Source organism: Cupressus sempervirens, chromosome 9 (assembly GCF_028749045.1).
Source record: "Cupressus sempervirens isolate cs-2001-9-10 chromosome 9, ASM2874904v1, whole genome shotgun sequence".
Lineage (NCBI taxonomy): Eukaryota > Viridiplantae > Streptophyta > Pinopsida > Cupressales > Cupressaceae > Cupressus > Cupressus sempervirens.
The window spans coordinates 718,486,712-718,558,800 of NC_143126.1; the positions used below are offsets into that span (position 1 = coordinate 718,486,712).

The 72,089-nt window shown below is 34.5% G+C and overlaps 2 protein-coding genes and 1 long non-coding RNA gene across 3 annotated transcripts; 2 read left to right on the forward strand and 1 right to left on the reverse strand.

The window, feature by feature from the left end:
• The first annotated feature begins 3,037 nt into the window (after positions 1–3,037).
• On the forward strand, positions 3,038–50,654 carry LOC149540741 (protein ULTRAPETALA 1-like). Its single transcript, XM_089801824.1, has 3 exons — positions 3,038–3,954; positions 8,597–8,921; positions 49,960–50,654. Exons 1-3 carry the CDS (start codon positions 3,663–3,665, stop codon positions 50,132–50,134), a joined length of 792 nt encoding a protein of 263 aa, XP_089657950.1. The 5' UTR covers positions 3,038–3,662; the 3' UTR covers positions 50,135–50,654.
• Positions 42,569–43,526, reverse strand: LOC149540742 (abscisic acid 8'-hydroxylase 4-like). Its single transcript, XM_089801825.1, has 3 exons — positions 43,331–43,526; positions 43,076–43,198; positions 42,569–42,984 (listed from the first exon to the last, which is right to left on the reverse strand). The coding sequence occupies exons 2-3, from the start codon at positions 43,076–43,078 to the stop codon at positions 42,766–42,768; spliced, it is 222 nt and encodes a 73-aa protein (XP_089657951.1). The 5' UTR covers positions 43,079–43,198; positions 43,331–43,526; the 3' UTR covers positions 42,569–42,765.
• A 7,724-nt stretch (positions 50,655–58,378) lies between the features above and the next one.
• Positions 58,379–59,348, forward strand: LOC149540743 (uncharacterized). The gene is made up of 2 exons (XR_016356041.1): positions 58,379–58,506; positions 58,587–59,348. It is a non-coding gene; the product is annotated as an uncharacterized LOC149540743 (long non-coding RNA).
• Positions 59,349–72,089: the final 12,741 nt, after the last annotated feature.

Consider the following 72,089-nt stretch of genomic DNA (forward strand, 5'->3'; position numbering starts at 1 on the left):
ACATAGATCTCGACTAGCAGGTGACTATGAATCCCTCTGTCAACCACATTTGGCACATCAAATAAAAATGTAAAACAAACATGTACACCATACACATGCAAGTATGGGATAAGTATAATAGTAAATCCTAAATATAAATGACATCATGTTCTAATAAAAACATCTCGTCCTTATGAGGATAAAATAAACATCATTCAAATGAATGCCATATGACATCACGAGGAAATTAATTTCATTAACTAAGAGTAATTAAATCACATCATTGCAAGTAAACAATCACTACTATCTAACATAACCAATTACTCTACATATCACAGTATTTCATTTATACTATCACTAAGAGCTAATATTTTTACGGACAAGTTAGATAATACTTAATAATAAAATCTACAATGATAGCAAAAAGGATGGGTATTACATCCTCCTCCCCTTAAAATAGGCTTACTCCTAAAAGCTAACTATTGCTACCAAGATAACTAAAAGTTAAATGTACTACCCTTCTCCCCCTCTTTCTCTCTCACCTATCATTATTACTCTCTCCCTCTACCCTTCCCACTCCCTCCCTCTACCATTTTTTCTCCCTCTCCATATCTACTCCTCTCTCTCTTTCTCTCATATACACAAATACTCACACTCACTCTCACTCTCCCCACCTTGCTCTTCTCCTCTCCCCCATTTTGCTCTCTCTCTCTCTCTCTCTCTCTCTCTCTCTCTCTCTCTCTCTCTCTCTCTAACACACACACACACACACACACATTTTCAATCTCTCACTCCCACTCTCACCTTTTCACCCTCTCTCCTTCCCCCTGCTCTTCTCATTATCTCACTCTCTCCCCCTACCCTTCTCCTTTCTCCCACTCTCTTTCTCTCCCCCTACTATTCTCACTCTTCACCCCCCTCTCTCTCATGCACACACTCTCACTCTCCCATTATGACCTTCTCACTCTCTCTCCCATACCCTCTCTCCCCATACCATTCTCCTCCATCCATATCCCTTTTTCTCTCCCCTAACTTCGCTCCCTCCCTCTCCCATATACACTCACACTCACTTTAAATCTCTCATTCTCACCTTTTCACCCCCCTCTCTCTACCCCTCTCTCTCTCTCTCTCACACACACACACACACACACACACACACACACACACACACACACACACACACACACACACACACACACACACACACACACACACACCACCTTATCTATTTTTTGTCTCCCTCCCTTAAGCCTTTCTTTTATTGTTCAATAATGTGTATGCACTATTGCATTTACACCCTATAATATGTACATGTTATGCAAAACATCACAATAGTCAGTATGCATACACTATAACACATGCATGCTATTGGGCATATGCATTATTGAATGCATTGGAATACACTAAGGCTAAGGCTTGCCTTTGCCTTGGAGGTTCAACCCAAAGGCTTGGAGGATTCAATTGTGTCTGAGATATGTTTTCCAACAAAGTTAACAAATGCGACATCTTTTTTGTGTGCCCTCCATTAGGTTTACTCATGGTTGAATAACAATAAATTCCAATTACATGATATTACAGATCTCTCTGTTATCTTTCTAACCAGATAATTTATTTGGAATTTTGATTATGTTAAGCCTTTAATATCTATTTTCTTTTGAATGTATGAGCAATTTTTGACAAAAAATAATGTGCAATATTTTGGGCTTAAATTTTTGTTTGTTTGTTGAATTTTGCAACAAATTAGATTTTTAGAAACTAGACTGCATTGTACACATTTAAGAAAAGCTTTTGATTTTCGATTAGTTATTGGGGAAAATATAATTTTTTAAAAATGTTTTCAAGATGTGTTCGCTTACAAACTTTGTAAAATTATATATATATATATTATCATAAAAAATCTGCGATAAAGTATGTCATGTTAGCTAACTTCTCAGCGGAGTGATTAATTTTATTTTATTTTAAAGTTAACACTTTAGGGGGAACACACCAAACACTATGTTATATTTTTTTACCAAAAAATATGACAACTTTCTGTGCTCCCCCTTATTGAGGGCATTCAAATCCACCATTTAAAAAAGAAAAGTAGTTTAGAAACTAGGTCTAGAGGGACTCCAATTTTTTTTTTTGTTGCATCTTAAAATTTTGAGTCTAATTATCTTCATTTTCTTGTCGAAGTTAAGGTTTTGCTGATTTAAGAGAAAAAATGGCATCTTAAACCCCCTTTGGAGTCCCCCATCTCTGTGCACTTACCTGCCTAACAGCATAAACAAGTGAAGGGAAAGTCCAAAATACAATTTAATGATACCAATTTTCCACAATCCATATTTTAATGTTATTCTTCTTTGTTTCAATTGTGTGTAAGCTGTTTGTACTAACATTTCAAATCACACTCCATGATCCATTATTAGGACAAAAGAGAGTTAGGAGAAATCAGAGAGTGCAATTTAAAACCCGTTACACACAATCAAACCAATAAGCAATAGGAATCAAGAATACATTAGTGGATGAGTAATAAGAGCAAAATCTCTTGGTCGAAGAGGTTACATCTTATAGGCTCATACACTCATATTAGATATAGAAAAAGTTCTTCACGATCCCTTGCTAGACTAGTTTGCAATTAACAAAAATATGAAATAAATCAATCTATAACTTAATCCGCCTAATAGACATTAGCAACACTATATCCCTCTTCTTACCCAATAGACATGAGCAACACTATATCCCTCTTCTTACCCTTGCTTGTTGAATAAAATACCACATAAAACCATATAGTTTCTCCTACATTTGAGAAATGCCGAGTCAAAAAATGTGACTTAATTTTAATATTTTTCTTAATACTTTTAAACATAGTTTCAATTAAAAAATTAATTAAAGACCTGATTCAATACTATATTTGATTTGGTAGGCATAATCTCCATTAAATAGTGGTTATGGATCAGCTCCCACCCTGGCGCCCGAGCCACATCCTTATTGCGTTGTTTCCCATGACGACTATTCTCCCATCGTTTTCTTCGCCCCCGCTTATTTCCTCGTCCCCCACTCTTCACCACCCTCTAGGCATATTTTTCTATCTGCCACTCTATGAGCCAAAACATATCATAAAGAAACGCGTGCATCCTATGCTCATTTTCTCCATTAAAAAATGAAATCGAGGAGCGTTTGTTGTATGGTTCTCCTCATGTATAGGAAAACGACCTTAATACTAAACAAGTAAAGGCTGAAGTGCTTGTAAGCTTTTTACTTATGGCGCGGGGAGGCAGGCACAAAAGAAATGTGTAGAAAAAAGACGACAAGGGCAAAATCAAATGGAATCAAAGTCGAATTTGTGCAATTTCCAAAGATAAAATTAGATTAATCAAAATGGGTCTCTCTAATTTAGATGCAACGATACGATGGAGGGGCAACATATCAGTCTGTGTTATGCCAAATGGCAAGCAAATTTTGGACCGTTGGGTTGGCAAAAGCAATCCCAATGCCGATGGCATGAGACCAAAATGGAGTGGCGGATTACCCACTCTTACATTCATTCATTACCACCAACAACAGCAATGCATGCTATAAATTTATTTAGAGAACGGTCAATTTTTTTGTTTGGTTGTCTTACTTTCTTTTCCGATTTTTAGAGGTGGGTTCTGAAGAGAAATTCATGGAGAGTTGAAGGGACGGACTTACGAGTAGCAGGAATGGATAAAGATCAAGGCAAGAAAAATGGCAACGGCGTGAGGTTGAAGAAGAGGGAGCATGAAGAATCTGCTGTAATGGAGGACTACGGAGATGGGATTGGGATGATAGAGTTTGAGTTTCTCAAGGATGAAGATCTGGTTAAGGTTTCAGAATTTAAGAAAGGAAATGGGTTTATTGAGATGAGATGTGGGTGTACATGCATGAAGTACGGAGATGCGGTTGGCAGGTTAAGAATTTATCAGGAAGGAGATTTTAAGGTGCTTTGTGAATGCGCGCCTGGTTGCGATGCAGGTAAATCTGTTTTTCTTCCCTGTAGGAGTGTTGATCTGTGGGAAAATAATTATTTGTTAGATCTACTATTATTATAATGAGATTTATTTTTCTCTTTATTCTAGAAAAAAGCTGAATCGGGTACTAGAGACATTGTACGTGGCGTTCATCAGGATTCAACCAGAACTTATCTCGATAGTTTTTCCTATAAAATATAGCAGTAACCCTACTTCAACAAACTGTGTTAACGTACACTAAAGCTAAAATCACCTATGTACAAGGGTTTTTTGGTAAAATTTGCGTTGCACTTTCCATGGGTTTGACTTCTTTGATTGGTTTACATGTAAAGTCTCACATTGCGAGAAGTTTGACCTCGAACTGTAGACACAATGTCACGGCTGAGTTCATGTGTACCCTCTCATTGCTAGGAGTTTGACCTGTACCTGTAGGTGACATTGGCTAATGCATGGACGTTACATTCGCCGTTATATTCTACATACTCATTCCCATAACTTCAAATTTCTAGGTGTTCTCTCTCTTTGTCATGAGTTTGACTTTTGCCTTTAGCTCTCCCGTAATAACACAGAGTTGTGTAATACAGATGCATTGCCATAATTTCCTCTTCTATCTAGTGGGTTGCCAGTGCTCCCACCCAATTGCCATAATTTCCTCCTCTATCTGGTGGTTTGCCAGTGCTCCCACTCAATTGCCATAAGTTTGATTCGTGCCTTAGGTTTCTCTTTGTAACACAGACTGATATAATACACCTACATTGCCATAATTTCCATCCTATGGTGACAACAACGCAAATAAAACCTTGTTTTATCATTTGAAACTTCTCAATTGTGGGTCTGCATGCTCCAAAGCTGTTGGGATTCGTTGTGTTTTGAATTTTTTTATACAGATGTCTTTTGGGCATCGATAAGTTAGTTTTCATGGATGACAGCCTTTTATTTTTGGCTGTTTCCATTGCTATTTAATTTTTAAATCTGTAATTTTCTGGTTTCTTCTTGCATTTGATTATTTGAATAACTAGCAAGCGGAATGTACTGTAAACTTTTTGGAACATGGTGCATTACAATCTGAAGAGGTGTAGGGATGGCATAAAAGTACCTGGAAAACTTCTTTGACCTTGGTAACAATACCAGCATAAGAAACAAACCATTGCTAAAGTTAACTTGGGATGTCTGCACTTTGGTGTTGTCTGAATATTATCAAGCTTCTTAAAACACCACTTTAGGGTTATGCTCATACAGCAGATGTTCTTTTAGTTTAGATGGTTATTCGGAAGAATGTATTTATTCTTTGACAGTAGCTCTGAATTTGCAATAGGCCTTGCCCTTATAGCCTGGAAATGGTCATTATTTTTGTTTTAAACTTTTTATGTAGTGCTCCATTCCTTGGGGGAATATGGCGAGCAGATATTTTCATAAATGCTATTGAAGTTTGGTAAATGATCTTAGCAGGAAATGAAGGGAAATTAAGAGTGTTTTATTGTTGAAGTGATATAAATTTAAAGAGGTTTTGATTTTGATGTTAGACAATAGTTTTTATCCCAAGTACAGAAGATATTTTTAACTATGACAGAGATAAACAAAGATAAATCAGAGAAGCTATGTTTATTGTTGATTCTTTACTACGTAGACATATCCATTTCCTTCCATTTAATAACATTCACCTTGGAGCTGTTAGGAAATTGGATTAAATTATTTTGTTATTCAATGGTCTCCGTGACAAAGAATTGGGAATTTTCTTGCCATGAAGAAAGATAATTTACTCTTTGTTTAAATCTTTATATTTAAAACTTAGCGGTTAGTTTGGTTCAAAATGAAGCTCATTAATGATTTTTTATTGTTGGTTTAAGTTTTCTTCTGTATTTTGGCCTTGCTTCCTTAAAAATGATCTGAGATCAAAATAACCAAGATTTTTCTTAAACAAGTATGTTTTTTCAATATTTTCTTTAAGTTTTCTTCTATAGAATATATTTTTTGCATACTTGCTTTAATAATAATCTGAGATCAAATTATCCCAAAAAGATCATTTAAGCATGAATATTTTTGCTTACTTCAAGCTGTGGAGGAGCATACATCCTTGATGCTTTGGTCTTCAATTTCACTTACTCACCGCTTCTGTTTCTGATTAATGTCACTTTCTTCACTCTATTTGTTTATTTTAGGCATTAGCTTCTCTGGCTGCATCTTGGAGTCAAACTCCAATTTATACTGTAAAATTAGAAACAGAGATCTGATTGTGTTATTGTTAGGCTGTCTATTTTATTTTTGCTCTTGGTCACTTTTCCTTTCCTTTTTTCTTGTTGTGTTTATTGGTGTTTGTTCTTGGTCACTTTGTTTTAGAAAAGCCGATCAACTAAAATTTGGGGATTATTAATTATCAAACCATGCAGTAACAGTGGCAGTGATAGCGGCAATGACTGTCAGTTTTATCCATTTTTGCAGTTTTTTGTTAAACATGCTTTATAAGAGTCTGTATCATCTCTTTCTTGGCCGCCAACTACTTTTAGGTCAAAATCCTGATAACTATATTAGCATAATGATATAAGCAAAATGTACTTAAAGAGCATATGTTTTTTGCAGGTTTCAAATCTGCTCATGCATGCTAGCCAAATCTTGGATTGAACAATGATGCATTTATGCTACTAAGCGTGTTTATCTTACCTTATACTGGTTAAACCGTAATATGCATAAATCCTGGTCGATAAGGGTCCAACCATGTGACCCATGAAGGGGGCATTTTAATAAAAATTCAGTGGGCACTGCTGGAATTCTTCATTATACTTTAAAGTGGGTGCTCCCATGAATTTTGTAATGTAGTATTTATGGTAGCTGGTGGTCTCATGAATTTCATTATTTTGGATGTTCAATTTAATGGAGTAAGTAATACAAAATGATAAAATAAATATTTTGTGGGAATTCAAAAACTTCACGACTGACAATTGGCACAAACAAAGCCTAAGACAGTGGGACAATTTCTAGCCCCACCCCAGTTGCATCCACTTAAACTTTTTAAATAAAAAGTAGGGTCTTCTATTGGCGAGGAAAATAATATAATTAATCCCATAGCTGTTTTCGCTTTCTTGAAACCCCTCCTTCAAAATAGATCCCAAAACTTGTCCAGTGGGACTGCAGCCTATATATGAAAGGTTCACTTAAATGACAACGCTGATATAAATGTGTAAGCAGTTTACTCAGAAATTTCGCTCTGTGCTTATGCTTGGTTTGTCTTTATGTAAAAGAAGGAACACTAGAGAAGGAGTAAGTAGAAAACTAGAACAAAACATGGAGATGACAGAGAAACATACACAACTAGATATTATACTTCCACACGATGTCCATCTTCTATCTTCCTCTTTCCCCTCACAAGCCTACTATGTTGGTCAGTTTTTTCCACTCTTATGTTATTGGGAGCTATGTGTTTTCTTGACACTAGTTTGCATGGATGCTGGTAGATCAGCAAAACCATTTCCCCCCAATCTATTACTTGGGGTCTCCTTCCTTTCTTGTGATGGGCATGGTGGATGTTTTTATTCTCTGACCTGGAAAGTCAACCACCCCACCTTGCTGACAACAGGCATATGCTTATGGGGTACTATGGATCTTAGGTGCTAGGAATGTTCCTAATAGACAGCTTTTGCTCCCTCTTATGATTATATAGTTAGGCTTGCTTAGCTCAAGCCAGTTACTTATGAGCACTCTCATGATTTGTATTGGCTCTTTCATAGAGGTGGATGATAATGTTGGCCCTTTTATATGTCACTCTGATTTTGATTTTGACCAGGGACATCGTCAACAAATGTCTTTATGTACTGACACCTATAGAACAGGAGCTTCTTTAACATGGCTGCTTGTAATATTATAAAATTTCTGATTTTTTCACTATCTTTATTTCATGTTAATGTCTCTAGCCATGCCAAGGGCACCTTTTGAAGTTCACCCCTTGCAGATGGATTTTCATAACCTAAATAGTCATTGAGTGTGCGATGTGGATCTTGAGCTTTTTAGGGCTCTTTGATGCCATCATAACTGAATTTACTTGTTCAATCCTATTGACGTACTCTGGTTTCTTGTGGACTCAATGATTAAAGCAATTTTCTTTCTTCCAGCAGACAAAACACAATAGCATGGAGATATGGCAGTTTATTAAGATAGCAAAATTATACAACCCTTCAAAACTGTTGATTATAATGATCTATACAACAAAATAATCCAGTACACCAAGATATAATACTGACCGTATTATTGCAGATCATTAGTTATTTATTCTGGAACAATTTGTTACTTATTACTATTATCTTTTAAATTCAAATTCATCTGTATTTGTTATTTACCGTGTCCTTTCCTGGCAGTAAGTTCCTAATGCTTTTTTCTTGTGCAATAGTATTTGATGTTATGTTCCTTCTCAAGCTTCTACACTTACCTTTGGGTAGATTTGCAATGTGCATGCAAGAGAGAATGCCTAGCACCATGGTAGCATATTATCTAGCATTATTCTTCTTGATCTACCATGGAGAGATCTGGAGCAGACACGTGAAGCTAAATACCTTCCTAACTGGTCACCTTGTAGATTGAACAAATCTATTACATGTATGCATAGAAATTTTATCTAAGATGTCACTTTTTGATATGATTCCTGTGTATGTGATCAGGTGAATTGAGTCCATCTGCATTTGAAAGGCATGCTGGGCGTGAAAATGCAAGGAAATGGAAAAACAATATATGGATTATTATTGATGGTGAGAAAGTTCCTCTGTCAAAGACAATGTTCCTCAAATATTACAGTAAGGTATCAAGGAATGGTAGAGGTAACCAGAAGGGTCACACTAAGCAATCTTGTCACCGTGATGAATTTATCCATTGCAGTAAGTGTAACAAAGATCGTAGATTCAAGCTGAGAAACAAAGAAGAATGCCGTATTTATCATGATGCCTGTAGAAACCTGAATTGGGAGTGTGCAGATCTACCTTATGACAAGTATGGATGCATCTTTCTTACCTTATTGCTAGAGGATTATATTTCAGTATAAATACATATTCAACTACGGTGATGGAAATCTGCTAGGATTTTGTTGGATCTTGTTTTCACTGTATACTTTTGTTGCATCCCTTTTTGAAGTATGACCTGTATATTTTTTCCTCAAATTTCGTAATTAAGGATCTTCATGGCTGGAGATTGTAGTGTAGTTTTTAGATATGATTGTTAATATGGATTCTACATTATTAGTAAGTATGACACCCCACAGCTTTCTGCCAATAGAAAAACTGATACAGCTTGAGTTCTCCTAGAGCTGGATTTTGAAAATGAAAGTGCTCTTTTCCTGCTATGATCTTTTGCAAGCAGGATACTAATACATCTAAAATTATGGTTTTGAGTTTGACATGTGGTAGATACTATACAGTATAGCACATTTTGCTTGTATTTGTCCATTCACTATGACAATTTCAATGTCATTGAATCCCAATAAGCCGAGGCATTCTAGGTTGTATCTCTAAGTGTGAAAGAAACATCTCTGACTATGAAACAAAGCTTATTGTCGTGTCAGCTAGATTGTAGATGTTTTGTGTTTTCATCCTCTGGCATAACAGATGATCACGATTCTCAGGCTTTAGCTGAAACTGCACTGCTGTGGAGTGTTATGTGGTGTTTCCAATTCCTCTATAAGAGTTTTGGAAAACATCTGGGTCATTACTTTCAAAGGGTTTAGATTGAAGATCTTATTAGTATTATTGTAAGAGAATGTAAGAAGATTACATTTATAGAAGCTGAATTTTTTACAGCAATGTAGCATGCTTATGATGATATGTGGCTATATAGTACATCACAAGGTAATTACAAGCATCCAAAACTTTAAAATAACCTAAAATAATTCCGAATTGATATTAAAGTGTGCTACTGCATCTTTGTATCAATGCTGTGATTTTAAAGCATTTGTTATTCATGGCATTATTTAAATATAATGCATGAAATCAAAACTAGATTGTGAAGCTGCCACTGCTGGAAAGCTAAACGACAAGAAGAATAAAATTTTGGTAAGCTTTTTCACTGTCTAAGGAGGTTTTGTTGACCTTGATTTCATTGTGGGCATTATCTGTTAAGCTCACATTTCTCAGTCTTTGCATCTTCAGGTCCAAAGTCCAAATGGATCATCTGTAACTCACATGCCATCTCTACCAGATCTTTCCTCAAGAGAAGTGTCTTTAGATTTAGATTCCGCATCTCAGAAGGCTTCTCCTTGTAGACAATATATTCAACATGACACAATTGAATATTATTATGCATTCTAACCATGGTGTGTATTATATTTGAAGTAGAACATAATCTCATAATTGTGTTTACATAATGAAGACATATGAACTTCTTTCCCTCTTCCAAGCAGAGGATTTCTATACCTGATAAAACAAATGTATGGCAATTTGCTATAGCTCAAAAAATTAATTGTAAGTGCCCAATTTGCAAGTCCCTTCGTGCTTATGTCTGCTTTCACAAGCATTAACTCACTTAAGAATTTCCATTATAGAGGCAATTAATTGCTTGCAAATTGTCAAAGAATACCCTCCATGTCTAATTATCCTTTACACACACCCATATAGATGCATGCCTCCTGTATAAAGTGGTCAGGGTAAATGACACAAAGTATGGTCATAAGGATTAAAATAAATATGGGATGGAAAGACCTCTCAACTTCCCTCCCCAGGCACTATAAAATAATGAATGGAATGGGAAAACCTCTCAACATCCCTTCCCAAAAACTCACATGCATATTCATAGAGCTGCCTAAAAATCTACATCTGCATTCTGTACAGATGATTTAAACATTGGACACATAATTGTATAATAGAAATTTGTATATATATGCATGAATATGTACATGCATATGTATATCCATAGTAACAAAAATCTTTCTTGGTAATAAATTGGCAAACTGAAAAGTAAATATTTTTTCAATTAATTGGAAATAATTGGCTTAGGGAGGGAAACGATTAAAAAGATTGCTGCAGAAATCAGCTAAAACCCCAACTTTCAAAATGTTTTTGGCCACACAATTGCCATTTTATTAGGAAAATTTGCGATTTCCAATATATTGCAAAATTTTCCTATAAAATTACTAAAAGAGTCTGGTGAAGAATAATGAGTTTTTGCAGATTTCTTCAACTATGATAGATACATGTACCTATAAGTAGACATGTATAATGTATGATTAAATATATGTTTATTCACATGCATTTATAGAATTACTTCAAAATCTCTTTATGTATTGTTCATGGATGAACCAAGAATTGGCAAATAAAAGATAATTGTAGAGTAGAAATGTGTGTTATATACACTCGTGTACCTACTATTTACATGTAGATACACATATATTTACAAAATCTTACATGATTAACATATGGGTGGGGTACACACCTGTTGCAAGATTGTTGGAAGCATGAATGCTGATGATATTCCTATGGGGGAGTATTGTAGATATGTTACTATGATGATATGTTACATTCATGACTGACTCTGTCATTGATGTGACATATCTAGAATACTCCCCCATAGGAATATTATCAGCATTCATGCTTCCAACAATCTTGCAACAATCTCCCCCTTTGGCATTGATGGCAACATGGATGAAAAACATCTAGTTTCAAGAAGAGAAGAAATTCAAAGTGTATCAAATGGATGTCAAGTCAACATTTTTGAATGGAGAATTTGAAGAAGTGTACATTGAGTAGCTTGAAGGTTGTCCTTTGACAGATGACAAGGACATAGTATGCAGATTGAGGAAAGCATTGTATAGCTTGAAGCAAGCACCCAAAACCTGGTATGCAAGGTTGGACAAGCATATGACAAAGCTTGGATATAACAAAGGTATGGCAGATAGTAATCTCTATTGGAAAGAAATTGATGACAGTTTGATGATTTTAGTAATATTTGTTGATGATATCATATTTGGAGGAAATGGTGAAGAAAGTGAGAAGTTTGTAGAAGAAATGAAGAAAAAATTTGAAATGAGTATGATAGGAGAGATGAAATTCTAGGATTATAGATTGTATAGAATAAAGAAGGAATTTATATTTCTCAGACTAAGTACTTGAAGGATTTACTGAAAAGATTTGGTTTGTAAACATGCAAACCTGTTGGAACATCTATGGTAACTGGACACAAGTTATCTACAAAGGATGAGAACCTATTGTTGAGTAGAAGAAGTACAAATCTATGATTGGAGGATTCCAATAACTAACTCACATAAGACCGGATATAGCAAATGCAGTTGGAATTGTTGCATGATTCAAAGTTGATCCCAGAGAAGCACATTATGCAGCAGTTAGAAGGATATTTAGATATCTGAGTTCAGAATGTGGTATGACAGATCTAATGATATTACTCTAAGTGCTTATACTGATGCTGATTGGGCAGGCAATATGGATGACAGAAAGAGCACCAGTGGTGGAGCCTTCTTTCTTGGAGGAAGATTGGTCTCTTGGTTAAGCAAGAAGTAGGATTGCACATCACAAAGTACAACGGAAGCAGAATATGTTGCAGCAACAAACAATTGTAATCAAGTTGTTTGGATTAAGTAGATGCCGAAGGATATAAGAATAAAAATCAATGAACCTGTTGTCATACACTGTGACAATACAAGCACGGTAAATATGTCTAAGAATCCAGTGTTGCATTCAAGGACTAAGCACATTTCTATTATCACATGTTGAGAGAGAAAGTTGCAGAAAAGGAAATTAGATTGGAGTATGTGAGCACTAAAGAGCAGATTGTAGATATTTCTACTAAGCCTCTTCCCAAAGAGACTTTTGAGTATTTGCGAGGTATGCTTGGGGTTATGCCCCTTCCTACATCAGAGTAGAAGATGCAAAAGTGCATCAGTCCAGTGTAACAGAGCACCATTGTTGTTTGGACTGAATGCTGATGCTTCCTGTATGGGGGAGTATCTGTGATGGACAGAGTCATCTAGGACTCTTGTTGGATATTGTTTTGAACAATGTCTTCGGACACTTGAGCTAAGTAAGAATCAGTTGTTGCAGTAAAGTTGGTTGTTGAAACCTTTGACATTGATGTCAATGGGGGAGAAGTTTGGCATGAAAAACATGGAAAAACAACATGTATAGCATGATAGTTGGAGAAGTTCGGCATGAGTACAGTAAGTTCGGTAGAAGTACAACATGGAATGATAGTTTGACAAAAAACACATTGAGGTATCTCAATGGGGGAGAATGATTGATGAAGAGGATTTGAAAAGAAAGATGAACAGTCTTTTTGTTGGTATTCTTGAAACTAGATGTTTTTTATTTATGTTGCCATCAATGCCAAAGGGGGAGATTGTTGGAAGATTGTTGGAAGCATGAATGTTGATGATATTCCTATGGGTGCGTATTGTAGATATGTTACTATGATGGCATGTTACATTCATGATTGAGTTTGTCATTGATGTCAACATAACAGTTTTCTGTGGTATTTGACAAAAGAATAGCGGAAAGATCAAGTTGATATGGACAGCTAGTTGAGTATTTTAACTATCTGAGGTTATTGGAGATACTTCTGAGTATCTAGTATATGCAATTAACGTCAGAAGAAGAAATGATAAGTCTGAAAGAAGTTATGTAAGTTTTGATGATGTTTGTTCTGAGATAAAGTTTATAGAGGCATGTTCTGGTAAACTTGTTATATTTCATAGCAAAGTTGTTATTTCGAGAATCGAGGTTGAGGATATGAAGAAGACATGTTGGTGATGACGTGGCTAAGATCGCTTGTCATAATATTGCATGTATGGAAAGATATTCAACTTGCAAGGTGGAAGATTAATGTTATCGCTAAGTGTAACATGTTCTTAATGTGGTCCTATAACGATTAATTGAGAAGGTCCAACAATCGATTCAGGGAATTGGTTTATGGACTCGGTATAAAGGAAGGACATTTTCCTTTATCACATAGCATGTTGATGATTGATGATAAGCAACAGTAAGAGTGGAATGCGAAGTTGAGTAGAGCAGTGCGGAAGTGAAGGAAACTTCATTGTCAAGGTTTTGCTGAGTGATCCGAGGTTTGATAGTTGGATCTGAGTTCATGATTTGGTCTACAAGGTCTAATAGTGATTGGCTCGGTTGATAGAACAAAGGAAAGAAGAACATAACAGTAAATTACTTGTTTGAGCAGTGACCTCTTCTTGTAGTTGAAATTGCATGTTTGGGTAGTGGGCTCTTCTTGCATACATTGTACCACAACTCCTAATAGTGTTGGCATAACTCCTAACAGGGATTCAAAGTCTCCTAACAGGGATTCAAAGTCTCCTAACAGGGACTCTATGTACTAAATGTTGTAATAGATTCCTAACAGGGTCCATCCTCTAACAGGGAATATTTATATTAGTACATCATCTTGTGGGCATTATTCCCACTTGGGTTTTCCCTCTGATCAAGGGTTTCCCTAGTTAACATATCTGATGTAATCGTCTATGTGCATCTTTTTATGGTTGCTATTTACTTTGGTTGAATGGTTAAGTTTGTTTAAAGAAGATAAATGTATTAATTGTTGGATAACTGATTCACCCCCCACTCCCCCTTCAATTATCTTGGTGGATTATTGTTTCTAACAATACCAGCTATGGTGCACTAGAGATTTGGATTTCCTTGTGTTGAACATAAGGTTGAATACACCTACCCATGTGTTTAATTTGTGCTTCAACTCAACTTTGCACTTTTAAGGCTTAAATGTGAGTGATAAATAACATAGTTCTTATAGTTGGGCTTGGCGTGGACTCAACAAGGTTGACTCGACTCGGGACTTGGCAAAAAGTCTACAGGACTTTGGTAGAAACTCGACAAGACTCGACTAAGTTGACACGAGTTGTTGGAGTCAGAAGTCACTAGGACTTGGCCACAGTGCAATGACTTGAAACTCACTAGAACTTGGAGAGTCTTGGAGATTTCAGGAACTATGGTAAGTAGAGAACTTTGAGACAACTTTGTTAATACTTGTTATTCTTGGAGCTTTTGAAAAATCACAATAAATAAGTGTTTGTTTCAGTTGATGCGAGTTTTTGTTCTTGGCATTTTTTTTTGATCTGTATCTTTGTCAAAGTGATTTGAACTTATTGTACTGTGATGTTCCTTTGCTTTTTTTGCCCAAAAAACTACAATTATAACAAATCGGGGTTATATTTACATCTTACCAAGTAGAATTTATCTTCAAAAAGTCTGATCTAGGATTTGAGTTCTACAATCATAACATTAGAAACATATACACGTGTGATATATGGAGCTCATATATATATATATCCATTATTAGGGTTAGTTCATATCACATGATATTTTAATAATATATTAATATTTATAACAATACTTTAACACATTAGAGAAGCACGACAGGTCTGCCCAAAGCCATTCCACACTAACCATGGGAGTGGAACTTTAGCCATCTTGGCTTTGGGTTGCAAGCAACATGAACATCCACCCGATGTCCATGCCTAGTGGTATGCTTGTACCTGCTTTCCCTATCCCTGCAACATCTAAGATTTAATAGCTATTGTTATAGGGTTGGAGAGGAGATCGAATGGAGGCTCCTCGATTGTCCTATATAAGCCCAAAAGGGGAGCTTTGGCCCTCTTGGCCTCGGTGGTAGGCAAAATAGACATTCATCCGAGGTCCCTACCTAGATATGGCAATACTCATGATTCCTCTTTCCTTACACCTTCCTTCTATAATGATGGAAGTTTACAAGTGAATTACTTATACACAGATTCTATCTAAATCATATATATATATAAAATTGCTTGACAAATAATGCACTGGTGATGAGAATACCACAAGAGCAATTAATTGATTACTGCTTGTTGGAATAACCGTTCTGAAATATAGGGGTCTGTTATGCTCGGTCTCGATGTTCTTGCACTAATTTTCTAATGATGGTAATGGATGTCGTTGTATGCTGAATTTTGATTGACACTGGTGGTCTTCTTTCTCTTGATTCCACAAAACATACTTTAGATTACTAACTATATGATTCTGTTTTTTGTTTGATGCCTTATACTCTGATTTGCCCTTTATTTGAGTATTGATTGTTGACTGAGTACTAATTATTTTTCCTTTGATTCATGGCACACTATATTATCTTCAATGCTTGGAAAGAATCCTCCTTTATACTTTATTGGTGGAAGGGTCACCACCTTTCATAAAGAATTGAGTGACCACTTTTCATTGTTGCCTTTTGAGAATAATATATTTGTGTAGAAGGAAATTCACCAATTTCGAGATTGGTTAAAATCTCAAGGGATGATCCCCTTGCGCCACCTCCCTTTAACTAGTGCTTATATTTTGACTATTGGAATAAAAAAACATAAACTACAATCGATTGTCGATCTCTGCTAGCTTATTGCCTTGGACACCCACATGGGTTGAGGATGACAATGCGGGTGCATGATGTTGCCTTTTGAGAATAATATATTTGTGTAGAAGGAAATTCTCCAACTTTGAGACTATTTGAAATCTCAAGGGATGAGCCCCTTGTGCCACCTCCTTTCAACTAGCGCATATAGTTTGACTACTTGAAACAAAAAAATATAAACCACAATGAATTCTCTATCTCTACTAGCTTATTGCCTTGGACTCCCACCTGGGTTGAGGATGACAATGTATGTGCATGACATTTGTGTGATGCTCATTTGTCTAGTATGTGCAGAGTATAAAGGTTAAAATAGAAACCAAAAACTCATTGGAATAACAAGAATAGACTAATCTAATAACTAACAAATATTCTTTTATAGTAAGTTACAAATATTGCAATTTTATATACATCAATATATTCAACATGATATAAATAAAATTTACCTTTAACAATTCCAATCTCGAGAAAGTCTTGAAAATTACCTGTGACATGATGGTTCACCATAAACATCTAGGTCTTCTTGCCCTCTTGGTATAATTTTTTCACGCACTTTGTTTGGGTGCCAATTGCTTGCATCACCAAATTGAGAGAGTGCATGTGTGTGGTGTCCAAAAAATGTTTTCATAAATTGCTTCAACCAAAGCACTTGCAGCCTTATAATTTTTTGAATTGTCTGTGATTACTAGGACCACATTCTCATAACCTACCATCTCTATAGAGTCAATGAGGATGTTGGAAATGAACTCTGCATCTTTGACTTCCCCTTCACAATTAACCACCCTCAAAAAAATTGTCCCCATGGGGGAGATCACAATAACATTTACTAGTGGACGGTTTTTGCAATCTTTCCATCCTCTTCAGGAACAATAGAAACACCAAATTCAATACAAGAATCTCTAATTGGTTTATGAACTCTGCATCTTTGACTTCACAATCAATCGTTGTCAAAAACATTTTCCCTATGGGGGACACCGCTATAACATTTATCAATGGACGTTTTTCAGAATCTGTCCATCCCCGTCAGAAACAATAGAAACACCAAATTCTATACAAGAATCTCTAATTGGTTTCAATAAGGTCTCTACATAATTCTTCTCTCTTTGCAATAAGGTGGTGCACACCTTTTCAGGCCCAAGGCTTGTGAACCTAGGAGGTGCACTCTGGACTTTGAACACCATTTACCGCCAATATGGTGATCTCACCAAAATGAATGGAAGACCATTGACATAGATGCAATGTGCAATTTTTGTTCATCAATTCTCTTGCTTCCATTTTAAATGCTTTGTCTAGTGGACCTCTTTTGTGGATGGGAACTTCTATTTCAGCTTCGTCTTCTCTAGAAGGTATAGGCTTGTGGATGTTTGGAGGCTTATTACTTTACAATGGGTAAATTCAGTTTCTAACTATAAAGATTAGTACAAATTTGTATACATATCTATTGAACATGACAGATATAAAATTAAATAAATAAATAAAATTTACCTTCAACAACTTTAGTCTCGAAAAAGTTTTGAAAATTGCTTGTGACATATTGTGGTTTGTCACAAACATTTGGATCTCCTTGCCCTCTTGGTATATTTTTTTCACCCACTCTGTATGTGTGCCAATTGCTTGCATCACCAAGTTGAGGGAGTGCACAATGACTGGTGTCCAAAAAGTGTTCTCTTATCTTTTCTCAACCAAAGCACCTGTACCCCTACAAAATTCTGCATTGTCGCTAATTACTTGGACCACATTCTCATAATCCACCATCTCTATGGAGTCAATGAGGCTTGTGGAACTGCACTCAGCATCTTTGACTTACCCTTCACAATCAAATGCCCTCAAAAACATTGCTCCTATGGGGGGACACTACAATAACATTTATCAATGTATGGTTTTTGCAATCTTTCCATCCATCTGAAACAATAGAAACATTGAATTCAATCCAAGAATCTGTAATCGGTTTCAATGAGGCCTCTACAAAATTCTTCTCTTTTTGCAATAAGGTGGTATACACTTTTTCATACCCAGGCTTGTGAAACCAAGAGGTGCATTTTGGATTGGTGACATCATTTTCTACCAATATGGTGATCTCACAAAGTTGAATGGAAGACCATTGACACATATGCAACAGGCAATTGTTTTTGTTCAGCAATATCTCTTGCTTCCATTTTAAAATGCTTTGTCCAATGGACCTTTTTTGTAGGCAGGTATTCTATTTTTTCTTCATCTTTTGTAGAGGGTATAGGCAAGAAGGGATGTTTGGAGGCTGCTACTCATTGTTTTTTCTTTCCGGAAGTATAAGCTCTTTGTTTTTCTTCTTCCAATCATTTTATCAACATCTTGTTCTTTTAACTGCTTCTATTTGTGCAGGAGACAATCCCCTCTTATCTGAGCCCTCACACATTGAAATCCCTTAAACAGCAAGCCCTGTAAAGTGAAGTTTCACTTGAGAATGTGAGCTATTTCTTCGTAAATTACATAAATTATACTTTTTAACATATTCCCCACCTCCTGGAATTTGTAACATACTTGTGGCATGTCTCCATAAACGAGATCCTTAACCAACTTTTAGTTTTTGGTTTCCTTCCCTACCCATTTGACTTTGACTACTGGCCATTCTTGCAATCTGATTTTTGGCAAAACAAATCAGGAAAAAAAACTAATAAAAGCAAGCATACAAGTGCAAACGACGAAGAAAAAAACTAATAAATGCAAGCATACAGATATAAAAACATTATGACAAAGATTTTTTTTTTTCCGTCTTTCTTTCTTTTTTTTTTTGAAAAAATTTGGAAAAAATCACCACAAACTTCAAAAAATTTCATCAAAATCTAAAAATAATTCATTAAAATACTAAAAAGAATAGTGTCAAATGCTTACCTAGACTGTTAAATCTCCTTTGTGGAAGCTATCTGACACTCCATGAACAATCTCCTTTGAAAAAAACCAATTGCCTTTGGAAAGGCCAAAATGGAGACAAAATGAGAAGAGAGCAAATAAAATGTATTTTAAAAGGTTGAAAACTTGAATGACCTCATGAAGGGCTGTTTTCCTTTCGAAAGGCCAAAATGGAAATAAAATGCTAAGTTATCATATTCACCCTCCCCAGGCCAAAATTGGTGGTTGGTTTGCTCTGAAGTCTGGTTCGATTCGAAATCGAATCATATTTGCCCTTTTTCTGACAAATTCATTGCAAAGTCAATGTGCAGGACCCTGCTCGATTTGGCAACAAATTTGTGATGTCATTCGTTTTTCCGTCGAACCCAGAATGACCTGTCAGCAAATTTGGTGTGTGACAAATTTGTTGACTTTTCTAAATTCATTTTTAACGTTTTTCTGGCAAATAAAACAACAAACCTAAAACACGAGCATTATTTCCTTCCTCCCGCAATGGAAAACACATTTCTTCCTGCGCAATGGCAATGAAATTTCTTCCTATACGACAGCAAAGGCAGTTGCAGTGTTTACTTGCTGCAGAAGCAGACTTTTGTTCGCTGCTTTGTCACTGCTTTTTCTTCCTACCATGATTGTCTGCCGCATTAAACTTGTGGTGCCATTTCATTAAGTTCTTAATTTTATTTTGTAATGATTCTTGTATGCAACTGATTGTGTCAACAGGTGTTGGTTGAAAATAGGTTGCAGCCAAATGCTGGTTGAACCATTATTCTTTACGAACTTATACATGTCTGTTTGGGAGTTGAAAAAGATGAAGAGCAGATTATGAGAAGACTATTCATATGTGAATGTTGTATATGTTTTGGTTGTGCTCGTGAATTAATTACAATGTAATTGGAAGGATTTTGACATGTTGAGAGACAGAGACATCACTTGCAGACTCTAACAGATGATGTAAATGCTGAAGAAGTTGTATTGCTGTCAGATTAATTTGTCTAGAAGGTTGGTCAGAAATGATTTGAGAACAGCGTTTCAAGTATATTGTTCTGATTATAGGCTATTGAAAAACTAACAGTGATCACTGAATTAATGATAAGCACACAATGAATTTCGCATGGAGTTATGTATGGAGGTTGTGCTATTGACATTATTCAGCAGAACAAAGAACTCCCACCATTAACATTGACCAGTTTTGCAGGGAGCATTTTTTCATTTGGGCGGAAGTGATGTTTTGTGGACTATGTCTACAAATACTAATTATTAATATTATTTATTTTTTACCCTATAATAATATTAACATTTGTTTTATGATATTTGTATATTTATTTTATTTAATATTATTATATAGTTATATTAAAATTATCATTATAATAATATATTATTTAATTATATTTAAATAGTATATCATATTATTGTCTTGATGATTATAATAATATATTTTTATTTTTTATTTGAAAAAAAAAATCTTGTACTAGCCGAACCCAAAACAAACCGAACCCAGCCCAAAAAAATTTCGAGTGAATGTCGAACCCAAATATCAAACCCACATACAAACCAAAATCCGAACCGACAACTTGGATAAAATGCGAAGAGAGCAAATAAAATGTTTTTTTAAAGGTTGGATGGCCTCATGAAGGGCTCTTTTAGGGTTTTAAGTTTTACAAAACGAATAAAGAGAAAAAACATTTTATTTTTATATTTTTAGTGGTATTTGAAATTTGGGCCTCGAATGTGCCTAGGTGAGTTCGAATGTTCCCCTAATGTGTCTAGGGCACGCATCCAGGCTTGTGGATGGACTTGGATGAGCTTGGTGCACATTTTGCTGCATTAAAAAGCCAGGATATGTATCCAATGCAGACTCGACCATATCTAGAGTAAAAATCCGGACCTGGTTCGCACCTCTAGGATGGGAATCTGGTAACTAAGTCTGTTTCCATTAATTGCTCTTTTCAATTGACGATTGTTGTATGGCGGATTAACAATAAATTGATCTCCCTTTGATATTGTTGTGAGGTTTTCACACCATCATCCCAAAATTTTGGGGACCCCCCTTTTTTTTGATCGCCATGGCAAATTTTTGGATTGTCCAACAATTTTGATTTTTCGAGAATTTTGAGCCTTGGACACTTTCGGGCCAATGGGAGAGGGTTAGATTTATTTTCACCCGATTTCAACTTGATTTTTCAGGGCCACCAATTTCATCCTTAGGCCGAACAAATTTTAAAGAACAACTCTTGGTAGGATAAAATTGTGAATTTTGTACTTAGACATTTTCTTTTGAAAATTTGGATATAATTGTATAAATATGGATAATTTTCAAAAAATGAAATTTTTGTTAAATTTGGTCTTTTGGAAAATCTTAATATTTTTTTTGATGAAGAAAATTAATTTTTGTGATGGTGAAATAAAATTGCAAAATCGATTTTTGGCTCTAGGAGAAATTTTATTTGATTTTTGTCAAATTTTTTTTTATTGGCATAGCAAAATCGATTTGGGTAAAAATTGCAAAAAAAGGGCTTTAATAGATTAAAATTGCCTTGAAAACTTTTTTCCTTTAATGAAATTGGTAATTTAATATTGAAAAATGGCTTTTGGTTAGCCAAAATCCAATTTTAATGACATGTTAATTACTAAATCCTCATTAAATGGAAATATTTAACATCTCCAAGGCACCATTTAATTTCCTTTTGCAATTTAGAACTAATTGGCAATTTAAAAAGGCAATTTTCATTTTGGAAAAATTAATATTTAGCTAAGTATTTAATTGTGGGCCATAATTTTGCATTAATTATTGTTTTTCTTTCTCCCAGGGTCCAAGTCGGCCAGCTTGGGGGGAATAAGAAAGTTGGGTATAAGAGGAGGCCTCTCTCCCATTTCTTTCTCACTTCTCACTTCTCCTTCTCAAGGTGTTGGTGATTTTGCAAGAGCAGATCTGCACTCTTCTTGCTTGGCGAAATTAGTGGGAGCTGAAATTTGTGGAGGGCGAAATTTGTGGGAGCCGAAATTTGTGGAAGATAAAATTCTGATTTTTTCAAGAGGTTGCGATTTTTGCCCTAGGTTGGGTAATTTTATTTGGAGGTGAATTGCATGATAAATTTTTGATTTGCAAGGGATTTGAAGTTCTTAAGGTCTTGTCCTAGGTTCCGAAAAGTCGCTGTAAGATTATTGGTTAAGGTGAATTTTCATCATCTAGAGTTGCAAGGGGTCCTTAAGCTGACACCCTTTTTTCGTTCTAGTCTAAGGATTGCTCCTCTTGTTTCTTCTTGCCTTCTGGTCCACCACTCTACCATCCCGTAATAGGGCGAGGAGCATGGAGGATGTTAGTGCAAGTAAGAATCCCAAGCGGGCAAACACTAAGAAAGAGAAAGAGGATATGATGCCAAAAACTCCATTCTTCTCGAAAATGAAGAGAATAACCGACACCAATATCAATATAGTGGACATGATACGGATGAGGGACAAACTAAAGGAAGGACAATCCCCCTTGGCTATAGGTAGAGGTAATTTCAAATCATCTAGAGTTGCAAGGGGTCCTTAAGCTAACATCCTTCTTTCGTTCTAGTCTAAGGATTGCTTCCCTTGGTTCTACTTGCCTTTTGGTCCACCACTCTACCATCCCGTAATAGGGCGACGAGCATGGAGGATGTTAGTGCAAGTAAGAATCCCAAGCGGACAAGACTAAGAAAGACAAAGAGGATATGATACCCAAAACACCCTTCTTCTCAAAAAATGAGGCGAATAACCAATACCAATGGCGGTACTATAAAAGGATATACAAAAGGCAGTTGCACATCACAACCCAAGCATCGACACTTCCATTTCAACCATGATGAGCGACGTTGGGGTGGCACTTGATTTTGAGGATATCAGAGAAGAGGATGTCAATGAAACAGATTTTGGATCGAGGTTGGATGGGTTGGGGAAGGTTGCTATCAAGAAGAAGCATTTGGGCACCCTTTCCTCTCTCAATGCTTTTATTGGATTTGAAAAAGAATATGAGAAGGATCACGAAAGGATACTACAAGCAGCAAGTGGCGTGGCGAAGTCAGCGGAATTCGGGGCAAAGCACACACCTTGTCCTCCAATGGAAGAAGTTAACGAAAGGTTAGCTAAGTTCATTGCCTTAGCTAGAAAAGGGAAGATTTATATTAGAAGATCATTTGATGTAAGCCCAAGTGGCAATTTCCCTTTCTTCTAGAATAGGACAAGTGTCTATTTCTGATTGGCCACCATTTTGGTGCCTTCTCATTGGTTGCCACTTTTTGCATTTTTTCCATTGGTCTATTGATGAGGTGGCAGCTTCTCATTGGCCGATGGGGTGGCAACCCTAATTAGGGTTTTGAGGATCCAATCTGGATCGTTGATCTTGTTTTGATCTCCACCGTCCGTTGTATTTCTGGCCCCTATAAAAGGCCATTTGCTCTCATTTGTAAAAGGGTTAGAGAAATTGTTGCGAAGATAATACCAAAATTGCTCTCTTTTTGATTGTTGCGATTTGCATGATGATTAAGAATATTGGGTATTACTGCATGTTTTCTACTTCCACTTAGTTAGATTTCATTTCAAGTTATTAAAGTTGGTTTCATTTCAAGTTGTCTAAGTGAGGTTAAAGTAGATAGATAGTTGTATGGTAGCATTGGTAAATGTTTGATAGGGATCAATACTAGACCACTAGCATCCTAGTGGCTGGTTGGGAAGCTTTGTGTGGTAAACTAGTTTATTATTCCTTTGAATTGTTGCACCTGTGGAAGTGAGGCCGCTGGTCAACTCTCATTAGGTTCGATCCCCGTCCATTTGCTAACCTTCCATTCATAGGAGTAGGAGTAGAATAGTGAGTAGTTGGGTAGTCGAAGTTTAAAGAGAGAAGTTAGGAAAGTAAGTCAAGCATCAGAATTCATCCATTCACCTTCCACCATCACCGCTTTCCATCAACATCATCATCGGCAGACACACCCTCCATCACCATCACTATCAACATTATTTGCCTCTGCACATTTCACAAACCCATCATCATCTCCATCATTCCGCCAAAGTCCAAGTCATCTTCGAATGAATAGCGTAAGGCCGCCTACGTGATTACCAGCAAATCACATCGATAAAACTGAGCGAGTATCCAACGGTGTAAGGAACATTGGAGCTATTGCTTATGTCTTCATGAGTAATAACTAAACTAGGAAGGAATAAAGTTATATATTCTCATATTCTAGAATAAAATTTGTCTGCCATGCAACTAAACTAGGAAGGAATACTTGCAGGTCATGGCATAAGTTCTGTCAGATTAACTACTTTCTTTAGACTGCAATTCTGCCATTGCTTCCAGCTTCTCATTTTATGAAATGATTATTAGGAAAATTATTCAGCACTAAGATGGCTTTTTTTGAAGTATCTTATAGACAGAATATCAATTATTGAAACAACATTGGAACTGGATAAAATGTGGAATAGATAGGTGTGGCCAAAGGTTTCCACCATCATTATGTTTTTTCTCAATGATGCATAAATATTTGCTAGGGTGCTGGGTCTGCTACTGATTCTGGTATAGACAGAGGATCAATTTTTGAAACAACATTGGAAGTGGATCAAAATGTGGAATAGATAGGTGCGGCCAAAGGTTTCCACCATCTTTATGTTTTTTCTTAATGATGCATAAATATTTGCTAGGGTGCTGGGTCTGGTACTGATTCTGGTATAGACAGAGGACAATTTTTGAAATGACATAGGAACTGATCAAAGTTGTGGAATAGTTAGGTGTGGCCAATGGTGATCACCATCTTTATGTTTGCTCCCAATGATGTACAAATATTTTTTAGGTTGCCGGTTCTAGTACTCATCCTGTTTTGGGTCCATGATCCAGTTTGTTGGTTTGATTAATTTTTTTGTAGGGTTTACTGCTTCTGGTATAGACAGAGGACAATTTTTGAAACAACATATCACCATCTTTATGTTTGCTCCCAATGATGTACAAATATTTTTTAGGTTGCTGGTTCTAGTACTGATCTTGGTTTGGGTCCATGATCCGGTTTGTTGGTTTGTTTAATTTTTTTGTAGGGTTTGGATTCAAATTACGCTGTTTCATAATTCAAGTAAGGAAAGCTATACATTCACCAAATATATTAGTAATTTACTATTTATGATCCCTAATGTACATGACACCCTTATTTTCATTTCAATTTGAGAAGAAGAAGATTTGAATGTAACAACGTTGCTTAGATACCAATCACAACAGGTCTCCCTCAAAGTTTACAGATTCAAGCCCTTATCCTATCTTGGGACCTGGCCGCAAGGTTCTAAGGGATGCTGATCCATAGCCTATCTTCGGAATCAATCCATTGGCTGGATTTAGACAGGCCTCGCCCTGCAAACACCTCTTTCCTCCCTTCTCAGATACTATATATATATATATTTCTTGTTTATTACAATTATTCTTTTTATTAGAGAAATGTAAGATGCTGAAGTATACCTGCCAACAGTTTGTTGATTATAACTTAATATTCTGATAGCTTCAACTTATTGACTGCTGCCAACAATACATATGATCCCTTGCTCAATCCATTTGGTCTGTAATCCACATTTGTATAATAATCTCCTGTTTATTTAACATCCCCCTTTCCCCCCCTCCCCCCCGTGCAATATTGAGTTCCATTATATACCTTGTGAGATGAAGGGTTGCATTTCTTAAATAATCAAAAGACACAATACTTGTAGATCATCACTCTCTTAATAATAGTTTGATTTTCCAGTTGCATAACTCTTCATGATGATTTGTTTATTATTGTTGCCTACCATAATAGATTTCTTTAATTGTATGCGTTAATCTTCCAACATAACTCACATCGATAATGATAATCATTATTATAGACCATGCTTCCAAGTATATCAAATCTGTTACGAAAATGATACCGATTGTTTATCATAGGTCCTTAACTAATTGCTTCAGCAATAATCCTCATAACAAATGGGTTTATACTCTATTGTGACTGGGCCTTCATAATTCAATGGAAGTTTAAAATGAACTCTACTACTTATCGTGGAAAGATATATTGGCTGTGTCAGAACATTCACTCAGTTATCTTCACTAAGGTAGTCAATGTTGGTTTGTCCTTATTTTCATTCAAACAGTCTCTTATTTGTTTTTGAAACCCTGGTCCGTAGTATAGGCAGCATTGAAGAGTGCTCATAATTTCTATACTCCATAACAGGCATGGAAGTATGAGGAGGTAAAGTGCAGAGCTCAGAACCTTGACTATCGATTTAAGGGCCAAAATCTCTTAAGTTGCTTAGCATTGATAAATGATGATATTATTGGCAGTGATATTAATCTTATTCAGATTAGCAAATTGCTCCTTTCCTGTTTACTCCCACCATGGTCAATATGACACCTCCTTCCACCTTTCATCTTCCCATATGGTCGACATTGTGTAATACAAGTTTATATCCTGTATCTTTGAATCAACACTTATCAATGTCATTACTTTTCTTTTTACATCAATCAATATTGTTATTGTTCTTATTGTCTTTAGCTGATGTTTATGATTTCTTTGTTTAGGAAATTTATTATTTATATACTTTATTTTATATTATTATAATTATTTATTATTAAATTCTATTTTAGGAAGGGGATATCACATCGTCCAGACAAAACACATTTAAAAACCATAAATATAAATAACTGCTACGCTTGTCTGCTCTAATAATGTTGAACAATGTTTGTTGGTAAAAAAAAAAAAATTATAATGAAAATAAGATGAAATGCAACAAATTTCTAGTTCACAAAATTATTTGTTCGTAGGAAAATTAAAAAATAATAACAATAGTTAATAATTTACAAACAAAATTACAGGTTTTACTATCCTTTCCAAAACAAGAACCTATTATTTTAGAAAGAAGAAAAGAAGGGAGGTGAATTGTGTAGTCAATCTTATATAATTTCAGAGTTACGGATAAGAAAGTAGGATGGTATGGGAAATTCAGAAGTTAGTAGTGCAGCACAATTTTTCTGTCATGGACAGATCTTGCATTTTCAACATTACGAAGAGCCTTCCAAGATAGATTTGGTGCAATTATTGAAAGAGGTGAGCCACCACTACACTGAATACCCTAACTTGTTATATTACTAATAAATTATCATGATAATAATCCTCATCTGGGATGGGATACAATGGAGAACAGGGACACAGCAGATGAGATTTTGCAAAGACTTTAACTTAGATCCTTACTAGACCCATAGGCGAACAGGACCGGTACCTTGTTTCGGTGCAAATTGAACCCGAATCTGGCTTGTTGGCAGGAAAATCTGGTAACCAAGCATATTTATATTGATGAGAGTAATCACTTGATCAGGCTATTATCTAAAAAAAAAGGATAACTCAAGGGAGTCAAAGTATACGCACAAATGCAACTTTTAAAAAATGAGATAAATATACATAATTCTAAAACTAAATCATTTCATAGTATGAATGTATGAATCAAAGGCATTACAATTATAAGAAAATAAAATAAAAAAATTAAAATTTTATATTTTTTGGATGAATCCGGATCTAGATCAGATGGGCACAAATCCGGTAACTAGGTTTAAACTTTAAGCTGTTGCTCTGAATGTCTATACAACTTCTGGATTTTCTATTTCCTAGAACCACATCTCAAAAGGACCTATGCAACTTCAGGAATCAAAACAAGCTCCATATGTTAGTTAATTACTTGGGATTAGAAATGTGATAGCTACGGTTTATTTGTATAGAATAAATGTAGCAAGTAATTTTGGTGTTGGTATATTTTTTATGGTCATTGTAACCCACATGTCATTTACAATTGTAAGCATATGGTAATGTTTGTCAAGACCATGTATTGAGCATAATCATTACCTTGTGTCGCGATACCATGCCAATTTGAATGGCTATTTTCCTGAGTTACCGGATTCAGACCTTGGAGCTCTGGTCCGGGTCTGCTACGGTCCGGGCTAGGTTTGTACTTGGGCTTGTGGGTCCAGCGCGGACCTAGGGGGACCCACAGGTCCAAGTATGGACCTTCCTCGGACCCACCATGGACCTGGTAGAATTCGGGAGGACCGGTGATATGTGGGGCCAAAAAGTGGCAATAAAAACATTAAAAAATGAGTTTTTTTATTGTTTTTTTTTTGCAAACCCTAAAGTAAGGCATATTAGATGCTTTTCATTCATCTAATCTCTCATTTGCTTTCTCATTTTGCTCTCTCATTTTGGTGTGGCCATTTTGCAAGTTTGAAGAGAAGGTTGTAGAGATTGTTTGTGGAGTCTCAAATCCTTCAAATAATCAGTGCTGAGTGTTCCAGGTATGCATTTGATCCTTCTTTTTGCTTCTTTCATAGTTTGTTTTTAGTTTTTTTAATATTTATTGTTGTAATTTTTTTATCAAGTTTTGTATAAGTTCTGAAATATTTTTTTAAATTGTTTTTTTATAGATTGCAAGAATCATAGAATGAGTAGTCAGGGTTCAGTGGGTGGAGAGGGATCCAAAAGATTTAAAATTGATAAAAGCTCTCCTTTGTGGAAGTATATAACAAGAATTGAGCAATGTGTTGGAGGGGGAGGGTATATATGGAAATGCAATTTTTGCCAAAACCAATATAGAAGCTCATATTATCGGGTTAAACATCATTTGATAGGCCCACCAGATCAAGGGATTACCAGAGGGAGGTAAAAAGGGGTTGCCAGCGCCTCAAATAACAGGCATGTTAAAAGAACAACAAGAAGCTGATAGGTTAGTGTCAACGGTGAAAAAAGATAAATCAAAGCAAAAACCACCAACACCAACCTCTCAAATAACCACTAGACCACATCCCTTCCTACCTACCCCATCTGTGGATGAAGATGAAATAGAAACACCCCCATCCCACAAGAGAGGCCCATTAGATAAGGCATTTGAAAATGAAAAGAGAGAAATTGCTGACATAAAGATTGGGTATTGCCTCATTACGAATGGTGTTTCATTTAATCTAGTGAGATCACCTTATTGGAGAGAGATGCTGCAAGCAATAAATGAAGCACCTCGTGGTTACCGAGGCTCTGGATATGAAAAGTTGAGAACCACCATATTGCATAATGAGAGAAAAAATGTAGAAAACCTCCTCAAACCAATAAGAGATTCTTGGATCCAAATGGGGTTGAGCATTGTTTCTGATGGATGGAAAGATTGCAAAAATTGTCAATTAATAAATGTGATTGTTGTCTGCCCCAAGGGGGCTATGTTTTCGAGGGCGGTTGATTGTGAAGGGTAGGTGAAGGATGCAAATTTTATTGCCGAACTTCTCATTGAATCCATAGAGTCCGTGGGAGTTGACAATGTTGTCCAAGTAATAACAGACAATGCTAAAGTTTGTAAGGCTTGCAGGTGCTTTGGTAGAAGCACGATATGAGCATATCTTTTGGACACCATGCACTGTCCACTCCTTGAACTTGGTGATGAAAGCAATTGGCACCCAAATTGAATGGATGAAAAAAGTGTATGAGGAGGGTGAGCAAATCCAAATGTTTGTGACAAACCACCATATGTCACAATCAATTTTCAGAACTTTCTCCCGCTTGGAATTATTGAAGGTAAATTTTAAACTTTATTTAGCTTCATTTATCATTTTAAATTTTTATGTCATACTTTACATAATTTAATACATATTTTTAAATTTTTGTGTTATTATATTAACTTACAATTTGAATCAACATGGTAATAGGTTGCTGAAACAAGGTTTGCTTCACACATAATCGTCCTTAGACGACTTGTGAGGGTGAAAGAAGCATTTTGTCAAATGGTTATTAGCAACAAATGGAGTGGATGGAAGCAAGTTGATACAGAAAAGACTAAAACTGTAAAGGATTTGATCTTGAGTGATGATTTTTGGAATAGGGTGGAATATGCATTAGAACTCACCGAGCCCATCATGTCTATGCTTTGGTATGCCAACACTGATGAGCCTTGTTTGGGGGACATATATGATGCCATGGACTTCATACTAGAAAGAATGAAATCAATAAGTTAAAATTTTTATACAAGACTTTATCCTTGTCTATTGAGAAATTTTGATTTTTGATTTTAATTAAGTTATTAACACTACATCAAGATAACTTACATGTACATCATTTGACATCTTAGGTCATTTAGAGGAGAGAGCAGGATCCTGAGGATACCTTGTACAATAAGGCGAAGAAAATTGTTCTACATCACTAGAACAAGATGACTACACCTTTTCACCTCTTGGCATATGCACTTTCTCCCAGATATTATAGTGGTGAGATACTTTCTATTCCTAGTAGAGTGGCACCATATAAAGATCCTAAAGTTGCTACTGGGTATAAGAGGGCATTTAGCAAGCTCTTTAGTGATCCTTATGTGGCATCGAATGTTAGGAGAGAGTTTGTAGATTTTGTCTCAGGCAAAAATGCAGACCCCGATGCAATCAATGACCAAAGTAGAATGGATGCCATTGGATGGTGGTACGTACATGGGCAAAGTTACATGTACCTCCAACCTCTTGCCATTAAGATCTTGTCACAAGTATGTATTTAATCTTTTGTTCATTTTCTTATGGCCACTTAGCTTGTCGAATTAGCACTCTTAAATTCCTATTGTATTGTAAAATTACAATTTCTAATTTTTTAAAATTGTGTTGGTTGTCTTTCTAGGTTGCGAGTTCTTTTGCTGTTGAGTGGAATTGGAGTACATACTCCTTTATCCACTCAGTGAAGTGTAACTGGTTGGGTTCGAAGAAAGCAGAGGACTTGGTATTTATTCACAACCACTGGTGCCTCCTATCACGCAAGGATCCAGGATAGAAGAAGGGACCAAAGAAGTTGTGGGATGTATGACCCAAGACTTCTGACTTGGATATGACTGTCTAGGATATATCTAGAATTGCCTTGCTAGATGTTGAGTAGGACAAGGAGGAGGATGTGGTTGCATTTGGGGCTAGTGGAACCGGTTTGGGTTCCAATGATGAGGAAAATGATATAGATGAGGATGAAGCCATTGATCCCTCATATTTTGATGACCCATTTGAACCTTGAAGGGCATTCGCATCTTTGATAAACTATGTTTAAACATTTGTCATTGACTCATTTATGATTTACCACCATGTTTCAAACTTTATTAAATTATAATTTATTATCTATCAATTTGATGAAGTAATCTATATTTTGAAATTTCATTTTGCATTTTAGTAATTCAATGTATGATTTTATTTACAACATTAACATAGATTAATGAGTGAGTAATTCAATGTATGATTTTATGTTTATCTTTGACATTTGGCATTGATCAACAATCAAGTGACATTGATATATTCATACTATGAAATGACTTAGTAAGTTAGTTTTACAACTATGCGAGTTTTTTTTTTGCATCTATATATATATATATATATATATATATATATATATATATATATATATATATATATATATACTCATGAACCCACCCACGAACCCAAGCGGGGAAATTTTTTTTGCCCAAACCCACGAACCCGAACCCCAAATACGAATCCGTCCGCGAACCCGAATCAACAACTTCGCTATTTTCTTAATTACTCAACAATGTAAAAGGAACACATTATCTTAGATCTAATTAACTCACAAACTTGATGAGATGGACATTATTCATGCACAAAGACTCTACTTTTGTCGATTTACAATATTATGGCAACTATGAGCAAACGTAAGTATTCTGCCTATGCAAAAATATTCGCAAAATTGTCCATCTTGCAAATTATCATGAAACAAATGAGGAATTAAATGTGAAACATTGGAACAAGATCATAGTAGAAGATAATTTAATTTAAGATTTAACTTAGAGAAACAAATTGCTAGTAAAAGAGTTGAAAACTCCTCAAATGGTTGTGCACCCTGTTCCATTGTTACCTAAAGGCAAGGTGACAGTCCACAAGGCCCTTGGCATCTACAACAATCCATCTTGTTCCTTGTACACCCAATATTCTATGCTCGCTGTAGCTTACATCTCCCACAATCGCAAATTCTACTCTAGATGATATTTCAACTTCCTCTAAGAGTTCTAAATGAATTCGTTTAACATATGGACATTGGACTCCAACAAGTACTCCATCTTCCGTTTAGGGCAGTTGGTAGGATCTACTATCACATTTGGAACAAGTATGTGTTTATGTGACTCTTGTGACCACTCCAACATACAGGATGAAACACTTAGTATTCCAGGATGAAACACCAAATATCTAATCCTCTCTTGAACAAAGCCACCACGTATGCTAAAGACTGCAAAAAAGATCACGGAGACAACTCCAATGAAACACCAAATATCTATTTCCTTCATGAAGAAAGACACCACTTATGCTAAAGATTGCAAAAGAGATCATAGAGTCAACTCCAAGGTTCTTGTTCTTGTTGGATACAACTCAGTTTTATGATGTTTACTGGTAACCACACAGGGACATACATTCATTCAATGGACAATTATCATCCTTGCAAATGACGAAAATTTTGACAATTTGAGCTCATCAATTACTTCTAACAAGACAAATTGAAAAAGGTAAAGGGTTTAGGAAGTATAAGCTAACTCTAACAACGCAAGAGATCATTGTTGGCAAAATGAAACTAAACCAGTCCTTGTTTTGCCAAATCAACTATGCAAAGGACATTGCAATCTTCTAACGATATGCTTGAATGATTTTCATATTGTGAACGCTCTTTCAAATACCAAGTGATGGTGTGATCCAAATGAATATTTCCAATTTAAGTGCTTGCAATAAGTTTAGACTAACCTTGCATTGTCATTTGCAATCAACAGGTACCTAAGTTTCACCATAGTTCATCAACAATAATATCTTCCATTCGTTTCCTTAGCATAAACAAAACCCTAATCTAAGCTAAGCAAGGAAATGTAGAAAACATGCAATAGTCCAAAATGACACAAGTGGTCCAACATGATATTAACAATGAATTTGAAATCTTTTGGCAATATTATAGAAACAATCTCTCCTAGTCTCTGCCTACTCTACTCTAACTAATCTAATCTAATGCCTTACAAATGAAAAAGCCTAGACTTTTATAGTTGTTCCAAGTACAATGAATGTTTTTGATTGATCGAAGATCAACAGTCGAGATTAATCAATAAAATCCTAATTAGGGTTCCCGTTAACTACTACTTAACAATCATTAAATGCTGAAACGACAACGAGGCACCAATTTTCAGGCCAATGAAAAAATTACATTGCTTTGATGGACCAATGATAATATGTTAGGTGAAGACAATAAATACAATCCACATGTACACTGGGAATATCCCGATTGGATGATCTTGGACACATGTGGTTCGAATCCTCTGATTGGTTGAAGATGAGTGGGTGCCACCTCAACATGTTTATCTTGTAAATTTTATCAGTTCCACTTCTCCATCATCATAAAGATGTCTTTGCATATTTAACAATATCTCTTGATACCCAACATTTTCAAGCCTTTGAATGATTGTGATGGCTCATATTTACAAATTACTTTATCTTCATGAATTTTCACCATCCTTTGAATTTCTTCATCTTGAACTGTTTGAATTTGATCTAACCTTGATTTTGTAGAAGTGATGAGGTCGTTCATGTTGTTGGATCATTCTAATTTATCTTGGATTTCCAAAGGAAATTCAAGATGGTGATAATATTGTCCATTTCTGGACTTTTTCATTTTAGCTGCACAACTTGCTCGTTGAATTCCAACTTGACGTTCTGAACTTGAATTTGGATTTGATGTTTCATATTGGCCTTCAACTTTGCACCATCTTGCTAACTTGATGAACGATTTGCAATTGCCTTGTCGATGCTCCATAGTGTCCTTGAAGTTGCACACATGAAATGCTTGGCCTCAAACACCACTCTTCTACACAAATCTCCTATTTCCTTTCCACCATCTTGCTTGTCATCTCCATTTCACCTTGCATTTCCTTGCCCCCTAACATTTCCTTCCTTGTTACCTTGCATATCAAGAAACAACATTTATTAAGTTTGTGCAGTAATGAATGCAAACAAAATCAAGACATTCTTATGATGAAACATTCTGTCCTAATAACTTGATTCTATTCTGATTATGAATTAAATTTTGATTTTTTTTCTGAGTTTAACACCAGATTCCTGTTTGAACATGCCCATAAAATCACTTAGTTTTATAAAATTTCATCACTGCACTTTCTTTTTACAGCCTCAAACTTGATTAAAATTAAGTTTTGATTCATCTCCAAGTCTAAATCTGTTGCCATTCTCACTACTTTTCAGCTTGTCATCTTGATCCTTCATGTAAGCTACCAACACCCAACTTGCTTTTTTAGTCCCAACTTCTTGCACCCTTTAGATCTTCTTTGCATTGGGAATGAATGTTTTACTTTTAATGAATTGCATTGTGGGTTGACTGTAAAACCCAACTAAGCATTTAACTCAAATGACACAACCGTTGGAGGATAAACAAGGGTAGACTTAGTCTATGAATTTCTTTCATTTGCAAGTTTTACATGGCCGACCTGCTTGCAGCTTAATTGATTTCCAACACTCCCATCTTTTCCCATTGGCCAACTTGCTTACACAACTCTTGTCGAATTGGATTGAACTTGGTCTTTCTCCATTATTTTCACTTTTGCCAATCAATATCTGATGTAGGAGCATCCTAGGGTAGTTAGTGATCCTGTATGTAGGAGCTTTGTGCTCGGATTTAAGGAGTTATGCTTCGCATGGTTGGGGATGTATTCAAGGCTTATTGGGGAACCTTGTCCTAAGTGTGAATAGAGTTTTGTGTTATCGTCTTGGAGTTAGAGCCATTTTGGTGATTGCTGGTTGCATGTTTCTGATTTATTGGCAGACCTAAGAGATTGTATTCGCGAGCTTCGATCCGAGGGAGTTGGCGTGTGTGCTTTTGGATTTGGATAGCTAGATGACACGTGGACCTATGCCTAAGGGCTCATATTCTTATGGGTCTTTTGAGTTAGTTATGCATTGTAAACTTGGGGCATGTCGTAAGTACTTAATAATTTCCTATATTTAGTGTTTGTAGCCAAGCCAACTTGTCCTAAGTGCGCATAGAGTTTTGGGTTATCATCTTGGAGTGAGAGCCATTTTGATGACTACTGGTTGTGTTCCTGATTTACTAGCAGACCTAATAGATTGTATTCGCGAGCTTCAATCCAAGGGAGTTGGCATGTGTGCTCTTGGATTTGGATAGCTGGATGACACATAGACCTATGCCCAAGGGCACGTATTCTTATGGGTCTTTTGATTTAGTTATGCAATGTAAACTTGGGGCCTGTCCTAACTATTTAATTATTTCCTATATTTTGTGTTTGTAGCCAAGCTGACTTGTGGCTTGGGGGTTTATGTAATGTGAGTGTTTATTTAATGTAATCTTGCTAGGCTGATTTGTGGCTTGGTTTAGTGTAAGTAGGGGGCTTGTCTTGTCTAGAGTCATGATTATTCAGCATGAGTTCAACATGGAGTAGTTGAGAGGAGCGAAGTTTGGCAGAGCTAGTAGCTTAGTATGGGCTTGGGAAACAAGAAGTTTGCTTGGTGGCTTGCGAACACAAGTTTAGATTCTTCTTGGGGTTTTATACTAGATTGTAGATCTAGGCTAGCTAGAGGTTGGATCTTGCGAGGTCTTGTAGAACTCTTATTGTAATTGCTGATGCATTTGGCGGTAACCCAAAAGGCCTTACAGCCAGGAATGTTGGATGTAAATCTTATGATTTTATTACGAGAATTGACATTATTGTGGATCTAAATCTCCGTGTATTGTGTATATTCTGTTGTGTGGTTAATTGCTGGGGGCTAGGATATCTCCTTTGGGGATTCTCTTGCCTTGCACTGCATCAAAATCCTTTCCAATTGTTTGATTGTCTTAGGTAATTTATATATAATTAGAAGGAAATAGATTTCTCACATTGGATACCTGATTTTTATCCTCGAATCCACAGATTTATCATTTCATCTCTCTTTCTTACCCAAATCTGTTTTTGTTGGAAATCAAAATTGTTTCTTTCCATTACTGGATTAACCTTGGCAGGCCTAATCTAGGCTTAAGCCTTAAATGCTGACCAGAATTCAAGGATTTGTTGGGTGCACTCACAAAAGTTGAGCAGATTTTTGGGGCTGGCTTGGGAACACTCATATTGAAGGCCAGAATTCAGCCCTTCTTAGGCTCCATCTTGAGTGGAATTTATCATAGACTTGGGCTTAACAGCCATCTTGTGCAGGAGTCTGTGATTGTTTGAGCTCACACTTAAATACCTAGGCAGAAATTGAGGTCTTTTTGGGCTCAGGCCCCACAAAAGTGGCAGAAATTTGCCCTGCATTGGGCTGTCTTTGTATGGGCAGAATTTGCCATGTTGTTAAGCTCAACAGAAACAACATAAATGTTCGTGCTTGAACAATTTGTGTAAGTACAAGCTGTTCCTCTTGTTTCACCACCCAAGCCCTTTCTAGCTCTGAATCTAGCCGTGCCTTGGGCTCTAACAACTTATTTTGTTTTCATCATTTAAGCAGTCACCCTCATTTAATCTGGAATCTTCTCAAAGACTGATTGGAAGCCTGCACACTTGACATTTTGGTGCTTGGATTTGTCAATTTGCTTGCTTGAATTCCACATTTAGGTGCTGGGTGGAAAATTGAGTTGGCTTGGGCTCGAGCCCCACAACATTGATGGAAATTAGTGGTGGCTGGGGCTTTCTTTAAGACTTGGGTGGAAATTAGGAGCTCCTTGGGCTCATGCTCAAGTATGGTCAGAAATTGAGGGTCTCTTGGGCTCTTTCAAATCTGATTGGAATTGAGGTTTTCAGGCTCTCTTTCAAGTCCGGTTGGGATTCAACCCTCTTGAGATTGTGCATTTGAATTTGACTTCAAATATTTGAAGTCGTTGGAGCTGTTCATTAAATCACCTCCTACGATGTCCCAGAACATATTGAAGATCTGCACATCAAAATTCATAATTGCTCTCAAAGATTGACATGAGCATTATTGTTTTACTCCTCTCTAGAGGCTGGGTGAAAATCAGGGGTTATCAGGGCTCCATTGAGTGGAAATCTGATCATCTGTCAAAGTTTGACCTCTAAATTGTGTAGTGTTGGAAATTCAACAATTAACAATCACACCTCACCATTGCTTTGCCCGATTCTCATCAACACTTAATCTGATTTAGATGTTTACCCAGGGTTTCTTTCTACCTTGATTTGGGATCAAAATTCTACCAAGTGTGAATCATGACTAGCCACTAGACCCTAACCTGCAATTAAGACCATGATTTGTAACTTCTCTTGTCTTGCAATTTGAAACCCACTAAACTTTCTACCTTATTGATTCTTCAGAATTAGGAAGATGTTGCCATACTACACCTGAATCCAACAAACCACTATCTACCAAAGCAAAAAAGTGGGGGTTCCCATTTGCAATGGGGCGATGGTGTGAAAAGGTCACAACAATATGGCTATTAACAAACATGATGTTGATGCTTAGGTAACATATTCAACCAAGATTTACATGTTCACCCTTGCATTAATTCATCACTATTGCATAAGCATCACGTTTGGCCATGCAAAAGCTGTCACTATTACATAAATGCTTGGATACCAATTTAGGCTTCCTGCTTGCAGAGGGGGATTCAGGAGCGGAGGCAGGTGGAAGTTAGTTGGAAGTCACTTCCAGCCAGCTAGAGGAAATGGCTTCCATCTGCCTTAGGCTGGCTGGAAGTGGCTTCTGACTAGCTTTTGTGAGCATTTGGACGCCTCTAGCAACCTTTGCAGGCCCAGATAGTTGGAAAGTGTCCGTTCTTTTAATTTTTGCCACTTAAAACACTTTATTAGTTTTAGAGTAATAATGTTTCTTCAATGGTCATTTTAGCAAGTCTTTAGTTTATTAGGTAGTTTATATTTCTGTCTTTAGTTCACGATTGTTTCTTTTAGAAACATCATCTTTTTAAATCTATAGAAGGATCTTTCTTCTCCTTTGTTTAATACAACTCCAACAACATCGATTTATCATAACATGGTATTAGAGCAGGTTGATGGGATTACATAAAATTTGATAGATTTTTTAAGAAAAAATTGAGCCTTTTTTGGTCTGGAATTTTTTCTAGAAATTTGTTTTTATCGATTTTTTGAAAATTAAAATTGTTGAGAGGTTTCTTACGAAACTTTCATGGTTCATCTTCAAGAATTTTTTGTTGGAAATTGCAAGCCTGGTTAAGGATTTTTTTTCATGTATTTGCATGTTTGTTGTATGCTGCTTGCAAATGTTGGTTTACTGTGCGAAGTCTTGTGTTTTGCCGCCCTTAAAATTTTTTGATGGGTTTTCATAATTTTTTCCCTTAAATTTTTTTGATGGGTTTTCATAAATTTTTCCCTTTAAAAATATCTGATTTTGTAATTCACAAAGTTGTGCGGCATTCCTTTGTGGGTCTATAATTTTATCCTCAAAAAATTATTTGGTGGATTTTATCATTTTTCCTATAAAAAATGAAGCTTTGCATTGTTTGGTTTTGATTGATTTTTCACCTCAAAAATCAGGCTGGATTTTGATCGTTTTTTCACCTCAAAAATCACGCCCTTTTGCAGTTTGTTTTGGGGCATCATGCTAATCTGCAAAGTTTGGAGGGTTTGTCGATTTTTTCTCAAAATCGTGTTAGCTATTCTCAGTGTTTGTCTCTGTCTTGGGGAAGAGCAACTCCGTTATCCAACATCAGGTTGGGTATTTTATGATGATTTCTCGTCAGATGTTTTGCTGATTCTGAGAGGGTTAGTGGCAGTTCTTGTCTCTTGTTGCAAAGCTTTTTGAAGAAGGGGCACCCTTCTCTATTCTTTTATGGGCAATTCTTGGCTTCTTGGTCATTAACATTTTGTAGATCTAGGTAGGGTCTCAGCAACAACATAATGTTTTGAGAATTTGCGACCAAAAGGCAGTAGTTAGACAATGACCATTAGTGGAGGGTATTAGAATATTATAATGTTTCTGTAATGGTCTTCTTAGTTAGTCTTTAATTTATTAAGTAGTTTGTATTTCTGTCTTTAGTTCACAATTGTTTCTTTTAGAAACATCGTCTTTGTAAATCTATATAAGGAGCTTTCTTCTCCTTTATTTAATACAACTACAGCAACATCGATTTATCATAACAAATAGCAAATGGGGGAATACATTTTCAACCTATTTTTTGATCCGTAACCCTAGAACGACCCTAAAAGAGATGATGAGGATTAGTTTTGCGAATCCATATGAGTTGGATTTGGATTGATGAACATTGGATGATGAACTATATATTGATTTTGTAATTGCGATGATTTGCTGATTTGCAATGGGATCGTGAACATAGACGTATATGATATGGTTTATATTTATAATCTTATTGAATATTTGAACTTCAATGTGAATATTTGTTGGTGAAGTTACAACTTACAAGTATCATACTATCAAATGTTTTAGTTTTGTATATTTCTTTCATTTATTTTCATTTGTCTATCTATCTATCTATCCATCCATCTATCTTTTGTGCACCCGCATCTGCATCCGAATCGGTAACTAAGCATAAGTAACACATCTGGCCATGGCTAAATAAAATTGTTGGTTAAATATTGTTTAATTGACTATATGTCAACCAATATTACAAAATAGTAACTTTAGCCACAGTATGTGAGCCAAAGCCTCCTTTGAAAAGGGGAGGCTCCCTTTTTATTGCTGTTGTAAACAACTAAATACTTAACTAGGAAACTAGAATCAATGTTACATGAATCGGTTCCTCTTTATTTAAGAAGGATGTTTTCTCAAGTATGACAAATTTCTTACAATTACTTAGACTATGAAGTATTGATTGCATCAATAATTCCAATATGCATAGATTGTGTGAAAGAAGAACCTTACGCAAACGAGAAAACTCAGAAATCTACACAACCTCAATGACTTGTGCACTTTTCCAACAAAGATCTGATAACAAAGATACAATATACAGAAGCACACAGACTTCCTAATATATTGTGGCTTAAAACTCATAAATCTAAGAAAGTTTGCACCACAAAGATGTTGAGTCTTTCTTAAACACGAATTACTATTTCTTAAACTCAAAGTTGCAGCTCAAAACTGCAAAAGTCTGATTTAAAACTCTCTTAAAACATAACTACAATATCTATGATACCTCAAGTTAACTCAAGGTCAGGCACCCACAATGACGGAAGAACCCTGTGACTACATAAGACAATGCTTCAACTTAAAGATTAGACACCCAATTGCTCCTTTTATTAACTTGAAAATTTGATTTGCAATGTAAATCAAAGTTTTACATTGCTACACAATTTGGACAGACTTGTGTTGCTTGCAGAAAAATATTGACAATGAGTTCCCTCTTAAATATAGTAGAGGTGCTATGAGAAAAAGGTAGAAACAAACTGTTAAATTTATGAACCAGAAAAATAAATCTGCAACAGATGAAATAGAAAAATTCAAAACAACAGAGATCACCAGAAGTTATGCTGGGGAAAGTCCTCCTCACCTGAGGGAAACAACCCAGTACACCAAAAGGTAGATCCTTAGTAGAATTGTGAAACCAATTACAAAATCTCTGCCCCCTTTTTGATGTCTTCAATACTCAATTATTAGAGTTAATATAACCAATCAGAGCATTGCACAAAGTCACAATACACAGCTATATATGACACAGATTAAACTCAAAAAACATAAACATACAAGTATGCTCCTTATATGCAGAGCATATGACAATCTGCAGAATGCAGACAATAAAATAAAAATGTCTCTCAAAAACATTTACAGAAAATCGCTGGCTTTTTACCACCACTCTCAGAACATGAAGTACACCTGAAAAGAATCAGTACAATCTTCCAATTATCACAGATACACATGATGTTCAAATCAAGACCAAAAAAAGTTGCCATTACAAATTGTTCCAAAATAGACTTAGGATCAAAGGGATCCATAGCAAATTCTGCTAGCATTGTGGTGGGGTAAATCATACTTGCAGCCATACTCGCCATTGAATTGGGGCTATTTGAAGCAAAAGAATGGAGCTTTTAGTTTTTTTTAATATCACTATAATTAGCGAGAGACTGAGATTTGAATGTCGTGTTTGGAATGAGGAGCATTCAATGATCACGACTTTTTAGAATTGAGTTCATAATACCATGAAATTCAGTGGTGAGGTGTGGGTGATAAGTTGTGGCAGGTGGTCTTCTAATGCCTATGTGAAAGGATAATGGACGTGTTAGGTGGTGTTTTAATGCCTATGTGAAAGGAGAATGGATGTGTTAGGTGGTGTTGTAATGCCTATGTGAAAGGAGAATGGATGTGTTAGTCTTTGGATTTTTCATTGTAGAATTTTCTAAAAGTGAGAAGGTGATGGTGGTCATGGGGAGCTTGAGTCCTTGAAGCACTTGGACAGTTGTAATGGGGATAGGGTGTTCATTTTGGTAAAATGGGGATTGTTGGATCTTTGAGGTGATTGTTGCATGTTAAGCTTAAGATTGTGGATCCACAAAACTGTAGTTTGGTGTTTGTCAGTAAAATTCCCCAGTATTTTGTGAAATTCTTTTTAGCTGAGGAATATAATATAATATTTTATTTATCTTTTGTGTTCTTAAACTTCTGTAGTCCATGATGGTAGGAAACAGAACTGTAGGAAGGGTATGTTAAGGAATCTTTTATTAATATTTCAAGTTACTGTTAGATCTGATAAAGCTCTCCTATTTGCTTCCATACTTCCATGCACCTTTATGCTACAGGGCATGGTGTGATTATCTCTGATTCCATGAAAAGTCTTACATATGTTCAATGAGCAACACATTATATACATACCTGTAATTAACACACGCTATTGGATGGGTTGCTGAATACATAGTGTATCTTGCTCTACATTAATTTAAACTTTTCACCTTTTCAACTTCCGAATAATGAATTGAATTGATGCACTCTACTGTCTACATGGTTAGCAAAATAGACTTTTTCCAGTTTTGCATGAAAAGCAGGGATGAATATATTAGAAGTCAGTCTCATTGTTGATCTTTTTCATCAACTAAGGTCATTGAATTAGTGAAGATTTTCATCTCCTGGCTATTTATGTAAGTGAATGGACATTATAAATTAAAGTGACAACAATCTAGTTCACTAGCTCTTATTGTGCTTGTGCTTGTTGAGATATTAGAAATGAGAATGCTGAATGTGTGAAAAGTATGGGCACTCGCTGCTTTGTCCAAATAGAGCTTTATCGCATAGCACTGGTGGCTTTCACCATTATAACCCAACTAAGGTGAAAAATGTCACAAGCCAATCAAATACAGGGTTTTCAATGATTGCTTACACTAACAGAGTAAACCTGGAGGAAAGCAGCCGAAACAGGAGAATGCAATGCCGGTAGTATTCAAATAAAGATTTTATTATAATTTAAGCCACAAATACAGAGCTCAGCTCAGGTCATCTTGGATCTGAACTGCAATAAGCTTGAAGGAGACCTGCCGCTTCAGATTTTTGTGCTTGTATTTCTGGTTAACCTTGACCTGAGCTTTAACTGCCTGAACGACCATTTCTCCCGGTGTAGTTCAACTGAAAACCCTAGAATTTCTGGATCTGAGCCATAATAGCTATAAGCTGCTGTATCCTGTGCTGCAAAAATATGCCAATTACATTATCAGTAATTTGCTCCTCACCCAGGCCTTCCCTTGTTTCTTCTTTGTACGCCATTAGTGGCTGCAGCAGATGCTTTTGCAGAACATTCATGCTTTGTCTCTCTGCAATTATTTTGTTCACTATTTCACTGAGTTTCTCTCTCGCCTGCCACAACATTAGCAGATAAGAAGTTAAAAATAAGTTCATAATCAATAAACCTTAGGCTTCAACAGCTTATCAACAGATAAATACATACCATAGTAGATTTATAACAATTTGAGTCAAGTTCTGGGAAGATTGACAGGTAATGAATTGAAGCCCTCTTCAAGAATGTGTTAATATTTCTTCAGATCTTTTTTGTAGGCAGGATTAATGGGGACTAAAATTACAAATTCATGTTAGAAGCAATCATGACATAGCAAAACCATATTCATTCAAAGGAAAATCTTGCTATGAAATCCATGAGGAAACTTTAGTAATGGTAAATCAAATGCCTTGGAAAAGGGCATACATTGCCCTGACCGAGTAGAGAAACACACTGTTTATACTTGAGCAGCTTCTTACTGATTCAGCCGCTTTCAGAAATGATTAGGAAGATAGAATTGGGTGTAATTTAATTCAAAATGTACTTTGTAGCATTCTTTGAATTGCTGCGTCAATGTATTCACAATGAAAAATAACAACTAGCAGTTGCAAGCTTTTGTGCTTGCAACGATGAGCCAAGCCGATAGGTGTTTACTAATATTTTCAAAATTATAATTTAATGTGCATAAGTTAAATTTAAATTAATTTTTTATGTAAGTAAAATATTTATTTTTTAAATGGATTAAATAAGTATTATTTTTCTATTTAATTTAACATATACTAATAAATGATCATTTTAAAAATCTTCACATATAAAATTTATTATGAAAAATTAGTAGGAAACTGAAATAAAAAGAAATAGCACACATAATAAAGTAAAAAATAAACTAATTTAAAAAAATTAAAAACTAAATTAATTTAAAGTCGTTTGGCTTAAATATATGAATAAACTAATCATTTAAAAAAAAATCTCTACCAAAAAATTCTAATATGAAAAATTAATGAGAAATCTAAAATATGTATTAAAAAATAGCAACTCCTCCCACAAATATCCTATTGGCTAAATTAAAAATCAATAATTAAAGTAGAAAACTAAACTAAATTAAAAATTAAAATTAAAATTAGTTTTAAAAATGAAAAGTAAAATAAATAGGGAAAAAAAAACATGAGTTAAAAGTGTAGTTTTTAATTTTTTTTGATAAGTTTAAAGCAACCCATAACAACTACTAAAGCTAAAAATAAGATATAAAAAAAGGAAAACCACATTTAAAACCTAATTTTTAAAAATAAAAAATATTATGATATTGTTTTCACAATCAGTGTGACAAGTTTAAAGGCAACCCATAACAGCTACTCAAGCCAAAAGAAAAAGATAAAAATTTCGGAAAAGTTGTTAGTGTGGTAGGAAAATTGTAAATCCTTCCTGTTAATTATTTACTGGTAAGTTTTTATCTCACTCCACTTTTAACTCTTGTTTTGATATTTATTAGTTGTTATCTCCATTTTTAACTATTGTTTTTCTTTTTCTATTTATTTAAAAAAAAAAAAATTTTTGATTTCTATTTATTTAACTTTTGATTTTTAAAATTGAATTAGATTTTAGTTTTTAAATTATTTTACATTAGTTTAATTTTTTTTTAAATATTATTTTTTTAGTTTTATAATTTATTTAGTCAATAGAATATTTAAATTGATATATTTCTGGATTTGATTGTGTAAAGATTTTTACCATCAACGTTTCGAATCACACTATGTGATCCATCATCAGGATGAAGAGAGCAAGAGATGTCAAACAAAGTGGGTTGCAGAAGTTGACTGACCCAAAGATATAGGGACCAGGGGAGGGGGGATTGCACGCATACCAAAGAAGCCAAGTAGGACGATGGTAGGACAAAAAACTACAAGGGACAGACTCACAGTCAACAAAGAAAGAAAGAGCAAGAGAAGTGAAAAGGAGAACAAAAGAAACAAATAGTCAGATGTAGGAAATGTAGTAAGAAAAACACATTCCCACTAAAAACGAAAAACATTTCCTACATCTGACTATTTGTTTCTTTTGTTCTCCTTTTCACTTCTCTTGCTCTTTCTTTCTTTGTTGGCTGTGAGTCTGTCCCTTGTGGTTTTTTGTCCTACCATCTTCCTACTTGGCTTCTTTGGTGTGCATGCAATCCCCCCTCCCATGGTCCCTATATCTTTGGGTCAGTCAACTTCTGTAACCCACTTTGTTTGACATCTCTTGCTCTCTTCATCCTAATGATGGATCACGTAGTGTGATTTGAAATGTTGATGGTAAAAATCTTTACACAATCGAATTCGAAAATATATCAATTTATTTATGCTTATGGATTGTGGAAATTTGATCTCTTTAATAGAATATTTGTTAGAGACAAACCTATTTTTTCATATTAATTTTTTGTATTTCTCTTATTAATTTTTCATAATAGATCTTTTGATGGGGTTTTTAATTTTTTTTTTCCATATTTGATAAATTGAATTTAAATAAATAATATTTATTAATCTATTTAAAAGATTTTGGTAAATATTATATTATTTAAATTAAAAATTATTAATAATCTAATTTGTTCACATAAGATTATATTTTAAATCTCTAATTTTAATTATCATTTTTTGTTTATTTAAAAAACAATTACTTGTATCTCCACATTAGCCATGTTTTGATCTCTATTTATTTAACTTTTGATTTTTAAAATTGATTTAGGTTTTAGTTTTTAAATTATTTTTTGTATTAGTTTAGTTTTTTTTTAAATATTATTTTTTGGTTTCTATAATTTATTTAGTCAATAGAATATTTGTTAGAGACATTTTTTTTCTTATTATTTTTTTTGTATCTATCATTAATTTTTCATAATAGATTTTTTGATGGGATTTTTTTATATGATTTTTTTTCATATTTGATAAATTGAATTTAAATAAATCATATTTATTAATATATTTAAAAGATTTTAGTAAATATTATGTTATTTAAATTAAAAATTATTAATAATCTAATTTATTCACATAAGATTATATTTATTAATAATAATGTTATTTTCGAGCACCTATCGGCTTATCGTTGCAAGCACAAAAGCGTGCAACTGCTAGTTAACATAGTTTTCTAAGTTATTGTAGGAGATTTTCATTATTTCAAAATTAATATTGACACATAAATGCTACATTAATATTTATAAGTTAATTTAACGCTTTACAATATGTAAACATAGTAGAGTTGCATTCGAAGATAACCTAAAAATGGGTAGCTGAAATAGAAAAACATTTTATTTGTCTTTCTCATTCGGTGGATGTTTTGTTTATACTTTTTTTTAAAAAATTGCTTTAATATAGTGTTTTTTTTTTACATTAAGGGAAGATCTATGTAAGAAATCCCATAGTATTTAGTATGGTTCAAAAATCAAGTTTATTAGGCAGACATGGGTACAATACTCAACATGTATCCGGGTAGTATTGGATACGTTTCCAAATTGGATATGGGGATATGCGTGCCCAAGGAGGGACAAAGGAGTTTCCAGCAACTCTGGTTAATTTTTAAAAAATAGAAAATATAATGATATTGTTTTCACAATCAGTGTGACAAGTTTAAAGCAACCCATAACAGCTACTCAAGCCAAAAAAGAAGAAGATAAAAATTTGGAAAAACCATAGTTAAAAGTGGATTGATAAAATTGGTCGGAAAATAAAATCCGGCAAGGGCTGACAATTTTCCGGCCTAAAAATTAATTTTACGCGAACTAAGTTCCTGCACATAGCCTATCGGCTAAATAAAAGGCGAGAACTTTGCCATAGCAATCATAAAACATTAGTTTGAATTGGCATTTAATTTTTCCCTTCAGCTGAAAATTAGGTTGAACAGGATGAAAATGTGTCTTCTCCTAATTGTACTGGGCAGCTTTTCATAGCTCACTAATATGATGTGTTTCTAAACTATATGTCCTATAAGGTATTACCAATGCAAAAATCAAGTATTGAATGTGTTTTTCCCCACAATTTACTAGAATTATAGAATTTCAAGTTTTGGATATATTGTGCTTTAAAATTCACTGCCTTTTGAATGAATTAAAAATGAAAATGGAGTAAAAGAGAAATATTAAGGCATTGGGCAGACTGGAAGAATATACACAGGGCACTGCAGATCCTGGGAAAGAAAAATATGGCGAAGGAAGATTAAAATAAGAAGAGGTTGTGTCTATGCAGAAAAGAGAGGAAGATAACAATGGGCTATGTAAATATAGGAGAGAAAAAACTGAAAGAAGATAAGAGATTCAATCAAGAAGAACAAACAAAGATAGAAGCCTCCAGACTTGAGTTGATTGCTTGAGAAATGAAACCAAATATTAGGTTCCATATTCATTGGTGAAAGTAAAGAAATATTAATTTCTTTTGTTAATATTGTAGATTCATAGCATTCCAAACCTCTGAAATAATTTGATGAATTCATGAACTGTAAGGGTCCGTTTGGTTAGTGGAATTTAAAAGACCCGGATTTGTACAAACCTTGGTTTAGCCAAATCAAGGTTTTGTATATCTTCATTCCAATTTTTGAGATTTTCCTGAAACCGTTTGTTTCACTCAGAAGATGCGTGTGAAGACACATTTTTATGCGTAAGCTTGGAGTTGAAGGCGAATTTCAAAAAATAGTCCAATCTATTGTTTTTACACTCCTTAAAAAACAAAACCAGGTTTTGATTTTCAATTCCTACTTTTTTTAGGAAGTCAGAAAACCTGGTTTTGAGACAAAATTGGAAGTCTCGTATGCTAATTCCATTTTGCAAATTTTGAAACAAACGCACAAATTTTCAAATCCAGGTTTTGAAAAAGCCAATTCCTGTCATCTTCCAGGAACCAAACGGACCCTAAGAGTGAAGGTTTTGAAATTGAATAAAATAAAGAATATGATTGGCTATTTGATTAGGAGATCAAATCAGAATGTCTATGCAACATAAAGCAATTTTTTGAACTTTTTACATAAAAGTAAATCAGTTTTCACACTAATCAATATATAATTTCAATTTTAATTTAAGTGGACCTATAAAATAAGGGAAAAAACCATGGATTCCACTTTCAACAGTACATATCCTTTGACAATACATTAAATCTCTAATCTCTCAACTTATGGCTCATCTTCATTGTAGGAAATAGCAATACAACTATATCTTGGATAGCTTAATTGTTGCAGATTAGCATTCTTTTGGTTCAAACTTGTGCCTCTCATTTGTCAAGTTTATTGGAGACAAATAGGACAGTGCTGCTATGTTTGCAGAGATCATAAAAAACACTGGTTCATTCAATTTTGCAGACCCTGAATCACTAAGAAAGGCACACATCCAGTAGTTGAAGTTCTTGTTGTCCAGCTTTGATTCAAGTTTGAGTTGGCGCTTGAATCAATCAAAGCAAGTTGACGAGAAAATAGTTCAGAATTGCATGGTCTACTACATTATTCTGATTCTGCAAGTGGGTGAAGCAGAGATTTGTAGAATGTACAAGAAACATAGTCATCTGACAACTTTTCTAAGATTGTTAGCACGTAGTGTAATCAAATTGGGTAGTTTTTGTGTTGGGATTTCATCTGGGTGTCTGGGCATTAGAGGTTTCAGAGCCAAATGTGTGCACTTTCCATTGAAGGGAAATGGGTATTAGTGTTGTTGTAGAATAAAATCCTCGTGTTCAGAAGGTGCATAGCAATAACTCCTCCATGGAAATGGGGTTAGTGAGCAAAGAAGCTTCTGTGGTGTTCTTTGTACTTTTTAATAGCAGTTTTGAATATCTCTGTGTGAGTGCATAGTGCCAGTTGATGAAATGAAAATAAAAGGTTAAAAAAAAAATATAGGAGGTGATTTTGTAGGGATTATATTTATGATAATGAAATATATTTTATCACAAACTGTGCCATACTATAAAATTTTATTATCGTTTCTCTGGGTTGTACTCTTTAAAACATTATTTAGCATGTATATCTTACTATCGGTGTAACTATTGCACCTTTGTTTGGTGCAAGTGCTAGTGCCCAGTACTGCCAATGTCTGTGAATGTTGAGTTCGTGCATGTACTGGAGGTTTCTAAAGGGACAAGAGGGAAAAGGCACTGCTGTGTTTGTGCTAATGGTGAAAATACTGAAAATATCTAAAAGGAAATAAACAACAGAAGAAAAAAGCACTTTCTTCTTACTTGTGGCAGTAGCATGAAAGTACCATGCAATTACAGTTACAGGCAGCCAATTATTCATGTCTGTTTTACTTTGCAAGTTTAAAGTTTTAAATAGAAATAATATTCCATAATTAACTATTGTAACTTCTTTCAGGTTTTGCAGTTGGTTAAGCAGTTTATTATAAATTGTCTCAAGTTTGGTAGAAAGAGGAGTGGCCAAGATAGACGAAAATTACTCTCATAGCTTGTATTACAATATCCACTAGCTTTTTTATCATTTGGTGTTATGTTTTTAATTTGTTTTGTTCTGTTGAAACTGTTTACTTGATGCCAATTTTTTCGCCACTGCATCTTGGTCCCTTACGTTGGTTGGGTTTACTGACAAGTCAATGTATTCCATAAAAAATCCATTTTGCTGGGTTAAATTATCATGTTGAGGCCAACAATTTTCATACTGAGCAATTAACTATTCCTGCCTAGGTCAATTAGATGTCTTCAATGTTGTGAATTTTCTAGACATGGGACCTTCTTTTACTTTTCAATCTAATAAGATCAATCTAATGTTGTGGATTGTGGAAATCTGTTAGCTTTGGTCTAATAAGGGCTATTTATTGTAATTCAGATAATGTTACTAAATGTCTGTGTGTATGGTAAGTCTCTTCTTAGTCCAAATTGGCCTGGCCATTAAGAGAGAAAAAATATGGTTACAACTTTACTTAAAGCAAATTTTAGCGTTTGGATATTGACGATGTGTGGTTGTTTTTCATGTTATTCATTTTGTTAAGTTGTTTTAGATGTATTTAAAAGCCATATAACCTTTGTTGCATTTCTTTATTTTTCCTGGTTAATCTACCGAAGAGTCACCTTAATGCTTGCAATTTGGGTTTTGTAATCCAGAATTACTTGCAAAGAAGAGGAAGAGAGAGTGAGCCGCAAATCACACAGAGGATGTCCTAATTCTGCAGCTTGTGAAGGATGCACTTCTTGCGTGTGCTTTGGTTGCAGCATGTGTCGCTTTTCTGATTGCACTTGTCAGATTTGTGTTGATTTCACATCAAATGCAAAAGCATAATGGATTATTCTTTCGTTTCTTTTCTAATTGATTTGCAGATTGACGTGGTCACAATGCTAACCAATTACTTGCCAAGCTTCAATTAAGTGGTTTTTGCAGAGTTCAGTACTAGGAAAAGTTTCATTCATCAAGAAAATGCTTATTCGTAAAATGCAGAATGTACATGGGACAACACTTCCATAAGAATTGAAGCTTATGGATTTCAAGATACAATTGTGTTGAAAAGGGCACCGTTTTTATCACCTACAAATTATACATGGAAGTTTGATTTGTTTCTCTCCATCAACAAATTATAAGGATACAACGAGGATATGGCTAGCTTTTAATTGACTAATAAACTTGTATTTGGCAAATGTCTGAAGTTGGCTTGCCAACAATATTGTTTGTGTTTATTCATAGTGTAGGCTGACCATTTATTTGAGATCCCTATGCTGTGATAGCCGCACACAAACTGCAGTCCTCGTAACTTAATTGTCTTCTGAATCATGATTATAATAATTGAGGATTTAAATTTTGATTAGTTTTCCAAGCTTGTGCAAGACAATTGTTGATCGGTCAACAGAGGAGTACGATTTTTTTAATTGATTCTCTCTGATTGACCGACTAGAATAACTATATTGTTGGAGAATATATACTTAAGTCACACAACAAATAATAATGTATGTATAAAATACATACGGGTGCATAAAAAGGACATGAAGTAACGTGCATGATATGTACTAACATTTTATTTTTCAACCCATGGAATCGTGTAAACATGGCAACTTTTTTCTTAGGAGTAACTTGAAGGTGCAAAATTAGCTTTAGCAACGGGTAGGTCTCTTCACCTTTTGGAGGCTTAAATTTGGGAAGAAAACATTTGCTCAACAACGAGAACCTTGTTCTTGTTCGTCCTGTATGGATCATTTTTCAACTTTTACAATTAGATTCGAACTGTTTGAGCTGTTCTATATTTTGAAATATGCATATTCTCATGACCACATTCCTTAAGGTTTGATTAATTATTTTGCCGTTGAAAAATTAGTTTTCTTTCATTTAATTTGTTTTTTAATCATATTCTAAGCAAGCTACAATAATGTGCGAATAATGTATGTTGGACTTGGCACTTTCTGAATTCCTATGAGCCCCTCTCAATTGGTACTTTATAAAAGAGGTTTATAGATACTTGATATATCTGGTCGTTTTTTTTTTGTGGAGGCTTTGAGATATATGCGTGCTTATCTCGTTAAGCATTTCGGGCTTCTGTTTCCATAGCATGTACTTTGAAAATTTTGTAGGGGAATCGAAATATGAAACTGGGTCGCAAGATATGAGCAATGCACAGCAAAATTTCTAAATTTGTGCAGTTTAATATAACTGCAACTATAGCAGAATGAGTAGTCAGTAGTCATATTCTTAATGAAATGTTTGAACAATCCATCAAGTATACTAGTATTGCTGGGCTGGAGGAAATGCTAATTATTCAGCAGTGAATATTAAACTATGTTTTTAATATGAACACAAAATAATGGGATTACTCATCTCACGGTATATGTTGTATCAGCATTTTATTCCCAATTTGTCTTGTTTGTGTATGTTAGGAAAAAATGGAGCAGTACAATTTTGTTTATTCTAATGTAGTTAAAGAATGTTCAATTTGAAATTGAATTGCTCTTATTTTAAATTTATAAGAGTATTAGAAAATTGTATTATGTATACATTATTAATATAACTATGGTTTGTATTAGACAATGTAGATTTATTTTAGATGCAAGAGAGTCTCTTAAGCTAAGAGCTAACGACTGAGGTGTATCCATTATGCCAAAATCTGTCCTGGGTATGACTCCAGTCTCATCCCTTACGATGTCAGAGCCATGCATTTAGCAAGACTTGACATTCGTGGGCTCATTTAGAACCATTCAATTTTTCTTATAGACTAAGGGCCCTTTGATGCATATTTTCATAAAAGATCCTTAAGAGATTTGAATTACATATATAACATAGATTCTATAATGTTGGCTACAAAGAAAACATGAAGAGTACTTTTGTTTACCTATATAAACGCTTTGAATGTTTTTCTTTGCTTACTATCAATTTAAAATGTTGTATGTAGTCCAATGGACTTGCCATGCTTGGCTTAAATGTGGGAGAAGGAAGAATATAGGGTGTATGATCACAACCTTGTACAAATTAGGAACTAAAACTATTTTACCTCTTCTTGATTACATTAAAGGATAGTGTATTCATTTGGGTCAACCTCAAATCTGATTAAAAACGGGATAAGGATGAGGTGGATTTAGTAGTATTTTGTTTGAGTTGAACATGCTTATGTTGAGTGAGTTGGATGCTAGATCAAATGTCAACGATAATAAAATGAAAGCATTGGACACACATTTTAAGAACAAATATGTAGACAGAAGTTATAGATTTGGAAGTAGTCATTAGAAAGGAAATTGTGTCTAGAAATCTGGGTCGAGTTTAGGTCAATGTTGGGTGGGATGACCTTGATAGTGTCATGCAAATGAAAGTTATAGTTTCAAGACTGAAATGTTGCTCAAAACTTTTCCAAAGTTTTTGTCAAACTAAGTGACATTGACACTATTTTTTTTTGGATTTGTGAAAGCTCGATCTATAGGTCTTTGTTTGCACTTTCTGATATTTGGTGGCAAAAGAGATAGTTGGGTTGATAGGGTTTTGTCCAGTTTAAACCATAGTTTTGGAATTAACCTTGGAATTGAATTGAAATGTAATTAAATTGTAAGTGGACTTGTTAGATCTAAAGTTGATGTTGACTTGCATAATTGATCATATAATTGCTTGATCATGGAAGCCATTTTGAATGATTGGGATATGAGATTTTCTTTCTAATGACCCAATGTTGTTTGAAGTACAATAACAAAATCAAGGGCAATGAAACACAAGATAAAAAGAGAGCACATAAGAGATCCACTATTTGAGGTTATGCACATTTGACAACTTAAGTATATCAAGTATATTTGTAATGAATTGACCTTATAGTAGATGGTGGGGTTTCTTGTCTATAGAGTCCACAACCAAGGTTCAAGTCCCTATGGGGTCGCTCTCTACCATGGTTATTAATGGAGAGTTGTTAAATTTGATCCTTGTTAAACTAACAAGTCTTCTTGATTGTAGTGCTCACAATTAAGGTCGAAATATTTAAGGGTATTGAAGAGTTGCTTCTTGCTTGTAGAACTTACAACCAAAGTTTTTTCCCTCTAAAATATATTAAAAAATGGAGAGTGTGCAAGAAAGGGAATAGGCTCAGCAAGGGGATGAGGAGGATTATAAAGTCCTTGCAAATTGTCCATTTTTTCATTGTTGAAGGTTTTTGCCCTGTTTATTTAAATGTTGCATTAGATCTACTCCTATTTTGTGAATGGGTATGCCAGTTCGAGTCTATTGCTTGGCCTTTGTTGGTAATCTAGATTTGGACCTATGTTTTGTGTGGTTGCATCTTAATGCACACCTTCTTTTTTGCCTATGGGTGTCAATTTGCTAGTGTGTGTTTTACAGTTTGTTGTATTTTAGCCACATACGGGCCATTTGATTCCTTGTAGTGGAACCCTAAGTTTTTGCAAATTTAGGGTTCTACATCCATGACCAAGTAACAAGTTTCTCCATACAATCACAACATGTATGCTCTTCTATTTCCAACTCCTAGAAGTTGGATGGTGAATCTTTGGGTATGTATATATTTCCAAATGCAAAATCATTCCAAGTATGTACCTTTGGACCATAATTTCTTTGCACTGAAGTATTCCTCTGTGACTTTGATTATTCCATCACATTCTATGTATGTTCAAATATCTTCTTCAATTGTTATTTTTCCCAAAGCTATTCCATATGCATTTTTCTCAATTTTATTGCATTCCCAATGTAACTTCACTCAAATACTCATATTTGAAAATCAATCTATTTCCCTCACATAGCCATTATGTTAGGAGAATCATTCCTATGCGTTATGTGCATCAAAGTCTGTCCTTGTGCAAAATCCCAGAGTTCTAAAATCTCATTTTCTATTATTGTAAAGCTTGAACCTTTTGCAGTTTACTCAAATCGCTATTGAGAATCATGGGAATCATGACAAAAAGGACTATCTTGAGAATTATGGGAATTGTGACAAAAATGACTATCTTGGGGAATCACTAAATATCTACTAATCATTCATTTGGGATGTGAGTGTCATTTTATGCCCCCACACAAATTTGTCAAGACTTGATTTGCTATTTTTTGTAAGAGTATTTTGTTCTCAATTTTTTTTTCTTGAGCATCTGGAAAAAAATCAATTATTTCTGGAAGTCACTTATATTACAATAATGTGTTGATTACAACTAATTGTTTTTCTTGTTTCCAAGGTAGAAATATTTTTCTCCCTTCTTGGCAGGAGTTAAATGAGCACGTTCGTCTGGATATTTATAGATGTTATATTACTACTACCTGGGTTAACCCTCCTGGCGAGTTACGCCCACGAATGTCTTTTTATGCAGTGTATCTTTTGGAGATTTCTGATGGGATTATTGCTCGTCCTAGCTATCTCTCACGACATTGGTCTCATGCCTTGCAGATCTCTTTAGGTTCTTTTAGAGTTGGTTCTCACCATCTTCGAGCTCAAAATGATCATCATATTGACAGTGGGGAGCAGATCTATATGCTCTATACTTTAGGGGAGGTTGAGAATGAGGCTCATTTTTTTCTTTTTCGATGCCCTATTTATTATGAGATCAAAGAGAGATTCTTTTGTCTGTTTCGGGAGTGCTTCTCTCTTTATGACTTCTTCAACTATTATGATTAGAGATGCCTTGCACTGTATCTTCATGAGGCCACCACGCTCCGTGATAACATGATCCAGACATTGCTTCCACACCTGTACTCATCTACTCAGCTCATTACTGCCTTTTTTACATCACTATCCCCTTTGCATGGCATGAAAAGGCCCTCTAGCTCTATTCGACCTAACGAGCTTTCCAAATGCGTTAGATCCCGTTCTAGTTATTTGCACCAGAGACACTCGTTTGTGATTGGTCAGAGACAATACAATACCTCTACACATCGACATGTGTATCATTCCATGACTGATTTCTTTTCGCCCGAGAAAGCCTCCTAGTGCTTTCTCTGTCTCTATTCTTTGTTGCTATTTCTTTGGTGTTTTCACTTATTTTCGGACACCTTTGTGTGCTCCTGCTGGTGTCTACCTTACTATTGTAATCTTTCAGTCCCATAGACCTCTTTTTGGTCTTTTGTTGGACATTAATATCTATCTTATCTTATGTTATCTAGATGCTTGATTAGGTAAGTATTCTAAACCTATTCCAAGTACAATTTATTCAATTCTAAAAAGTTATTGAAAGACATTATTAATAAAGATACCTTATTCTCAATGTGACTTGGGAATGTACTAGTGTAATTGGCTAATAAAATTGACCATATACTATATAAGATCTTGTAATTACAATATAAATTACTCTGTTAAATTAGTCTTAAAGCGATGGAAATGTTAGTAAAGAATTCTACTAGACAATGTGATCGCTAGAATAGTGAGATTTACCTGTAGACCAAGTTTTTAAATTTTACCATTGAATTGTGGTCATTTGGATTTATTTTGTTGTTCAAAGTACTCTCCCATGAAGGCACTCTTCTCTTGAATTTCCTCCTCACTTGTGCACAAGATTGGATAATTTTAACTCTTTTATGCATGCCTCTCTTAGTTATGAAATTCTCTAATAACAAGGCTACCTAATTAGGTTATTATCAATACACTTTGAATTTCATAATTATTATTTTGCAAAACAAAATACATTATTTTGCACATCCATGAAATTTCTCTCCTCCTTAGAAGCTTTTAGAGAATTTCATAACTAAGAGAGGCATTCATAAAAGAGTTAAAATGATCCAATCTTGCGCACAAGTGATGAGTAAATTCAAGAGAAGAGTGCCTTCATGGGAGAGTACTTTGAACAACAAAATAAATCCAAAGGACCACAATTCAATGGTAAAATTTAAAAACTTGGTCTACGACTAAATCTCACTATTCCAAAAATAACATTGTCCAATGGAATTCTTTACTAACATTTCCATCACTTCAAGACTAATTTAAGAGAATAATTTATATTGTAATTACAAGATTTCAAAGTTAATTTAGATTGGAGTTACAATCTTAGTTCAAAGTACTAATTTTCCATTTTATTGAGGATTAGCATGGGAATGAAGTTCAACATCCAAGGAAGGTTACGAAAGATATGGTTCCAATATAGGACACACATTTGATATGAGAAATCAAATATTTGTGCAACCAAACAATTGATAGGCAATTATTTTTTATCAGCAATAAAAATATGGGTGAAACATCATGTAACAAATACAAATCTGTGTGAGCCATGAATTAGATATTTGATTGAGAAGGTTTCATTAGGAAAAAAAAAGGAAGTCTTGGGGATATCGTAGAGGGAGAGCATGTAAATAAAAGCATCCACAAATTCCAATATAAAAATTATTGAAAAACAGAGATGCAATACCCAAGAAAACAATAAACAAGAGAAGAAAAACTAGCAATTTGATATTATTGAATAATAGAAGCCTATTTATACAACTCAATGAACAACCTACATTCCTAAAATATTGCAAAGAAAATATGTTAAGAGTTCGAAAACACACTAAGAGGATTTGACACTACAACAAGAGTAATGAACAAGTAACCTACTCTAGATAACTAACTGGATCAAAGAGAAAGATCTATAGTAAGTCATTTGTTTTAACTGGAACTCTATGACATAACTACAATTAAATTGGACTTTCGCTGCCAACAACTCAAACTTGAGTTGCCACATGTGCAACATTGTTATTCATTACTCTAACACTCCCCCTTAACGAATAACCAAATTTTGTTTGACCCCTAACATCTCTTTAAATTTACAAACTTTATTTTTCCCAATGACTTGGTGAATACATCAACTATATTGTCATTGGTATTACAATAGTTCAACTCTATCTCTTGAGATTGCATTTTCTCTCTTACAAATTGGTGTTGTGTTTCAATATGCTTTGATCTTGCATGATAAATAGGATTGCTTGCAAGTTTGATTGTACTTTGATTGTCACACTTGATTGAAGTAGGTCCTTGTTTTTGTACCATATCTTCAAGAATTCTCCTTAGCTAAATTGCTTCACAGGTAGCATTGCATAATGCTTTGTACTCGGCTTCAGTAGATGAAAGATAAATTGTTGGTTGTTTCTTGCTGCTCCAAAAGAGAACACCTGATCCCATGTTGAATGCATAACTAGTTGTTGATTTACGATCATCTAAATCTCCTACCCCATCAGAATTAGAGTAACTTGTCAACACAACATTCAAATGGTTAGTATATTCAATGCCAAAAGATATGGTGCCTTATAGGTATCAAATCACTCTTTTTGCTACATTCTAAAGGACCCTGAGAGGATTAGCCATGAATTGGCTAAGTATGTTGACATAATGTGAAATATCAGGTCTTGTAGTGCTCAAGTAGTTTAGACTCCCCACCATCTACCTATACAATATCCAATTGACTTCTGAAGTGTCACTATCACAAGAGAACTTGAAATTTGTTCCAATAGAGTACATGTTGCCTTGCAATCTTGCAAATTAAACTTTTGGATTGACTTCTTTGCATACTTACTTTGAGTAATCAAAGTCCTACCATTTTTTTTCCACACTTCAATTCCTAAGCAATAATGCATTTTGCCAAGATCCTTCATTTCAAATGCATGTGGTAGAGCTACCTTGATTGCATCAATCAAATCTATAGAACTTCTTGTTATGATGAAGTCATCCACATATAAAGAAATCAAAACAACATTCCTATGTTCATCATTCTTTATGTACAAATTTGGATCTTTTTTACTCTTGATATATCCTTGTTGAAAGAAGAATTTATCAATTTTCTCATACCATCATCTTCGTGCTTGTTTGGGACCATATAATGTCTTTTTTACTTACATACCAAATGTTGTTTTTCCTGTTTTACAAAAACTTAGGCCCCGTTTGGTTGCAAGAATAGGAGTGGAATAGGAAAAGTTGTATACTAGAATTCACCAATTTAACATTTGTGTGCGAAAAATAAAAGTGGAATAAGCATCCTGCTCTCCTCATTTTACCTTAAAACGGGCATAGCGGAGTTCTCAAAAAAAGTTGGAATAAGAATAGTCTATTCTTATTCCACTTTTTATAAAGAAAATTTTATATCCTGTCGGGTCCGTGAGTTTTTGCCCATTTCATTTTGCCGCTCGATTTTTCCATCTTCATTTTGCCGCTTGATCCTGTTCACGCATTTGAGAAAGCCATCATTGCAAGATTTTCCCTTCTGAGCACGTCAAGTATTTGAGAGCACCAGACACAGGTATGAAGCGAAGACCTTTCAATTTCTTAAATTTTATTTTTTTTGCATCTAATCGATTTGGGTTTTGTATTTTTTGACAGGGTTTTTCTTGTGTTGCAATCACCAAACACACTGCATATTAGCGAGCAAAGGGAGGGTTTCCAAGCACTAGGTATGGCATCTTCTATGTATTCTGGCTCCAAATTTATTTTGTTATTATAAGGTAGGTTATGGAGCTACCAGTTAGCGCACCAGATGACTGTTCATTATCTTTGTTTGGGAGTGCTTATCTTGACTTACAAGGCTGTTCAATAAGACCAAATCTACAAACCCATTTGATATATGCGTACGGGTATTTCAAGTTTGGGAGCAGTGAGTTCAGCCTCCTGAACAGCAAGCTTCGCCTCCTCATTCTTGTCATAGAAGGGCTCTGCTATTTCTCTTCTTAGCATTCTTTACCCAACACATTTGTACAAGACTCGAAAAATTTCAAAAGACTTCGAGAGTTCACCGACCATGCAAGGTTACCCACATATACTCTGTGCGGACTATCTACATAGCTCCTCTCTTTTGGATCCATCGCACGTCTATTGGGAAATATCCTTGTTGATTAAATCTTTTGAAAGTTCACTCTAAAACTCCGGCACATTACAACAACTGTTTATTGAGCTCCTTTGATTCATCATAGTGGGATTGAATCTCTTGAGCAGTTGGGTTCTGCTGCATTATTTTTTTTGCAACGTTTTCCAACGTTTGCATCAATGATCATATTGGTGGCCAGCTCTTACCTTCGTCGCATCTTGTACTCATTTCTGACACCTGTAATTTGTGATGATATTTATTTAGTATTCTATTCTCTCGCAGCTGTATGTGATGTGATCATTTAAAAACCATTCTCTTTTGAAGGCCGGTGCATCACACTTTGGTTCTTGGATTTAGTAGGATTCAGAAAAAATAATAGAACATGCAGCCATTTTTTGCATGAACAAAATAATTTAGGTCAAAAACACCAGATTAGCTTATCTAGTATCATTCAAGTAATATTGAATGCCACAACCTTTGAACTTTGAATCATATAGAATCTAATATAGTTGATTGAACATAGAGCTTTAGGCAAGAGCCTACAATACAATGGTAAATTATGAGTCTTTCATCTAGAAGTTTTGATTCTATGGGAAAATACATAACAATAATTAATCTGAACAAATAATGAGTCACGAATAACTGCTTTTAGATTCCTTATTACTACCCATTTCCCATTACTCCTTGCCTCTACCATGAGACTCTTAGAGTGCTTTAGTTCAGCAACTTGTGATTTTGTGATGTCCTCATCAAGAAATATCTTTGTGGGAAGAAGGAAGAGCTTCTTCTTTGCCCTGAGAGCTTGTAATTGATCAGCCAGTGAGAGAAACCTAAGGAAAATGATGCCATTGTGTCCAAACCATGTTCTATCTAATGTAATATCTAAAATACCCAGTTTCTTGCTGAGAAATGAGTAGCTTGCGTGGAAAGGGTCAACGAAGGATGGAAGAAGACCTCTAACCTAAAGGTTGAGTTCCTAGAAAGAGACAATATAAAGATACAATTGAGTTATTTTCAGTGCAACTCTAATGTTATTGTGATTTCAAATTTATTTGCAATTCGAGTATGAGTTAGAAGGATTATTTTTCAAACTTCTCTCCATCTTATAGGTGGCCAATAATAGATAAAGGCACTACTCTAAATTGGATATTGGATAAGTTAATCAAGCATTTCCAGAGAAATTGTATTGCATATTTATATTTCACAATCAAAGCACTATTTCATTTAAACTATTCACAAGCAAGCAATTCAAAGTTTTCATCATCTATTTAAGTTATAATTTGATCACTCTTCAGAACCATTTGTCATCTTAAGAAACTAATTAACTTTCAATTACTCCAATATAAAAATCATCTAACTAACACATTTAGGTAGAGGAATAGGTTTACATGCCTAAGTTCTATAGAAGCAAAAGTGTAGGGGAGAAGGATCAAAACTGACCACTCCTGTTCATTGGAAAAATCTATTTGGAAATCCCAAAATTGAGAGGGAAAACTCATAGGATTTCCAATCTGTTGATTTGGGCACCAACAAATTGGTGACTCTACTAGGGAGAATATAAAAGATCACCATTGGGAAGAGTTGAGAATTGTACAAATAGTTTTTGAGGTGACTTTGCTAGAGTTAAGAACCTAGAGAACCAACTAAAATTTTCCTCATTAAGAGGTGATGACTCTGCAAAATTAAAATTTGTATATAGCTGCAAATTTTGGAAGTATAAAATGTGTTCACATAAACATTCATGTGAAAAAGAAACTATGTTTTGTGATCAATCTAAGTTGCATAATAGGAGAAATTTCAGAATCTAAAGATATAAGGCATTAGATTTCCATGGCATCATTGGTCATCCAGATGCTATCCCATCTGATGTCAAAAATAAGTTGCCAATATTCTATGGTGCAAAGGATGAATCACATAGAGATGCTTGCAACAACTTTCAAATATCTAGTAGAAGTCTATGACGTTGATCATGAAGACATTATCATTAAACTCTTTGTACAATCCTTAAAGGATGAGGAACCATAATGATTCTTATATTTACTACCACACTATTTTTCTTGGGAGGAACTCAAAACATCTTTCATTTTCCAATTTGGTGAAAGACTCAACGAAACAATGTTATTTAGAGAATTCATCGATGTTTGTATTAGGGAAGGTGAATTGGCGCCAACATTTAATTTGAGGTTTTTAAAAATAATTCAAAATTTTCCTAAGTACATGAGGCCTAATGATGCATTTACATTGTTATTCTACTTGGTTGCATTTGATGAAGAGACAAGTTACAATTTAAGGAGGGAAAACCAAGAAATTTTGCATGAGGCATTCAAAATTGCTATGTATATTGAGAACATGTGGAAATTTGGAATGTGGTTAAGAATTCCAAAGAAAGAAGCCATTCATAAAAATAAGCAATAGAATAAGGAAGTAAATAACATCTCAAGTGATACCCAATTTTCTACACCACCTAATAAATCATTTTCTAGTGGAAGATATGTGCCTGGACTAAACTTTGGAAGTAATGAATCATATGGAGATGGATCTTGAACCTCAAATCTATGAATATGGGATGCCATACGATAAAAATAACAGAGATATGAGTAAATTAAATGAAGGTTGTAACAATGGTTATATAGAGGTAGCACATGATTATGAGAATTGGGGATATGGCAATAGTTATGTTGATGGAAATAGTGGAGAGAGTGAGGCTTTTTGACTTCCTTCCACATATGAAGATGATTGTCATAGTCATTACTCTTGCAATACATATTGTGCAAGGTGAAATGTGAAGCAATTTGAATGGGTCTCAACTACTTCACACTTCAAGGTAGTTGATTAACCTTGTACCTCAAAGGGAAGTTAAGAAGATTGATCTTTTCAATCCCAACTCCGAAGTAACTAGATCAAGGAAGATTAGTGCCAATTGAGTGATAGAGTAGCACTAATGCAAACAAAGATCTAATGGTTATAGGGTTGGAGAAAGAATGCAAAATTCCATGAAACCCTGATGTAGCAAGAGCTATAAAGAGAAATTAAATAGATGTGCAACATAAGAGTTAAGTTCAAGCAAATGGAAATGTGTATTGAAATAAACAAGAAATAGAAACTTACCTTATGAAATACAAACATGAAAACGAGTTGTCAAATGACCTCTAGAAGGGCTGACTCCATTATCAATCGAAAACTATGAGATTGACAAATCCCAAAAATCATTTGACAATATGTCAGGGTCAACCAAGGTAATCTTTAAGAAACTCCCCTCCTGAAAAAGATATAAATTATTGACAAATCCTTTATTATTTTGAAAAATAAAATGATTTCTATTGGCAAATCTCTCAATTTAAAGAAAAAAAAATTATTTATAGTGGCAATTATTTTGGAATAATAAATTTTGTGTAAAAAATATTGGAAAATCTCAATAATAATAGGATGTTCATTAATCACAATGGAACATTAAATCAAACTTGAACATTTTTCACCTCATGGAATACTATGAGGAAATTACATTATATTTTAAATCAATAGTGAAAACTAGATATTGGTGATATATCCCTAACATAACTAATAATTATGATAATTATAGGTGAATTAATTTTAATTTCACGAATAATGTATTTTTTTATGTAAATCAAATCTAATCATTAATCGAATATTGTGGCGAATCTTTGAGTTTAATTTTTTTAATAAAACAATTTATTAAGCGATTATAAATATTTATAGAACAATTTTTTTAAAAATGTGGCAATTTAGCTTGCATTAAATATTAAATTATTAGTCAATTGGCAAACATTAGCCACTAAAGAATGCCTTGGGGCCGACCTCCATAATCTGGGTCGAAATTGCCACTCTTGAAGCATTAGGGTTATCTCGTAGACCTTGATGGAAAGAGTGTGACATTGATTTTGATTTCACAATTCTGTAAAATGTTGAAAAGGGTACTCCAATCTACAACTTTTTCACTAATCCAAGATCCACAACCTGCAACAAAAAAGGGGTTTTGTTGTTGATAGGGGTTTGCCTTGGTTGAACCCCAATCTAGGAATTAATCTTGAATTGAAATAATTGAATTGTAGAAATGTAAAACAAATGTACGAATTCACCTTATAACAATAGGATTCCTTGGATCAAATGTAGTGAGCTTACTTTACCAATTGACTTGGATCAAGAAGATAAAGATGAATGGATATAGAAGATGCAACAAAGGATCTTGAAGAAGATCTTGCTAGATAAACTCCTTCAATGGATTGATGATTGAATCCTTGATCTTCAATGGAGGAATTTCTCGAATGATGCTTGAGTGCTTGATCTTGTGAATACGTGATGTAAAAATGAAACAAGAAGATTCCCTTTTATAGAGATCTCAAAGTGGCCAACACCTCAAACTTTAAAATGAGGTAAGACCCATTTTAAAGTGGAGCAATAAATGACTGACCATAATAAGATTTATTGGAGGAGTATACAAAGGGTTATTAATTTGAACTAATAATGGTCTACCCCAATTATAAAATAAGAGGAGAAACATAATATTATTTTATAGGGGGATAAAATATTATCCAAGATATGACCAATTGTTAATATTAATAAATAAACAAGGACACAGTGGTTAAGAAAATAAAGGTCTAACTCATTTATAATAATTTTACATTAATAAAGGTCCAATGAGATGAAATGAATTATTTAATTGGAGAAAAAATAGACGAAAAATGCAAATAAATAACAAAATCGAATTAAGTGGGTGCTAAACCTTAATCATATTGGAGTGCTTCCAATTTAAGATGGTACACATATGATCATCAGTCGAAAATACATGAGCCTATATATAGTTCCTTTAAACAAGAGTTTATTGTCTATAATCACAAAATGGTTTAAAGTACAAATAAGACTTCTTGTCAAAAAAAGGTAACATAATACAAATGGATGGAGACATCATTTTTAAGAATATTGATTCTATAACTTGAACTATGTATAAAGAGTCTTTCCTGACAATACAAACATATCTAATTCAAATTTTCATAAAAAATAGTCTTTCGTTTTTGTTCACTTGAGGCATAGAGATAAATTGCAGGCGAGATTGGTCCTTTGTGGTCATCAAGGCAATTGGTAGACTGTTCTTGATCTAGTGTGTATAGCATATTCTCCCATCACCTTTAGTGTTCACTAATCAAGGATTATAAGAAAGATAAGTATATTTCCTCATCCTTATCTAGTTGATCTTCCTTCCAAACAAGTTAAAATCGAGTTAGACTGATATTGAATTACATAAGTGATAAAAAATTTACACTTGAAACATTGGAACAATTGATGATATCTAAATAACTATAAAGTTGTATGTAAAATATGCATTGTGGTTGATTATGTTGCTCAAGTACACACAGCATTGATCTTTAGGGTCATTTGAAGATTGTCATATGTTTTGTGGTTGAAGTTAGTGTTTCATATTTACATTTCTTTATTAAGTATAATTTCAATTATTTTAAGTACACAATGTAAATATTCTGATTTCTGAGCATTATAATCTCAAACAAATTTATCTTCAACACTTACATTTTAGAAGTATCATCAAAATTGCAAGTTAACATATTTTAAAACACATTTACATTGTTCAAAGTAGTACATATTAAGGACTCTTCAAATTCTTACCATTTGAAGAACAATTTTATTGCATCTATGATAAACAATCTTCTATAAAAAGCCTCTAACCAACAAATTTAGGTAGAGGAATTAGTTTATCCACCTAGGTTCTAGAGTAGGGGAATAGGATCATGACTAACTACTCTTGTTCATTGGCCAAATCTAATTAGAGATCCTAAAATTGAGAGGGCAAGCTCATAGGATTTTTAATCTGTTGATTTGGGCACTTAGACCTTGATTGCCATTGTTGTTGGTTTCCCTATGCAAAAGGTAGTTTAGTAGACAACTTCCACTGTAACGCCCCACCAGGGAACCCAAAAGAAATTAACCTAAAGTTTCACTAAGTTTGTCAATTTTTTTTTTAAAAGATAACAATTAAACAACAATAGATAAAATAGAGCGGAAGCAATAACTCACATACATACAACCATCAAAACAAATTACATTTCTTAAAGGTCCCATGATGTTGAATCACATTTAAGTTTTATTAATACTAAATCCAATACACAACAAATCTACATTATTAAATTGTTACAAGTATAAATCCATTTGAATAATATACAATTATATCAAATGCCACTTGGAAAAAACATAATGCATAATCATCCACTGTACAAGTCTCAGGGTATGAAAAGCTCAAAGAATATACATCATAAATAAAATACATCATCTCATAAGATCTCTGATACAACAAATGCAGTACAATAGAATATAACCATCCAATAGAAATACAAGATCAGATAGAAAGGATCAACTACACGGGTACATCCAGTAACAACATCCAACGATCAGATCTCAATGGTATAAGAAAAATGCACTACCACCTGACCTTGTGGAACCTAAATGGCCCACTCCCACCGTGCTAAGGAGATAAACTGAAGTCCCAAACAGATAACAATCTGCAAGCCATAACCAACATCTAGGTCAAGGAAACACCTAAAAGCAAGCTATTTCAAAGGTACCAAGACACAAGTAACATCTAAATCCAGAGGCAACAAAGACACGTAGGAAATCTACTATGTAAGTGGGCAAGTGTCATTGCATGAGCCAACTCTAAGGTTACCTTGGCAGCTTCTCTAGACTCTGCCCCCCTAGTATCTCTATGCGGCACTGGTATCCTTTCGTACAAACAAGGCATACTAATGAAGCAAGGTCGTAAGCAAGCATCCTCTCTACTCCCATCCTAGCCTGTACTAGCACTCGAGGCATGAACGAGGAAAAACACATACTCATATTAGTTCATTTAAAACCCATTTAATAAAATATTATCACTTATAAAACAACTTACAATGGGTTACCCAAGCAACCACTTTGGGCTCTGACCTCCATTGCAAGCCACTTCCCAACGTACACATATATTACCTATTCTAGGCTCATAAAAGTAAAAACCAAAGAATCACAATTTTCAACTCAACCCTTTACAAGTGACTGGAAAGCACCTATAGATAAAACATAATATTCACCTCAGTCTTTTACAAGCAACTAGAAAACACCTAAAGATAAATCATAACAATCACCTCAATCCTATACAAGCAACTGGAAAGCACCAAAAGATAAAACACAATAATCACCTCGATCTTATACAAGCAACTGTAAAGCACTATAAGATAACCGATCGAAAGCTCAAAGGTTACGACAAGAAAAGTCACTCCATTCACCTCAGTTCTATACAAGCAACTGGAAAGCATTACAAACATCTGAACAAAATCATCATAGAAAATACATTGAACATCACCATCGTTGGGTATAAAAGATCATGATTAAAAAACAACCATAACATCATCATAAAACAAAACCCCCAAGCCTCTGGTAAACATCCTGATTGGTCAAAGCACTAAGTCAAACCTGAAACCCACAATAGTAAACCACACATCACATAAAGTACAAGACAATGTAACTTTCATAACTCATTAGGTTTTGAAAATACAAAAGTTCAATTTCCACTATAGGTTTCAAGTTTCATTTTCGTTCTCAAGTATTACAATTTGCTAAGGTTTTTCGATTATAGCTAGGGTTTCAATTTTCATTCTTTCTAAAGTAATCAAAACTACTAAAGGTTTTTGAATATCAAAAGATGAAATAAATTTCTCCTAATAATAATAATCATTTTCATATAAAATCACATTGTCAAGTAAAATTGAGTTTACTAAAATAGTCATTTTCTCAATTGCAATACTCAAATTTACTTTTTAGATATATTTTGTCAATTAACAATCTTCCATTTAAAATCTAATAAATGATTTAACAATAATTTATTTATTTATTAAAGATCAAAATTATTTTAGTTATTCAAAATTTATATTAAATCATTAATAAATAATTACAAATTTATTAACAAACTAATAGTTACTATTTTAATAACATTTATAATATATAATAATTATTAACAAAATATTTAACATTTAATAATATTTAATATATATATAAATAAAACTATTAAATATATATATTAAAATATTAAATAAAAATCAAAACTTAAAAAAAAAACGTTACCTCAACATTTAAAGCTCGTCGGCTGTCATAGGGTGTTGCGGCAGCCCTGTGTCAACAGTAACTACTGCGTCACTAGGAGGCCTGCCGTGAGCATCCTTAATGTCGTAGGCAATGAAGAAGGGAGGAAAGGGGTGTAGGGGGTGGTGGCCCCCGCCCACCCAAACATATATAATTTTTTTCTAAAGGTATAAACAAACCACAACAAGCTCCCTACAAGGTATTAAAATGCATTTATTTATTTAATAATGTAATTACCATAGTAATTACAATTACTATGGTAATTATATTATTTTATAATTTTTTAAAATAAATTTCCAATACAGATATAATAGGAAAAATATGGTTAACCAATCAAGTTTCACATCTCAAATTTTGATTTCTTTCCAAACAAGGGTTTCAAACCTTCAATTGTTTACAAACATTTTCGAAAACGAAAAACAATAGATTCACAAAAAGGGTTTTCAGATTAAATCACAAACAATTCAATAATGAAAATCAATTTTTCACAAACAAGGGTTTCAACCCAAATGAATTCTAAAACAGATCCATCAATCATGAAGATGACATAATGATTTCACAAAGAAAACTATTGTGCAAAACTCACAAGATCCTACTTGGATCTGATGCTAAGCAACGAACACACAAAGCTTGCAAGCAATTTCCATTTCTTTTGAAAACCCTCTTTCCGAAAATTAGCTCCTCCAAACCTCGATCTGGAGAAATGAACTCTAATTTTCTAATAAGGAGTTTTTCCCCAAATTAGGGCTTCGATTGTGCAATCACATGAAACCCTTTTCTCCTTTATTATTTTATTATATCTTAATTTTCATGTGCAACCTTTTTGCAATTTAATTAAAATATCTTTATTAAATCAATTACTTTCTCTCTCTTATTAAATCACGAGACACTTATAATTAAATATTTATTAATTTAACTAATAATATTATTTAGAGTTTATTATTAAAATGAAACTCCTAAATAAATTATTATTAAATTAAATAAATATAAATACGCCAAAATTAGAACTTTAATATAATTGTTCAAATTTAATTCTTTTATTTAATTAATTTCTCCATTAATTAAATATAATTAAATATTGAATTTTCTTTATAAAAATTTCATTAAATTAAATCATTAAATTATCTTTTAATTTGATTTAATTATAACTAAAAGACACACGAGACCCACAAGACTAAATACGACAACTCAACTGAATACAAATAACATAATCCAACTCAATGGTCAAAATCATGAATTCACGTCACTTGACGAATTTACAGGTGTAACCAACTCAGACACTTGTCCTACTTTCTAAAACAATTGGCTTAGGTTAGGATTTGGACTCAAGAATTATCTTCCCTCTTTTACCATTGAGATACTGCGACAGGGTACACTCATCTTGACAATTAAGGGAAGTTGATACTCGGTACCTGCAATTTGCATAAAATCCAAGCATGTACATACACATATAATCTAAACTAAACATGCAATGGCAAGGAGTGTTGCATCGTGTAGATCCCGACTAGAAAGTGACTATGACTCCCTCCCTCAAGCACATCACATCATACATAAAGTAAAACATACAGGTACACCATACACATGCAAGTATGGGGTAAGTATCTATAGAAACTGCATTTAAATCATTCATCTAGATAACATCACGAAATAGCTAAAATTACTATATGAACATACATGTATCATCATCAAAAGCATAATCATAAATGCATGAAATAATTGAGTATCAAGTAGCTCATCAAAATATCAACTAAATATGAAATAACATCTAATCATATCTAGCAAGTACCACTAATCATAAAATAGGTCTAAAAGAGTTCAACAATCCAACATGAAAAGTCAACTAGGGGTAGGCATTACATTCACTCTATGGGCTCTATAGATGATGCTTTCAACTTGGTTTGCCAACAAAAGCTTTTCTTGACATTACTTGCTATAGATATCTTTGTTCTCCATCTTGGTTTTTCATTAGTTGTGTGGTTGCCACAAGGTGGGAGGCACTTGCACTAGCAATAGGAGGATCATGACCATTGAGGTTCTTCCTTAGTTGCCAATTCATTTTTTTTGAATTTTTGTCTTTTTCTGTGTGGTATTTGCTAGATTTGCCCCAACATTGGGCATGGTTATATATAGAGACATTTGTAAAAGCAACATTTACTTCTATTTTTCACTAATTTGCCTTGGTTGTTTACTATGAATGCTTCTTCATTAGGTTTCGTCATCTATTGTGTTTCATCATCTTGGGCCAATAGATAATTTTTGCCATTTTTTTAGTGGATTTTATTAGTCCATGTGTAGTTCTCTTGGGTGCTAGGTGCTTCACGTTGTTTAGTTCCAACTTTTGCTACTTTTGGCTACAACATCCAAGTGGCGTTTGGTTTTTTTCTACAGAGACATGTCTCTTTTTCATCTTTTTTGTTGAGGTAGTCTTTGTGGCCCGCCTTAGTAGGGTTGGTTTGATTGGTTTGTTTGTAAGGTTAGGGTCTGATGCCCCATGCCTCTTGGGCATTATGGTTTTTCCCTATTCTAACAACCTCCTACTATTGCTGACTCCTCCAATGAATGCGATTTGTGTCCAATCTTGGAATGGGAATTTCTTTTGTTAAAGATTTTTTTTATGCCAGATGTTGGTGCATTTTATGTTGGGTCTAGTTTCAAGGGGTTGTTTGTTTTAAGGGACATCATTTTGTGATTATTCCTTCACTTTCCTTTGCTCAGTGGCAACATTTTTTATGTCTCTCCTATAATTATTTGATTGGAATGCCTATGTTCTAGGAGTAGTTCTTCTATACGTGTATACTTGTTTTGTGGAGGAAGACTTGTGATAGAAATATTTTTGTGGGAGGCTTGAGCGTGGTTCACCTATAGTTGTCTTTGGTTCTATAGTTGTTGTGGTAGTGATGGTCTTGTTGAAAGCTTGATAAACATATTTCCTCTGGTTGAGGTTGCTCAAGATGTATTCAATTCTTGGTGTCCATGGTTTTTTGTGGCATCTTTTTTCCTTGGTCATACATCTCTTTGTTAACATTGGCGATTTGATATTTTGGTCTTTTTACTAGCATCAATTGCAAGTAGTTGTTGGCTTGGTTGTGCTTTGTTTTGGGAGGAAACCTTGGATTTTTTTTGAAGCTATAATTACTCGTGCTAATGTTGAGGGATCTTGTGGCCTTTTGATCGACCAATGCTCTTCTGTGGTGACCATAGGTGTGGAAGACCATCGTGCTAGAATATTCTTTGTGAGATCTTTTCTTAAATTTATTTTAGTTGATGGGAATGTGATGTTGTAGATCTTGGTGGGGCTTGAGAAATGTTTTTTGGTTTTCAACCCTTCTCCTTGTTATGAGCTTAAAAATGGTGCCTATCTCAATTTATGATGTAATGTTTGTTTGTTTCTAATTTACTTTTTATTTTATGTGTGTTAGCGTTGGATTGTGATGGAAGTTTCCACCACTTTTGGGTTATTTTTGTTTTTCTATTTAGAATATGCATTTTAGCTGGTAAGATCAATGGTCTTGTTGTTTTCCTGGTGGCTAGTTGTTTGTTAAGAGTTTTTAGGTGCTTGTCTTAGTTAATTGTTGTTTTTGGTTGAAGTTAAAGTATACTTTTAGGTTGTTCTTGTCCTTGATAAGGTGAGGTATGTTCTACTAGCCATGGTGGAGGATTGGCACATTCAATTTGCTTCTTTATCTTTCATGGTTCTTATGGAGGTGGAATTGTCTCTTATGGGGATGGAGACTTGCTTTATGTAATAGGACATTCATAACTTTTTTATGGTTGTTTTTCCTTTTTGTGGTTACATTGTGGCAAGTTCTCCATTATGATGGTCTCTTTCTTTTCTACTCCTATTGTGGGGGGCTTCTTTTATATTGAGGTGGAAATGAATTTTGTAGATGGGGGTTGGAATTTTTGTTGGTTTCCTACTAGTTTTTATTATGAAAATGTTTTGGATACTAAGTTCTTTCCCAATGTGAAGGCTTGGAGAGCCTTTCAAAATCCCTCTTTTAGTCCACCCCATTTGATGAGTTTTTGGGTGTGTGTTGTTAATGACCTTTTTGGCCTCTATACTTGAGGCTAGAGTATCTTGTGTTCTTAGCAATCTTGCATCAACTGAAAATATTTCTACCCACTTTGTTCTTAGTTTTCCAATTTGTTTAGTCAAAGCGATCAGTCGGATGATCCATCATATTTGAGTTACATCTTGAGCAATTGGGGACTTATTTAGGACTATGTTGTGGATCATTTCCCAAGATCACAACTCATTTGGTCATTTATCTCTCTAGTTATGCCAGCTTATTTTTGGGTTATTGTGTTCCTATTAGACTCAACCTTTTCACATGGAATTTGATCTTGTGATATAAAATTTTGATATACAATGGTCAATGACACACATTTCTATGTTCGTGGCTTGTGTGTGGACCTAAATTTTGGATCACCAATTGATTTTTGTAATAAGTTCTATCTTGTTTAGGACCTATCTTATTTGTGGTAATATGATTCTTGTTCTTGGTCAACTTGCGTGTCATGTGGTCTATATATTTTATTGTAATAGATCTCTTATGGAAGCTATCAAATGATTATAAGATATAGGGGATCCAAGGTCTTTGACCAAAACTTCTTAGTAATCAAGCCTATTTTTCTTTAAATGTGAAGACATGTTACAAAATCAATGTACTTGAATTTTCGGTTGAATAAAGATAGATTTTCATTTGTTCTCTCATCTTGTTGTTTTCATAGTATTTATTGTTGATGCATGCTTAGACAGATCTCTTTAAGGTCCCTCCATCTCGAATACACCAGTATTGTAAGTGGCCAATCATGGCCTCTTATTCTCTAAGAAACATATTTAAGGAAGATTAGTATTTTTTGTTGACTATGTCCCTTTGTGA

Coding starts and splice junctions, on each gene's coding strand:
- LOC149540741 (XM_089801824.1), top strand. CDS start 3,663: ATGGATAAAGATCAAGGCAAGAAAAATGGCAACGGCGTGAGGTTGAAG. Junction 3,955..8,596: donor CGCGCCTGGTTGCGATGCAG/GTAAATCTGTTT, acceptor GTATGTGATCAG/GTGAATTGAGTCCATCTGCA. Junction 8,922..49,959: donor GCAGATCTACCTTATGACAA/GTATGGATGCAT, acceptor TTTGTAATCCAG/AATTACTTGCAAAGAAGAGG.